The following is a 70,504-nucleotide window of genomic DNA, read 5'->3' as shown; positions in this document are numbered from 1 at the left end:
CCGCGCAGCCTCTGGCTGCAGCAGCGGGCAGGGGCACAGCTGCCAGCCCTGCACACTGAGCACCACCCTCAGGGGCCTTCTCCAGGCTGAGCCTGGGGCTTCCAGGCCCTCCTTACCAGGCACTCATCGACCCTCAGTGGCGGCTGGTTCTTCAGCAGCTGTTCGAGCTTCCTCCTCTTCAGGAACCCGGCCACACGAATCAGCATTTCCTGGGAGGCCTGGAGAGCAGCAGAGACCCAGAGATGGCCCCACAGCCCCGGGCACAGGACCCACATCCCTGTGCCAAGGCCAGGAGGAGGCGTCAGCCTGAGAGGCACCAGGGCAGGAGGCAGCCAAGCCCCCTTCCAGAGATCCACCAGCATCACAGAAAACCTCACCTTTGCCACGTCCCTGTTCTTATCATGACAGTAAATTAAAAGTGCATCCAGGCTCTTGCTCACAATTGTCCTCAGGGGCTTTTTTCCCTCATCCACTACCAATTCCATCACCTTGCTGAAGAGTTGAATGGAGAACACCTGCACATGGCTGTTGTCCTAAAGGAAACAAAAGACCTACATCAACTACTCCTGTCTCACCTGGGCAAAGGCCTGAAAATCCAGAGGGCACAAAGTTGCTAGGAAGCACCTGATGCCTGTGGCTCAGGATGCAGAACCTTACATTGTCAAAGAGCAGCAGGAGTGCCTCAGCCAGCTTTTGGGCAGTGGTGCTGGATAGCAGGATGTCTTTGTGCTCAAGCACATTGGTGAACACAGAGAGGGTCATGCTGACCACTTCTCCTTCTGCATCATCCAGCAGCTCCAGAAGGCTTGGAAACAGACTGCACATTCTCCTGGCCTGTGTGGAACACAAGGCTGTGCTGGGAACCCACAGAGGGCTGCACCGCCAACACTGCCCTGGCACTGCAAGCCCACTCTGCTGCTGCAGGGCCCACAGGCCAAAGCCCTGACCCAAAGCAGCTCTGACAACAGCAGCTCTGTGGCATCAGAGCTCTGTGTCAGAGGCATCTCAGTCCCAGTACCATGCCCTGCGCAGCTGTGGGGCCCAGGTGACAGAGCCTCAGTGCCCTGAGGGGCAGGGAGGGAGCATTGGCAGCAGGCTTAGGAAACAGAGGTGCCCCAGGGTCCTGGACCTCTGTGCCTGTCCGGCAGAGCCCATAGCACAGGCTGTGCAGGGCCATGGGCCCCAAAGGCTGGTGAGCCCTGAGCTCTCCAGGCACATGGGCCCCGTATCTGTCACACGTTGGGGCACAGCGCAGAAGGGTTAGCACGACATCCACAGGATGTTTTTCAGCCAGCCTCACAATGTCACTTTGCAGCCTGGCATCCACAGTGACATGGGACACCTGCCTCTGGTGAATGCTCCTTACAATGGCTGGCACCTGGAGGAGGCATGGGGAAGACTTGAAGCACTGTCCAAGGCAGCAACTTCCCCAGCTTCCCCCAAGAAGACCTTCCCTTCCTGCCACACTGTGATGGCCTCAAAGACTGAGGGGGCCCAGTGACCATGGCTTGAGGGGACACACGATCCTGGCAGGCCTCCAGGCATCGCCTCGGGCTGCTTACCTCCTGCTGAGGAGAAATAGCACTCTCCTTGAAAAAATCCTTAGTGGGAGCATGAATCACAGTGGGAGCTGGCCTGTGCCAGTGTTTGTGATGCCCTGGGTCATTCTGGTATCAGTGTTCCTGATGGCCATGCTCCCAGTCATTGCCATGTGAACAGCCTTCACCCTTTGAAAATTCATTGCATTATTTCCTGAGTGTTCTGTCCATTCTGGGCCAGCATGAGGCTTTGCCTGGAACATGGTCAGCCTGGAATCAGGCTGGGCTGGGACCTCAGCTGCTGTGGTGCTGGTCTCTCTGCGCCAAATGCGCAACGATTTCCGGAACATCTGCAGGAGAATCAAGGACAGGGAAGGCAGGGATGCTCCATGGCATGCTCCAAGCATGGTGCTGGGCTGAGCAGGGACAGCAGACCCAGCTCAGGTGGGGGTGGCTGCAGGTACCTTCAGGGTTTTGTGGAAGCGGCCACGGCCAGGTTCCTGCTCTTGTGTCTTGTCCAGGGCTGCATCTGGCAAAGAGCGAGCACAGCCAGAGCTGAGGGGCTGCGGGAGAGGCCGGAGAACACAGCCCAGCCCTGCACTGCCCAGGCAGGGAGAGCCCCGGGATGCCCCAGGGTACGGAGCAGGGCCACTGTGGGGTGTCTGCCCCGCCCCTGTTCCATCCTGTCCATGAGCATGTACTCAGAGATGGGATGGGATAGCATGGGATGGGATGGGATGGGATGGGATGGGATGGGATGGGATGGGATGGGATGGCCAAGCTGGCTGTAGCCATGAGCCCTGTGGCCCAGGTCTGCTGCTTACCACCCTGCAGTGTCTGAAACTGCTCTGGTTTTTAAGTCTGTTGTGCTGGGGCAGCTCTAGACCTTTTCTTTTCTTTCCCCTGAACACTTGGAACAGGCTGAGGAATCTGCCTGCCATGTCAGAGTCTGGCCTTGAGGGCACCTTAAAGAGAGATGCCTCAGGAAAGCCCAAAGTCAACAAGTTGTGCAGTTGTGCCTTGAAGGCACCTGAGACAGGGAAGTGTCAGGAAGAATGGTGGACTACAAGTCCTGCACTCTGGTTTTGAGTGCGCCTGTCACAAGGACAGGAGACTCCTCATAAACTATTGTGGTCACCAGATCTCACGATTTTGCCTCGAGGACACTGGCTGCACGGATGGGAGATGTCTCGGAAAAGCTCCGAGCCACCAAGTCCCTCGGTCTGCCCTCACAGGCGCCTGCAAAAGAGATGCCTCAGGAAGGCCAGGGGCCACCAAGTCCCGCAGTCTGGCCACAAGGTCATTTAGGAACGATGCCTCGGAAAGGCTCCAGGTCAGACAGGAACAAGCACGCTGTGCGGGGGCTCCTCACGGCACCGCTCTGTCTCGTCCTGTCCCATCGTGTGCTCCAAGCACTGTGGCCTGCTCTTGTCACCACCAGCTCCTATGTCACCACGTGTCACAAAGGGCCCTTGGACACCTGGTTCCGTTCCATGGCACGGTGACCGTGCTGCAGCGTGTCACCAAGGGCCCTTGCACACACTGCCGCCTGCCCTGGGGCTGCCCCCAGCCCAGCCAAAGTGGCCCAGGCTGGAGGGAATGGCTGGCCCCAGGTGTCTAAGGCAGCCCGACAGGATCTTTAGGAAGGGCTCAGACTGCCAGCAAACGCTGCCCGGCTCTGCGGGCTCAGGGCAACAGAAGAAGCCCCCAGGGCTGCTGACACAGCCGTTCTGGGAAGGGCACGGGCCCTTCCAGGGAAGCTGGCACGGCCTCCTTGGGACACCTCCCAGCCTGTGGCCATCCTAAACCTGCGGGTGTGACATGCACAAGGAACGTGTGGGCCTGGGCACCAATGATGCTCTGAGCCCTGGGGCCCGGGCAGCACTGACATCAGCAGCTGTGGCAGAGTCCCCGGCCAAGCAGAGCTGCTACCCCCCGAGCCCTGGCAGCGCTGGTGCCCGTCTCCTGCCCCAGAGACCTGTGCCCCTGGGGGCTTCTGTGCCAGAAGGAGCCAAAGCCCACGAGCACTGGGGGCTGTGCTCCTTCGTGCAGAGGCTGATGGCCGGAGCACCTGGAGCAACTGCTGGCACATTTGCTGTCTGTCAGAAGGCAGAAGCTGTTAGTCAGTCCTGAAAGGATTTTTTCATCCAAAGGATTGGCAGTAGCACCACCACACCATCAGCTGCTGAGTTTCTCTGGACGAATGATTGTACAGAGGCACTGTCATGTTTCATGTGATCTTCTGTCAGTTCTTCTGGGAAAACCACTGGCCCAGTCTGTGATGTTCAATGTTCCAGGTGCTGCCCGTCTGTCTGTGTCGTAGCTGATGCAAGGCAAATATTTCCTTCAGACCCAAAGAGTTGTGCCTGAAAAGTCACAGGGCTACATCTCTTTTTCATTTTTTTTTTAATGTTTTCCAGAGCCTGCTGATCATTTGTAAGGTCTTCAGCCTATCCCTAGGGCACCTTCTCCCAAAGTTCTCCTGTTCCATCCTTTTGCATTTGGTGAAAGCTACCTGCAGTGACCAGTCGATCAAAGCCCTGGGAAAACCTGAACTCCTGGGGGAAGCCGGGCAAAACATTTCTCTGCCAGATCTGAAGCCATTAAGTGCCAAGCACTGTCCCCAGTGTCATACCCTGTGCCTTGGAAGTGTGCTGCTGCCATTTAAGTGGGGGTGCCAATGAAAACTACTTGTAACAGTTTTGTAATTTCTGCATTAGCATTCAAATCCTTGACCAAATGAATCACATATCAACATTTTGGCTGCCAGCCCTGCCATTTCTGGGATTCTTAAATATCAAAGCTGTCATTTTCACATTGGATTTCGGAGTCTCTGAACAGTCACACAAGGGTTTAGTTTTAAACGATACAGAAAAATTCCCTGGTGTTCAGCTATAATTTTTACATTGGCATATACTCCTTATGACTACTTTAGGCAAGAGCAGCAAACCTAAGAGTGAGCCAAAGAGGCGATTCCTGTGTTCTAATGTGCTGCACAGCACTAAGTCGGAATTCAAGAATGGATTCATGTCAGCGTTGAGTAAGGAACGGATAAACAAGTGACACACTCAATGCATTTTAAGATGGCATAAATGCTTCCTTTATTACAATCTCCTGATGCTTATAACCAACATTGTTCACCCAGAACCTGATTGGCTCTTAACCTGTCACCCATTGATTTATTAGGGACCACCCTTTGGTAAACCATCTGATGAGAAAACAGCTGTTTCCAACACCAGCTGCAAGATTGTTTTCATTCTTTCTCTCCGCCTTCTCAAAACTTGCTAGAACCATTTCTGGGAAAGTTTATCTGGCTTTTTCCCTGACCAGGCTTTCAGTCTCCACAGGATCAGGCTTCTCAGGGTGCACAGGAAGCCCCAAAGACTTTGGGATGCTGAAATGGACCAATCTGCTGCCTGTGCCTGGGCTGCACAGGGCTGAGCTCCATCTGGATGGTCTAACAAAGGCCGAATGGACATACCGTGGCCCACTGGAGAATCCAAATCCTGTGAGCTACACTATTCAGCTGTAACCAGCTGAATTTTTCATGTTAGCTTGAAATCCAGGGGAGGAAAAGGTAAACATGGAAAAGTGTTCTTCCAGTTCTAGTGACAGTTGTGCCTGCACAGCACCTGTGCCCACGGCAGGGTGGTGGTGGGAACCGCATGATCTTTGTGATACTTTGCAATGCAAAGTGTTCTTGCATTCTGTGATTCCCCAAGTGGAGAGGAAAAGTGACCCATGGAAATGCCAGGATTTCCCCAGCACCTCCTTTGTTCCAGGCAAGTCCAGGATTTCGTTTCAGAGCTGATGCATGTGTCTTTAAGGTGCCTGCATAGAGGAGAGGGAGGGCAGCTGTGTGGCAGGGCTGGTGCCCCATCAGAGTGTCTCTCTGCCCATGGCACCAATGCCGCTGCCTTGGGACGCCGCCTGTGGGAGGCGAGTCTGGCCTCAAGCTCTGCCATGGAAGTCATTCAGGGGCACAGGCAGCAGCTGAAGCAGGCAAGCGTTGCTGTGAGGCTGGCAAGTCAAGAGAGAGCCATTGTGGCCAACTCTGCTGAGCCTTTTGCCAAAGCAGGGGCCATTGTGCCTCCGGGCTCCCCCCGTCTGGCATCCCGGCGGGTGCGGATGCCTGGCCGAGCAGGTGCCGCCGTTCGGGGTGCTGCTGTTGCTGAGCCCATTCTGGTGCTGTTTCTGTGGAGCCCAGAGCTGCCGGGGCAGCAGCCACTCCGCAGCCCTGCTGGAGGAGAGGTGGCCGCCCTCCCCGTGGTGGCAGGAGCTCTGCGGGCCCAGAGCTCTGGGTCAGGGGAACGGCGGTCTCGGCACCGTGGCCTGGGCAGCCGCCAGGGCCCGGGATGGCCACCAGCCCTGCCTCTGCCCCCGGCCCCTTATTGGCAGCACCTAGTGCCTGTGCCCGGGGAGCAGCCCCCTGCCATCCCTGTGCCCAGCCAGCCCAGCCTGGGCACCTCAGGGGTGCCCCCACCCTCCTGCTGAGGCCCGGCCTCGAGGGCTTCTGCCACAGGCCTGGGAGATGCTTTGGGGGAGCACCAGAGCAGCCGGGTGCCAGGAAAAAGGTTGCTGCCTGCGGGCTGCTTGTGCCCTCTGACACCCAATTCCTCATTGAATGGCCGTCGCATTGGGAGTTGCAGAACGTGGCCGGACACGTACAGGGTGTCGAAGGCATGCAATTGGCTCGTCAATCCAAGAGCATCATGTAAATTAAGGGGCCGGATGGGCAATAGGCTTTGGTACGCCCATTCGTCTTAGATGATACGAAACCCCTGTGGGGGGGGGACCTCCCTGTCCAGTGGGAAGCCCAAATTGACATTCCAGGGGCTCCCCAGGTTTTTCGGGCAGCAGTCACTGAGGAGTGCCCTACCTGGAAACTGAATTGGAAATCTGACAAACCAGTACAGGTAGCGCAGTGGCCACTCAACAAACAAAAATTGAAGGCGCTCAACGAGCTCGTGAAGGAGCAGTTACTTAAAGGCAACCTGGTGGAGACCATGTCAGAGTGGAACTCCCCAGTGTTTATCATCAAAAAAAACAACAAAGATAAGTGGCAGCTCCTTCAACGATCTTCGTCAGATTAATAATATCATTGAAGATATGGGTCCTCTCCAACCAGGGATGCCGTCCCCAGTGATGCTCCCCCAAAATTGGAATTTGGCCATTGTCGATATAAAAGATTGCTTTTTCCAAATTCCTCTCCACCCTGACGACACCCCACGTTTTGCCTTCATGGTTCCTTCCATCAACCGTGAAGCCCCAAGCAAGCACTATCATTGGTGTTCCCTTCCACAAGGAATGAAAAATAGTCCCATCATCTGCCAATGGTATGTCGCTTCCTTGCTGTCCCCGATACGTACAGCCCTGGAAGATGTCATAATTTTCCATTATATGGACAATATATTAGTTTGTGCTCTGGCAGACGACATGCTTACCCATGTGCTTGACCTGATAACCAATGCATTGATTGCTGCAGGATTCCTGCTGCAGCAGCACAAAATTCAACGGATGCCACCCTGGAAGTACCTGGGTCTTGAGATCACTTGGCGGACCAGTGTTCCGCAAAAATTGGCGATTAAAATAAATATTAAGACCTTGGCAGATGTCCACCAGCTGTGTGGGTCCTTGAATTGGGTAAGGCCTTGGCTGGGCATTCCAACTGATGACCTAGCCCCCCTTTTCAATTTGTTGAAATGGGGAGAGGAGCTTAGTTCTCCCAGGTCGTTTACCCCTGAGGCTCAGGCAGCACTGGAGAAAATCCAACAATCTATATTGGCCAGGCAGGCCCACAGGTACCAACCGGGCCTGCCCTTCAGGTTTATTATTCTGGGAAAGTTGCCACACCTCCACGGGGTGATTTTTCAGTGGGACAATTCTATTAAAGGCAAGGACCAGGGCTCGGGGGACTCACTCTTGATCATAGAGTGGGTTTTCCTCAGTCACCACCAGTCCAAAAGGATGACACAGCCATCAGAGCTGGTGGCAGAATTGATCAGAAAAGCAAGATCGAGGATCAGGGAGTTGGCAGGTTGTGATTTTGACTACATTCACATCCCCATAAAATTGGATTCGGGCCAACTAAAAAAGAGAACCTTTGACAAACTGCTGGAGGTTAATGAGATGTTGCAGTTTGCTCTGGATAGCTACACCGGCCAAATTGCTGTTGATCGGCCAGCCCACAAATTGTTCAATCAAGAGTTTTCCTTGTCTTTGTAAAGAGTCCAGAGTCGAACCCCTTTGAAAGCACTGACAGTTTTTACAGACGCGTCTGGAGCATCCCACAAGTCAGTGATGACTTGGAAGGATCCTCAAACTCAGCGGTGGGAGGCTGATATTGCCAAAGTGGAGGGTTCTCCACATGTAGCTGAGTTAGACACAGTTGTCAGGGCCTTAGAGAGGTTCTCTGAACCATTCAATTTAGTTACAGATTCTGCTTATGTTGCAGGTGTAGTGTCCAGAGCTGAAGAGGCAGTTCTTCAAGAGGTGTCCAACATCCCTCTCCTTAATTTGCTCTCAAAATTGGTCAAATTAGTCTCCCACCGAGAGCACCCCTTTTTTGTGATGCATGTCAGGTCACACACCGACCTGCCGGGGTTCATCGCAGAGGGCAATCGGAGAGCCGATGCCCTAGCTGCTCCTGTCCAAATGGCCCCGCTCCCAGATCTCTTCGGTCAAGCTAAGATCAGCCACCAGCAATTCCATCAGAACACTCCTGGCCTGGTTCGGCAGTTCCAGCTTTCGCGTGAGCAGGCCAAGGCAATCGTGGCGACATGTCCCCAATGCCAGTCCCACCAGCTCCCATCAGCTCTGGAGCTAACCCCAGAGGCCTTTCCAGCTGTGGCAAATGGACGTGACACACATCCCTTCTTTCGGCCGACTTTCTTATGTGCATGTTTTGGTGGACACTTTCTCCAGTGCAATCTTTGCTTCTGCCCACAGAGGGGAAAGGGCTGTGGATGTGGAGAAACATATTTTTCAGGCTTTTGCAGTCCTGGGCATCCCCAAGGTCATCAAAACAGACAATGGCCCGGCATACAAATCCAGGGAGCTGAAGAGCTTCCTACAGCAATAGGGAACAGAGCATAAAACTGGCATCCCGTATTCCCCAACAGGCCAAGCCATGGTTGAGAGGGCCCACCAGAGCCTCAAGAGAGTTCTAGACCAACAACATTTGGCCGTGAAGGTGGAGTCCCCTCACATCCAGTTGTCCAAGGCACTGTTTACAATTAACTTTTTGAATTATTCCTTTGAGAATTTAAACCCTCCAATCGTGCGGCATTTTGGTCACCATGAGCAGCTGCAGCTGAAGGCCAGGCTTCCGGTCCTTATAAAGGATCCGGAGACCTGGAAAACGGAAGGACCCCACGATCTCATCATCTAGGGGAGGGGGTACGCCTCAACCCTAAGGGTTGAGATGGGTGCCATCTAAGTGGGTCCAACCGTTCATCCCCAAGAAATCCAAGTCAGTGAGAGTGGCGATGCAGGTTGAGGAGATATGTTGGCGGAGGAGGTGGAAACCCGACCCCTTTTCTTTAGATACTGACCTTTTCTGAAGCCTCCCTATGGGCAGAACCAAAAAACCCTAAACTAATCATTTTGCTGTTTCCTTTCAGTGACACCCATCCACATGGCCCTTGCTTCCACCCCTCTTCTCCTGACTGCAGTTCTCTGGTCCTTCATACCGCCTTCTGATCCCTGGATCATTCCCCAGCCAAAAGCCAATGTCTGGCGCACTTTTGCACAGGGCCTCGGTCAAGACCACATCTGCCTCAACACCGCATCAGCAGAGGACCCGATGTCGTCTTGCCTTGTAGGGATCCCTCTCCCTCCCAATGAGTTACCCTCTCCTTTTAATACCTCCTTTGCTCCTATAATGCCCAAAAGAGTTGCTGCCTCCCCTGGTTTTGACCCAAGAGTGGGTTGGGAAAACGGAATCAAAGGACTGGCAACCTTTGGATTCTGAACCCCTCGAATTTGAGTTGCTCGGCTCCTCCAATGCCTCTCTTTGTTTTCAATTTGTGTTTACCCCGGTCCCTGGGGACAAGCGCTTCCTAATGATGCGTCAGTTCAAGAAAGAATACATTGCTAGTTACTGGTGCGAAATAGTCGCACAAATACATACGGCATCCACCATTGGAGGCAAACCCTTGTCCCTACCCTGTGGCATATTTTTGATTTGCGGAGACCGAGCATGGGCAGGCATCCCCTCTCACCTTATCGGAGGCCTTTGTACCCTCGGATGGCTGTCGCTGTTTACCCCCAACAAAACACAAATTAATAATTGGAAATCTAAGAATGTCACACTGAATTCAGCCCGCTCCAAAAGAGATATCAAAGATCTTGACCCAGAGTGTGACTCCAAAATTATTCATTGGTTGAAACCAAAAGGAGTTGCGATCACTGTGTTTTTGCCCTGGGTGTCTGCAGCTAAGGCTCTAGGTGAATTGGCCCACCTAGAGTGTTGGGTGGCTAAGCAAGCCAATTTTACATCAGCTACTCTGTCGGACCTCCTATCAGACAAAGAGATTACAAGGAAAGCGACTTTGCAAAATCGAGCAGCCCTCGACTTCCTCCTGTTGCTGCACAATCATCAATGCGAGGAGTTTGAGGGCCTCCGCTGTCTCAATTTTTCTTCAAAGGCTGAGGACATGCACAGTTCCATCAGGAAAATGAAGGACATGATTCATGATATAAGAAGGGAGACGTCAGACTGGCTGGGGGACCTCTTTTTAGGATGGGGACTTTCGGGCTGGATGGAGTCAGTGTTGAAAACTGTTTTGTTAGTCTTACTGGTCCTTTTCATTGTTTTAGTTGCTTGTTCCATTGTTTGGGGTTTGGTGAAAAGACTGTTGAACAAGATTGCTTCACCCCCAAGTGTCAACCAGGTGGTATCTTTGGAGAACTTATCCAGCGAAGGTGAAGCTTCGGATCTATCGGAGGCATCTTCAGCCACAGATGACGATCCGTGGACCTCAGCCCCTCCAAGATACCCCTGGTTTGAAGATGCTGACCCAGTCCCTGAATGGCACAAGCACACTCCCTTCTAGGTTTCATTTTCTTTTCTTTTTTAAACAAAAAAGGGTGAGATGTTGTGGTGTGTTTGTTTTACTCTCCATTTGCTTGATTTGTTCTACCTTTGTTTGAAGTTGGAATGCTCTGTTCCCCCCCATGTTTTAACGGTTCTGCCCAGGTTCTCCCTCCTCTCCCAGTTAAATGTCAATCTTTCTGGTCCCCATGGCGCCAAATGTATCCAGTTCTACTCCTCCCTGGTTACCCTGACAACTTAATGTATCCTTTCCCCTACTCCTCCCCAGGGCCCTGCCAGTCACTCCCTGCTCACTCCCTTTTCTCCAGAAGCTTCTCTCCAGGGCTTGGAGTGATTTGCTCAGGGACTGGAGCCCCTCCTTTAGGCTGTACCCATTGGTCTCCTGTGTATGTCAATCTCTTGTATCCCCCTTCCCCCCTGGATTCCCATTGGTCTCTGTATTGGTTCCACCCCTACCACCCACTCCCTTTATAACCACATGTATCAACCATCAAATTCTCTTAGTTTTGTTGCCTGCCCTGGACACTATTAAAGCCGGACTTTGGCCCAAAATGGACAGCGCTCTTTATTCCTGTTCATTACAGCGATTCCGGGTCTCATCCGCACCTGGCAGCACCTACAGCCATAGCGCTGGGTGACTGCTGGAGGCGCTCTCCCAAAGCCAAGCTATCGGGACAAGTGCCCCCCCATACTGCTAGTGGTTGCTGGCCGGCTAGCCTGAGCGATTGACACTAGCACCACCGCTGCACCACTGCAGTCTTGGTTTGAAAAGACAGCTGTCTCCTAAGGAAGGCAGGAGTCTCCCCTGAAATGGAAATGTGAAACCCCTGCCTCCGAACTGTTATAGGTTTGAAATTAAGGGGCTCTCAAGCAAAGATATGGGAGCAGGAATAACAGTTCTTTAGTAGGGAAAGAAAAAAAAAAAACCAAAAAAAACAATGCAGTAATACAAAACAACACTGACAGAGTGAGAATATGGCCTGACTCCCTGTGTGTCAGGGTGTTGTTAGCAGTCCCATTAAAGGGTGGCTGCAGTCCTCGTACAGAGACAGATGTGGTTCTGCTGAAGCAGTCATTCTGTAGAAGGGTCGAGTTTTCCTCTGAAGATCCAGTGGTGGTGTAGATTGGTCTGCTCTTCCTCTGGGAATCCAGTGTAAAAGGGCTGCTCCTCTGAGAATCCAGTGGGAAAGGTGCTGTGGTGTTCCAACTCTCAGATTATATCCAGGAAGGAATGCTTGGCTCCTCCCCCTGGGCAGAGCTTCTCCCAGTGGGATGACGTAATTTTATCAGTCATGCAGTGACACCCAATGGCCCACGAACAGAAGATATTTCCCCGAGGGAGGACTGGTTTGTGGGAGAGATAAAGAAAACTGCCCTACTTCTGACAGATGGCAAATGGAATACAGACATTATCCTTCAATCCAGGACATTATCCATCCCTTATTCTATTTCCATCTGCATCACAATGAAACCTTACACACACTTCTTATTTAAGATTGGGTTTCCCTGTGGTACACATGGCCTTTCGCCATCTTTCTGCATTACCCACCAAGTGTAACGGGGTCCTTGAGCAAAATCAATCCCACGAATGGGTTTGTCTTTGCCTGAGGTGGGATTTATCCAGTCTTTCCTAAAATACATTTCATATGTACCACAGGAACTTTATCTCAATCCACTGTGTTCAGGGGTTCAGACTGGGCAAGACCAGCTTGATTGATGGACCCTTGGGTGTTGACCATCCAGGTGGCTTTTGCTAAGTTCATTTCCCAACAACTGCCTTCAGGGTAGTCTGAAGTAGTTGTTTACACCGTTCAACTTTCCCAGCAGCTGGTGCACGGTAGGGGATATGGTATGTCCATTCAATGCCATGTTCCCTGGCCCAGGTGTTGATAAGGCCATTCTTGAAATGGGTCCCATTGCCCGACTCAATTCTCTCAGGGGTTCCATGTCACTACAGGATTTGCTTTTCCAAGTCCTGGATGGTGTTCCGGGCAGTAGTGTGAAGCACAGGGTAGGTATCCAACCAACCAGTGGAGGCTTCCACCCATGGTCAGCACACAGTGCTTGCCTTGGTGTGTCTGGGGCAGTGTGATGGAGTCAGTCTGCCAGGCCTCCCCATACATGTACTTGGACCACTGCCCACCATACCACAGGGGGCTTTGCACGCTGGGCCTGCTCGATCTCAGAACACGTCTCACAGTCATGGATAACCTGGAAAATACTGTCCATGGATAAATCCACCCCTGGTTTTTCTGCCCACTTACAGGTGGCATCTCTGCCCTGATGGCCTGAGGCATCATGGGCCCATCAAGCTAGGAACAACTCCCCCTCATGTTGCCAATCTAAGTCTGTCTTTGACATCTCTATCTTTGCTGCCTGATCTACCTGCTTGTTGTTTTGGTGTTCCTCATTAGCCTGATTCTTGGAGTCATGGGCATCTACATGATGGATTTTCACAGACAAATTTTCTAGACAAGAGGTAATGTTTTTCCATTCATCAGCAGCCCAGATTGCTTTTCCTCTATGCTGCTGGCTGACCTTTTTCCACTTTTCCAGCCAGCCCCACAGTGCATTGGCTGTCATCCATGAATCAGTATAAAGGCAGAACGTTGGCAACCTTTTTCTTCCAGCAATCTCCAGGGCCAGCTGAAAGGCCTTGAGTTCAGCAAGTTGACTTGATCGACCTTCTCCTTCAGTAGCTTGAGCAACCTGTTGTGTGGGGCTCCATACGGCTGCTTTCCACTTCCAGTTCATCCCAATGATGTTACAGGAACCGTCAGTGAAAAGAGCGTAGCATGTTTCCTCTGGCGGTAATTGGTTGTATGGTGGAGCTTCTTCAGCCTTGTCGCTTGTTCCCACTCCTCTTTGTCAGTGAGACTACAGTTTTCACCTTCCGGCCAGTTTGTTATTATTTCCAGAATCCCAGGGCCATTCAGGTTTCCAGTACGGCATGCTGTGTAATGAGAGCAATCTGCTTGCTCTGTGTGGTGCGGGTGGCATGGTGGGTAGTGGGAACTTTTCCTTTAAATATCCATCCCAGCACCGGTAGTCAGGCTGCCAGGAGGAGTTGTGCTTCCGTGCCAACCACCTCCGAGGCAGCCTGGACTCCTTCATAGGCAGCCAAGATTTCCTTCTCTGTGGGAGTGGAGTTGGCTTTGGACCCTCTGTTGCTTCGACTCCAGAATCCCAGTGGTCGGCCTCGAGTCTTCTCAGGCACCTTCTGCCAAAGGCTCTAGTACAAGCCATTGTACCCAGCTGCAGAGTAGAGCATGTTCTTCACCTCTGCTCCTGTCCTGACTCAGCCAAGGGCTACTGCATGAGCGATCTCCTGCTTGATCTGGGGCAAAGGCTTGTTGTTGTTCAGGGCCCCAGTGGAAATCGTTCTTTTTGGCGGCTGACCAGGTAGAAAGGGCTCACAGTCTGGCTGTGCTTGGGAATGTGCATTCTCCAAAATCCTGTGGTGCCTAGGAAAGTTGGTGTTTCCTCCTTGCTGGTTGGTGGAGACATCGCGGTTGATGATCTCAGTGGGAATCTGATGCCATCCATCTTGCCCCTTTACTTCCAGGCACTGGATCTCTCGGGCAGGTCCCTTGACTTTGTTTTTCCTGATGGTGAAGTCAGCTTCCTGGGGAATCTGGATGATTATCTCCCCTTTCTCAAATAGTCCCACTGCCATGTTCCTCAACTCAATGATGTCATCCATGTACTGCATGTGTTCTGGAGGCTCGCCCTTTTCCAGTGCAGCTTGGATCAGTCCATGGCAGATGGTGGGATTATGCTTCAAACCCCTGGGGCAGTCGGTTCCAGGTGTACTGCACGCCCCTCCAGGTGAAGGCACACGGAGGCCTGCATTCTGCTGCCAGAGGAATCTCTTGTCGTCTACACATTAGTAAAAAACTTTTCCACTATGTCTGGAAAGAAGAAATTGGGCCAGCAAAGAAAACATCTCCCATCATTTTCTCGAAGTTGCACAGAAGTCTGCAGAGTGTTTGGCAAGAAGAAAATGAAAGTTGTCCAAAACTCCTTCCAATCGAATATTCATGTGATTGGAAAAGGCAGGAGAGTGGTATGGTCCTGTTTTCTATCAGTTGGAAAGCTGCGCAGACAATCCCAATGTTGCGCAGCTTCCTTCTTCACCTTTCTGAAGCTGCTGCTCTCTCTGGCTCCCGCAGGCAAAGAAGCTATTTCTTCACTCAAAGACGATTGCGCGGGTCAGAGTGCTCTCCGGAGCGTGGCTTCTGCCGAAAGGCACCGGGAGCGGTGCCTAGCCAAGGAGAACTCCCTACCTTCGTCTTTAGAGTCTCTTGTTGTCTACATCTTAAAAAAAGCTTTTGCACTATGTCTGGCAAAGAGAAACTGTGCCAGCACAAAAAACATCTCCCATCGTGTAGCAGAAGTTCCACGGAAATTTTCTGACTGTTTTGCAAGAAGAAAAAGAAAGTTGTCCAAATTATCTTCCAATCGAATGTTCATGTGATTGGAAAAGTCAGGAGAGCGGTATTGTCCTGTTTGCTATCAGTTTGCAAGCTGCGCACACAATCCCAGTGATGTGCAGCTTCCTTCTTCACCTTTCCGAAGCTGCCGCTCTCTCCGGCTCCTGCAGGCGAAGAAGTGGCTTCTTCACGCAAAGACGATTGTGCCGGTCCCAGTGCTTTCCGGAGCGCCGCTTCTGCCAAAAGGCACCCGGGATCGGCTTTTACCTCCGGGGAGCTCCATACCTTCGTCTTTGCGTCTCTTGCGGTCTGCATCTTAATAAAAAGCTTTTCCACTATGTCTGGCAAGAAGAAACTGTGCCAGCACAGAAAACATCTCCCATCGTGTTATCGAAATTACACGGAAGTCTGCAGAGTGTTTGGCATGAAGAAGTAGAAAGTTGTCCAAAACACCTTCCAATCGAATGTTCATGCGATTGGAAAAGGCAAGAGAGTGTTAAGGTACTGTTTTATATCAGTTGGCAAGCTGCGCACACAATCCCAGTGATGTGCAGCTTCCTTTTTCGCCTTTCCGAAGCTGCCGCTCTCTCCGGTTCCCGCTGGCGAAGAAGTGGCTTCTTAGCGCAAATGCGATTGTGCCAGTCACAGTGCTCTCCAGGGCATGATTTCAGCCAAAAGGAACCCGGGAGCAGCGCTTAGCTCCGGGGTGCTCTGTACCTTCGTCTTTAGGGTCTCTTGTCATCTCCATCTTAACAAAAAGCTTTTCCACTATGTCTGGCAAGGAGAAATTGTGCCACACAGAAAACATCTCCCATCGTGATCTCGAATTTGCACGGAAGTCTGCAGAGTGTTTGGCAAGAAGAAAAAGAAAGTTGTCCAAAACACCTTCCAATCGAATGTTCATGCGATTGGAAAAGGCAGGAGAGTGGTATGGTCCTGTTTTCTACCAGTTTGCAAGCTGCGCATACAATCCCAGTGTTGTGCAGCTTCCTTCTTCACCTTTCCAAAGCTGCCGCTCTCTCTGGCTCCCGGGGGCGAAGAAGCGACTTCTTCTCACAAAGACGATTGTGCCGGTCACAGTGCTCTCCGGAGCACGGCTTCTGCTGAAAGACGACCAGGAGCGGCGCTTAGCTCGGGTGAGCTCCGTACCGTCTTCTTTAGCGTCTCTTGGGGTCTGCATCTTGGCAAAAAGCTTTTCCACTATGTCTGGCAAGGAGAAACTGTACCAGCACAGAAAACATCTCCCATCGTGTTCTAGAAGTTGCACAGTGGTCTACCAAGTGCTTGGAAAGAAGAAAAAGAAATTGTCCAAAACAACTTCCACTCGAATGTTCATGCGATTGGAAAAGGCTGGAGAGCGGTCAGGTACTGTTTTCAAAATTTTTCAGAGCTGCACACATAATCCCAGTGTTGTGCAGCTTCCTTCTTCACCTTTCCGAAGCTGCCGCTGTCTTTTGCTTCCGCAGGCAAAAAAGCGGCTTCTTCGCATGAAGACGATTGTGCTGGTCACAGTGCTTTCCGGAGCACGGCTTCTGCCGAAATGCACCCGGGGAGCAGCGCCCTGCCAAGGAGAAATCCGTACCTTCGACTTCAGAATGTCTTGTGGTCTACATCTTAGTAAAAAACTTTTCCTCTATTACTGGCAAGGAGAAACTGTGCCAGCACATAAGACTTCTGCCATCAAGTTCTAGAAGTCTCATGGAGGTCTGCAGAGTGTTTGGTACGAAGAAAAAGAAAGTTGTCGAAAACACCTTCCAATCGAATGTTCATGTGATTGGAAAAGGCAGGAGAGTGGTAAGGTACTGTTTTCTATCAGTTTGCAAGCTGCGCACACAATCCCAGTGTTGTGCAGCTTCCTTCTTCACCTTTCCGAAGCTGCCGCTCTCTCTTGCTCCCGGGCTTGAAGAAGCAGCTTCTACGCACAAAGACGATTGTGCCGGTAACAGTGCTCTCCGGAGAGCGGCTCCTGCCGAAAGGGACCGGGGAGTGGCTCTTAGCTCCGGGGAGCTCCGTACCTTCGTCTTTAGGGTCTCTTGTTGTCTACATCTTAGCAAAAAGCTTTTCCACTATGTCTGGCAAGAAGAAACTGTGCCAGCACAGAAAACATCTCCCATCGTCTTCTAAAAGTTGCACAGAGGTCTGCAGAGTGTTTGGCAAGAAGAAAAAGAAAGTTGTCCAAAACACCTTTCAATCAAATGTTCAAGTGATTGGAAAAGGCAGGAGAGTGGTATGGTCCTTTTTTCAAACAATTTGCAAGCTACTCGACCAATATCTGTGTTGTGCAGCTTCCTTCTTCACCTTTCCGAAGCTGCTGCTCTGTCTTGCTTCTGCAGGCAAAGAAGTGGCTTCTACGTGCAAAGGCGATTGTGCCCGTCACAGTGCTTTCTGGAGCGCGGCTTCTGCCAAAAGGCACCCGGGGAGCATCATCTAGCAAAGGAGAGGCTCGTACCTTTGTCTTTAGGGTCTCTTGTGGTCTACATCTTTGTAAAAAACTTTTCCTCTATTTCTGGCAAGGAGAAACTGTGCCAGCACAGAAAACATCTCCCATCATGTTATTGAAGTTTCACATAAGTCTGCAGAGTGTTTGGCGAAAAGAAAAAGAAAGTTGTCCCAAACTCTTTCCAATCAAATATTCATGCGATTGGAAAAGGCAGGAGAGTGGTATGGTCCTGTTTTCTATCAGTTGGAAAGCTGCACACACAATCCCAGTGCTGTGCAGCTTCCTTTTTCGCCTTTCCGAAGCTGCCGCTCTCTCCGGTTCCCGCTGGCGAAGAAGTGGCTTCTTAGCGCAAATGCGATTGTGCCGGTCACAGTGCTCTCCAGAGCACGGCTTCTGCCTAACGGCGTCGCTGAGCAGCGCCTAGCCAAGGAGAACTCCGTACCTTCGTCTTTATCGTCTATATCTTAGCAAAAAGCTTTTCCACTATGTCTGGCAAGGAGAAACTGTGCCAGCACAGATAAAAATCTCCCATTGTGTTCTCTATGTTGCACGGAGGTCTGCAGAGTATTTGGCAAGAAGAAAAAGAAAGTTGTCCAAAACACCTTCCAATCGAATGTTCATGTGATTGGAAAAGGCAGGAGAGTGGTAAGGTACTGTTTTCTATCAGTTTGCAAGCTGCGCACACAATACCTGTGTTGTGCGGCTTTCTTCTTCACCTTTCCGAAGCTGCCGCTCTCTCCGGCTCCCGGGGAGAAGAAGCGGCTTCTTCGTGCAACGACGATTGTGCCGGTCACAGTGCTCTCTGGAGCTCGGCTTCTGCCGAAAAGCGCCCGGGGTCTGCTCTTAGCTCCGCAGAGCGCCGTACGTTCTTCTTAAGCGTCTCTTGTGGTCTGCATCTTTGCAAAATCTTTTCCACTATGTCTGGCAAGGAGAATCTCAGCCAGCACAGAAAACATCTCCCATTGTCTTCTTGAGGTTCACAGAAGTCTGCAGAGTGTTTGGCAAGAAGAAAAAGAAAGTTGTCCAAAACTCCTTCCAATCGAATATTCATGCAATTGGAAAAGGCAGGAGAGTGGTAAGGTCCTGTTTTCTATCAGTTTGCAAGCTGCGCACCCAATCCCAGTGTTGTGCAGCTTCCTTCTTCACCTTTCCGAAGCTACCGCTCTCTCTGGCTCCCAGAGGCGAAGAAGCGGCTTCTTCGTGCAAAGACGATTTTGCCGGTCTCAGTGTTCTCCGGAGTGCGGCTTCTCCTGAAAGACGCCCGGGAGCGGCACTTAGCTCCGGGGAGCTCCGTACCTTCGTCTTTAGGGTTTCTAGTCATCTACATCTTAGCAAAAGCTTTTCCACAATGTCTGGCAAGGAGAAACTGAGCCAGCACAGAAAACATCTCCCACCGTGTTCTAGAACTTATACGCCCTTCTGCAGAGTATTTGGCAAGAAGAAAATGAAGTTGTCCAAAACACCTTCCAATCGAATGTTCATGTGATTGGAAAAGGCAGGAGAGTGGTAAGGTGCTGTTTTCTATCAGTTTGCAAGCTGCGCACACAATACCTGTGTCGTGCAGCTTCCTTCTTCACCTTTGTGAAGCTGCTGCTCTTTCCAGCTCCCGGGCTTGAAGAAGCGGCTTCTACGTGCAACGACGATTGTGCTGGTCACAGTGCTTTCCGGAGCTCGGCTTCTGCTGAAATGCACCGGGAGCGGCGCCTAACCAAGGAGAAGTCCGTACCTTTGTCTTTGCATCTCTTGTCGTCTACATCTTAGCAAAAAGCTTTTCCACTATGTCTGGCAGGGAGAAACTGTGCCAGCACAGAAAACATCTCCCATCGCCTTGTAGAAGTTGCGCGGACATCTGCAGAATATTGGGCAAGAAGAAAATGAAGTTGTCCAAAACACCTTCCAATCGAATGTTCATGCGATTGGAAAAGGCAGAAGAGTGGTATGGTCCTGTTTTCTATCAGTTGGTAAGCTGCGCACACAATCCCACGTTTGTGCTGCTTACTTCTTCGCCTTTCCGATGCTGCCGCTCTCTCCGGCTCCCAGAGGCCAAGAAGCGGCTTCTTCGCACAAAGACGAATGTGCTGGTCACATTGCTCTCCAGAGCGCGGCTTTTGCTGAATGACGACCAGGAGTGGCTCTTAGCTCGGGTGAGCGCTGTTCCTTCCAATTCCAATTTTAACTTCGACAAACCAGATGGTATACCTGCTGCCGTAGGGCGGGACATTGAACTGGACTTTCTCCTTTTAGAGTGAAGCTAATGAAATAGTTTCACCAGAATCAGAGCAGGGTGTAAAACAAGGAAAGTTTCATGAAAAGAAGCCAGCCTTATCCTCTTAGTATTGCTAGTTGTGATTGGACAAGAATGAAATGTGTCACCTCGGTGTTCATGGGTATCACATCAGTAGTAACAGGTACTTCAGCTGCTGTACTTCTCTCCTAAAGTTAAGAACAGAATCCAAGGAATTGTGATTCCATGGTCTCAATTCACCCTATGGTGCCGAAAGGCGAAAAAGGAGTGGAAGGTGCACAGGTCAAGTAACTTGAATGGCCTATGTAAATCAGCGGCCACTGATTTCCTGTAGGCTTCAACAGGTCAGTTGCCTATGTTTTTCTTGGAATTGTTTTAACCTTTGGTCATGTTTTTCTTGGGATTCTTTTGCCCTTTCCCTATTAGTTCAGCCTTTGCTCTCAAGCCTTTGCTGACATTTCAAGTATCTCGGTAGCCTGAAAATGTGTTGTCTTTATTGATCACATCATTATTCCCTTCAAAGGGTTGTTTGCCTCAAGTCTCAGTTCTGCTGGTTTTCTGTTAGTTCATTGTCAGAGGGCAGCAGGTGTTTTGTAAGAGCGAGTACACAATCCCATAGCTTGCTTTTCTTTTGATTTGGCCTGTCTAGAAAATGGAATGACTGAACATCTCTGAGAGGCTTTTCTCTCCCCATTAGGTTTCACTGGAAGGGCAGATGCAAATCGTCTACCTAAAGTCTTGGCACAGAAGAAAGTAGTGGTTTGCTGCTGCATATAGCTAGAAGCTTACAAAAGGAAGGCCTTGGGCTGAGGCCCATTACTTTGGCTAAGTAGAAAAGGACTGTGGGAAGGTGAGGCATCTGAATTAGAGGTAGATCAACAAGTTCTAGAACCGTCGTGTGTTCACAGCATGGTGCATGGTGGTTGGTTGAATGGTGTTTGTTATGGCTTAAAGCTATGGAACTGATAAAGGCCTGAGTGTTTTAAAAGCCTGGGTTTTGCAATAAAGCAGCTCTCCTTTGCATCTGCCTGGGGACTCTGCATCACCACGGACCCTCACTCCCAGTTTGCCAAGGAGATGATCAGTAGGAATGTTGCAGAGCTGCTGTGTGCATCTGAATGGAATGGCAGAGAGTGAAGCGCTGCACATTTCTGGCTTTAGTACAATGCCGCTGCATTGGTGCCAGTTTAGTTGGTTTTCCATCAGTGGCCTTTCTGTCTAGAAGTACACTGCCCAGAGTCTTTCTAGCATTTGATGCCATTTCCTTCCTGTTGTTTTCATACCTTCCTTCAGTTGAAAGGATGATACAATCTTTACATTTTGAAGATCCCTGTGAGGAAACACTATGCCAGAGGAGTCATTGCTCCCTTTTCTTCTGCCTCCTTTGTAATTTTCAGAGACTCATTTCAAATTTCTGCTAATGTCAAGAAGAATACTGAGACTACTTAGCAGGGTTGACGCTCTCAGCTGCTTTCCTCTTTCATACTGCTTCATACTGGATGTGACTTAAAGGCCTCCTTTTGTCATCTGCATTTCGCTGTGATCCAAAGCTAAATATTCCAGGCCTGTGAACATAAAAAGAACTCTTAGTCTTTTGCAAGAACCACCCCTAGGAGGATTTGTGTTCAGTTTGATTTCTACGATGTTTCAGAAAAAAGGAGATTGTACTCTCTTCTTGTGTACTCTCTTCTTGTGCTCTCATTTCCCTCTCTCTGCCTTGCATGCCCTAGTTAATCTACCGGTGTGACTCATTTGGCATCGTCTCATGGTGACAATTATGCATAGTTTCATGTCCTTACAAATGCCAGTTGCCAAGGAGCCTATCTAACCATTCAAGGGGCAAAGAATTGTAGGGCTGGGGAAGTTCAGGTGCTGAAACTGTTAGTCATGCCGTATCAAAGTGACAGAGCAAATTAATTGATCTAGGACTTCCAGCTGGACACCTCTGAGAATAGCAGCTTGTCAGCAATGACACAGCCATCTTCCTAGCTGTATTCCAGAAAGAGGAAAGGGACACCTTCAATGATGAATATGTTTGGCATGAGAAAACAGCAAGAAATGTACCGCAAAATACTTGAGTCGGATAAAGTGCGTTTCTCTAGTGAGAATTTTGCACTTGTTCTTTCTTGTCTGTGCCTTTACTTTTCACAGAAGACAGGGGAGCATTTCATTATTATTGTTCTTTGGTTTTCTTTTGTTGGCCTCCCTCTTTCCACCTACAATTAACAAATTTGCCTTTCTTTACTGGCTTCTCTTTCTTTATTTCTAGAAGTTTACATGAGGTCATCCAACTTTATCATCAATGTTCTCAGACAGTGGAGAGAAGTAGAAGGTACAGCTAAATGGATGAAACAAACCCACAAAAATAGACAGGTTTTTACAGTCTTCTGTGAGAACATTAGGACACAAGATGTCTTTGAACTGGGTAATGCTGTATTGATTTACCTTTTAGTGCACTCGTTACTATTATTACATGTGTTTGGCCTTTAGTACAGAGCCTTGGAACTAATCCAGCCCAATATTTTAGCTAATTTTGTTTTATTTCTAGTGAGGACTTTGTTTCTTAAGGAATAGTCCAGAGAAAGAGTGTCCACGGTAGAGTTATGGGTCATAAATTCTGGTACAGTTTGTGCTGGTAATACGTCTAGGAAAGAAAGGTTTTACATCTTTTTTGACTTTCAAATAGAACCATTATTTGAAAAACCTTAGAGTTGGGCCTGTAAAGCCCAATTAAGTGAGAATAGTGCTTCTGAAGATAACAGAGTCTTTGCAAAGGGCACTGGAAGTAGTAGTGCCAAGAAAATTTCCAAATTTACAAAAGATGTCCAGGTCAATCCTAGTTACTACAATTACTGTCGTTCTTTTGCGAATACTGCCCTGCTGTCAAGCCCTGTGGAGCTGGAAGAAGCTTGGTGAATTCAGCAGCATCCAGTGGAAAATCCTTTGTTGGTTTTAGGGGAGGATTTTATTTTTTTATCGACATTACAGAAGGGAGCCTGCATTTGTTCAGGCACAGGGAGAGTGAGTGTTGAACCAAATCAACTTCCAACCCCCAAAGAGTCCAGTGATTTCTGCTGCTTCCTTCACGAACACTCGTTTCCTGCCAGTTTGCATTATTCCCATTTCTGCTCAAGACTGAGGAATTTGGGATTTTAGACTGCTGCTCAGTCTGGTAGCAACCATAACCTGCCTTGGGCTATTGAAAACAAAGAGTTGGCATGACTGAATCTCTGCTGTGTTTCCATCTGTAAGTTAGGAAGTGTTTCCCTAAGCCTTGGTAGCAGTGATCCTGGTTCTAACTTTTGTTTTCAACAGGGAATTTCCTGGTTTATATTCTAAAGATTGATGAGGTTTCTCTATGTCTTTGTAGGGGATGGAAAACCAGAAGGCTGAAGGCCCATCTGTCAAGGAGCCAGTGAAGGAGAGGAACAATGGCTCAGAGGAGCCCCAGGCCACATTGTCTGCTAGCAAACGGTACTGAGCACTTTTGTCAGATGTGACAAAGCACATGACAAACTTTACATGTCTCTTGCTCAGGAAAAACTGTCTGGCAGAGATGACCAATGCCCCAGATTGTTTCCTTTCCCTACAAATGCTCTAGGATAAAAAATGTCTACTTCTGCATTGTGCTGAACACAACTTCTCTGGAGGGCTTCCCACAAAAATGGAGACAAAAAGACACCCATTGGTTGCAGCTCAGACAATCCAGTGCAGTGGCAAGGGAATGGCTGGGAGAGGGCCAAGTTTCTGCTGCCTGACTTGGGACAAGTAAATTCAACCAGGGCTTTTTTTTCATCTGAGTGGAGTCTTTTTCAGGTGGGTGTTTTGATGAGAAATCTCAGTCTGGAAGCAAGATGCCATTCCACAAAGATGCAGTTCTCATCCATGTGCTTTGTCCTGGCTGAATCATAGTTTTCTTACCCTCAAACAGTACCAAGTTTGAGTAGTAAGTAGCAAGGCAATTCCCGAACAACTTCAGTCAACAGGTGTCTGAATGTGGACTTTTTGTCTTGATATTCCTGTCCTTCATGTAATTTGCTTGATGGACAGCATGCTTGGTTTATTTCCCCCTGTGCTGCAACCAGCATTTAAGACAGGAATTGCTCCTTGCTGTCTCTTCATGGCAGTTGCAGAGCTGCTTGTACCTGTTCTCCTCTGATAGCAGAGGGGATTTATTTAGCTCTGTCCTGCTCAGCAGTGGCAGGAAAGTGACCACATGCCCCAGTAGCACAGCTGGCATCTTCCTGTGCTCATGAAAGAGACAGGTTGATCCAGGAGAATTGTTCCCAGTGGGGTTCTTAAGCTGTGCATCTAGTCTCTAGGGTAGCAAATGAAATGTGAGAGTAGTTCTGGGATGTCTGGCTTCTGTATTTATCTCTGTTACTGATTTTCTGAATCCTCCAAATATGGCCCTGTTCATCTGTTCAGATGCATCTGAGCTACTTTTCCAGATTGTCATGCCTGATTGTAGAGAAACTTCTCCAGAGTGATGAGTTTCCTTATTCTAAGACACACACATCCCATATGAGGAGGCATTTAAACTTGGCAGTAGTGTCTCTCTTTCTCCACAAAGCAATGTGACCTGTGTGCCTTGGCAGCCATCTGAAAATAGATCAGATGCATCTCATCCTTGGTTTTCCTGAGTTAGCAGTGGTGAGAATGTCACTGGCAGATTGTCTCCTGTAATGATTGTCATGAGGTCCACGTTGTTCTTCAGACCCCCATGACTTTCCAGCTTGAAATCACATAATTAGGAAAGCTGCTCAAGATGTTTTGCTCACAATTAACTGAAGGTATTGTCTGTGGCTGCAGCTCTCTCCATAGACAGCAGCAGGCACAACTTTGCCAGGCATTGTCTGGGGAAGGCTATGAGAAGATCAGAGAAAAGAGTGAGAAATAATTCTTATCCTCACTTGCTGCAACTGTTGTTGTGAACATGTGGAATGTGTTATGGAGATTTGTTTACCAAAGGGTGATTTCTTAATTGGCCACTGATGATGGTGCTTTGGATTCAATTGACCAATCTGGTCTGTCTGTATCAGACTGTCTCTAAGGGTGATGAGTTTCGGTATGATACGGTATGGTATGGTATGGTATGGTATGGTATGGTATGGTATGGTATAGTATAGTATAGTATAGTATAGTATAGTATAGTATGGTATAGTATAGTATAGTATAATAAAGTGATTGATCAGCCTTCTGGAATCAATGGTAATTATTTCCTCCACGGGGATGCAATGCTACGATAATTATCACCACCAGGTCCTCATTTGGTTTTATTTTCCAGGGTGAAATCTCCTTCTGATGGAAACCTCCTACACTGTGCAAAAGCCCAGGTCACGTCACCTCCAGCTGTGGAAGAAATGGAGCTGCTCCAGAAGCTTTACCATCTCCTGGAAGCCAAGGGGTTTCAGACAAGGATGGAAGGAGTGGAACTCCTCCAAGCCCTGTGCAAAACCAGCCCCCAGCTCATCTCCACTAACATTGCCCAAGTATGTAGGGTATCTTCACTGCTCCTTTCCTTTAGCTCCTTTCCTAAGCCTGTAGCAGCAAAGTTAATTCAGTGTGTCTTGGCACTCTGTCTTGGCTATTTGGGACATGCTGCTCCCTCTTCCCCAGACAAATTTAATTCAGGTCCAGGCTTTAGGACAAGTTATTTCAGTCCAGCTGTATTTGTCTGGCAGGTGCCTATTGCTGCTGTTCATCAGATGATGGCAGAATTTTCTGCTGGTGTAACTGCTGCTCTCTCCTACTCCCTGTTGGGTTAAGTGAAGGGAATCCAGACCCTGAAAGCAAGGCAGTTATTCTCTAGACCAAAAATGGGTTTCAATAGGGAAGAGAAGTATCAGGCTTGGTTTAAACCCAGTTGTTTTTTTTAAAAGAATACTTCTATATAATCCATCTTGTCTTACACAGGCACAGCTCTGGCTACTCATTTCCATCCTTGTTCCTATTCCTCTTGGTAAAGACAGTGCTCACCCTTCTTGGGGGGTCGCTTTTTCTCTTTGGAAAAGGAGGAAAACGGCTAAGGGCTCATCTCTGCCTTCTCTTCCCAGTAGCTGCTTTTTCCCCTTTTCGAGGGAAAGGTGCCTGATAATGTGGCTGTCAAGGGACTGAACCTGCTCTAATGAGAGCTGTACAGCACATTACATTTCAGAAGTCTACCTGTTACTTAGAGAAATTATCTGGATCCTGGAAGAGTTGATCAGAGCCCTGCACTTTTCCAGACACTGGCTCTGAGACAAACAAAAGAAAACTTAGATCTCCTCCAGCCATGGCAAAATCATAACTGCCCTCAGTACTTGAGGCAACTGTATAGAAAACCAGGCATTGTAAACATCTGCTTCCATTCAAAGCAAAGGTACTCTTTAGCATTAATAAATGGAATTGATTTAACGGTTTATAGATGGAGAGAAACACCATAGGAACTATTCTGTCCCCAGCCAAACCTCCAGAAAACAGAAGAAAATCTTTCAACCAGCATGAGGCTGTGCCACCATTCCAGTGAGTGGCCCACAGGAAAATAGTGAAGTGCTGACGTGACAGAAAGGATCACTTTCATCCTTGACATTGCTGACCGCTACATCCACTCTTCAAACAAGGACATTTGAATCCAGCTTTCACATTGCTTGTTCTCTTCACAGCTTTTTGATTATTTTGTCCTGAGAATATCTGACAGCCACAAGAAAGTGAAGCAGAGGGCGCTGGACGTGCTGGCTGAAATCACAGGAGCCCTGAAAGATGCCTTGAACCTGGTGATCATTGGTTTGGTGGAAGGAATACTAAAGAATCTGAACTCAAAGGATCCCAGGGTTCGTGGGGCAGCTGTGAAAGCACTGGAAGAATCCATTGCTCATTTGGGTAAGGCTGAGCCCTGGCAGGGACTCTCCTCAACTTCATCTCTGTCTCTCCTGCACAAGAGAGCGCTGAGTGCCTTGACAGCTGCTCTTGTCTGTGGAACCCTCCAGCTGACACCCACCAGAAGCTGTGCAGGTGCTGTCCTTATGCACCATCCCCAACAGGCTGGAATGGGATCAGCATTTCCCAACAGTCCCAGGAGCCCTTGGCTCTGTGCTGCTTGTCTGAAGAGCAAGTCTTGGGCTACAGCTCTGCTACAGTTCAGAGGCAAAGGGGGTTTGGAGTTTGCTTGGACCCCATATGACTTCCCAAATGAACAGCTTTGCTGTTGGCATGAAGGGACACTGACCCATCAGAGCTTCTGCAGAGCAGCCACCTGCAAGGCTCTACATTAGCTCTGCATTAGCTGCCTATTTTCCACTTTTCTCTTTGTCTTCTATTTTCAAAGTGGAACTTATGATTCACCAAGTTCATTTCTTTAGAACAAACAGGTATAAACCCAGCTGTCAATGATGCCTTGTTCCACATGTTGTTTTGCATGGGGCAAGATGGCCACAGCAATTAACTACATAGGCAAGGGCTGCTCTAAATTCCTTTGCCACACAGATTTATGTCAGCTCTGAGAATGCTGCACTGGGGGAATATGCCTGAAAAAAGGAGTGTTGAAGAGGCAGGTCTTCAAGAGGAGTTTCCACTTTCTCCTCCCCAGCTGCTCCGTGAGCTCAGGAACTGCCTGACTCAGTGCCTTTCTGTGTCCCAAGTATGGGGCTCTTTCTTTTTGCTCTGGAATGCAGAACCTTTTCACTGCTTCCATGTGACTGAAGTCTTGAGGTCCCTGATGTGAAATGTTTTAACATAGCTCCTGCTACAGCAGACAAGTTTGGATTTACAAATGTGAAAGGAGAGCTTTTCTTTTGGAATTTAAAACCCTGCCAAGTATGCTGGAAGGAAAGAAGAAAAGGATTCAAATATGCGCACAAATGTACTTGATTTCTTAAAATGGGGTTGGCCCTGCCCTTTCCCTCCCCACTGTCTTTTCTCCTATGACCTGAGAAAAGTGAGCAGAAATGTGTGTTTTCCTTGTAGATAAAGTGTCACTGCTGAAAGAGTTCAGCTACCAATGGAATCACCTGAGTGGCCAAGCTCTGCTGGATGTCACCAAGCGTATAACAGGTATGGCCTCCCCTTCTGAGCCAAGAGCTCTTCCCAGGGAACATTTACAGGGAATGCCTGTGAGCAGACAGCAGAGCAGCTCCTCCAAACCAGGAGGTGCTGAGCTTGTCCCTGCTGCCCTATAACCAAGGCAGGTGGGTTTGGCAGGTTTTCCCTGGCTGCTGCAGAGCTGGGCAGCATCTGAGATGGGGGCAGCGCTCAGCCTGGGGCTGAGCTCTCACTGGGGCATCTCAGAACCACCTCTAGCAAAGGCAGGGGCTAAAATACCCCAGCTGGCTCCTCTCTGGGAAGCTCAGGGACATCTGTGATCTTTGAGGGGAAATGGTGGCCAATGCTGTTTCAGGGCATCAGTTTGTTTTGTCCTCACAGAATTCTTGTTTTCCTCTTGGAAAGTTTTGAGGCTGAACCGTGCAGAGCCGGGGGGTCACAGCTTAGGTCAGAATTCAACAGAGGTATCAGAGGCACAGGTTTAGTGTAAGGCAGTCTCTGTGGGCACAGGGACAGAAGCAGAGTGCTGAGGCTCCCTGCCTGTGCTGTCAGAGTGACCTTGGACTGAGCCTTTCAGGGTGTGCAAACAGTGTCTGCCTGTGTCAGCGCTGTCCAAAATGCTACAAATGCAGCTGATAATCGATTCCTCAGAGGAGCTTGCTATGCCAGCAAGAGCCAAGGAATGGAAAAATGATAATCTCAATATATAGTAGAAAAGACGATTGATAGCCTTACTTTAACTGGGGCTAAATCCACTTCTAACTATGCCAACGTCTTTGAATGCAAGGTTTAATACACTTTGTGTCTTCATTAGGAATCTCAAAAGGGCATGTTCAGCAATTGGGAATCTCAAAGGCCCTTTAAAGAGCATTTGAATAAAGTACATCTCCAGCAATAGGGAGTTTAGTTTAGCAGTTCTTTTGATCTCTTTTTCAAATAAAGGAATTAACCATAAATTAGGACTACTTTAGAAAAAGTAGATGTTCTCTCTGAGATTTAGCAGGACCGGAGAGCTGTTCCTCACATTCAGTAGTCACTGATCTCTTTAAATACATTTAAACTCAAATGAATTCCCATTTTAAAATGGGTACCATAACCCTTTCCTGCTTAGCACAATTGGTTTTTGGTACTTGCAGGAGCTGTTTCAATGTTGATGACTGCTGATGGATTAACAGCATAGAGAAAATGAAGTCTCCTCCACCACAGAATATTAAATGGCTGCAAGATAACATTTTGTCTGATCAGAAAATAAGAATGGTCTCCAGAGCATTTCAGGTTTTTTTCTCTCAGCCAACTCTGCCATGCAAGAAGCCTGTTGGTAGTAAATATTTGTCTGTGTTTGATATAGTTCAGTTCAGAAAATGGGCAGAGAGATTTCAGAGACAATATGGGAAAACACTCATGTTTTGGTTACATTTCAGTCCCCTGTGTAGCATTTTTCTTTCTCTATGCCTCTATTTCAGTGTACATTATAAGAAAAAAATGCCATTACCATTGGAAGGGGAAATGGCATTAAAATGTGGAGATGCTCAAGTGCCAAAGCACTGGGGTCGGGGTAATTCTCTAAGACACCCTGAGGTTTGAAACAGCTCTTTGTTGGAAGCCCCAAAAGCATTCTGCCAAAGACACCAGCTGGTCACTGATGTTTCTCATCCAACTGTCAGGCAGCAGCCATCTCTGGTGGGCTGGAGTTTTGAGGTGTGTTCTAATCCTGCCTTTTGCTGTGTGCCACTGAGCCAAGGGAAGAGCCAGATTAGACATTTGGCACTTGACATCAAAGTTACAAAAATGGAATCATCCCTTTTATTAGAAGTCTCTCCATTTCCTCTCTATGGTGCATTTCCAAATCTTCAAGTGTGTGTTTAGACAACTTCTTAATGGAAATCAAAGGCAATTGGACATTTCATTCATTGTTCATGCAGAAAGAGATTGTGAAAGAATTTAGTAAAGGTAGGAAGTCTGCCACAGGGACAAGGCTCTGGTTGGAGCAATTAGTGCTGAGGGGTTGGTGGTTCTGTTTCCAGGATGATCAGCTGCTTTGCCCGTTTCTGGATCAAGGGGCTGTGGGTGCTATTTTGCTGATCTTGGCCAGAGAGGCTGGCAAGAAGCAAAAGCAGAGGTAGATCCTTGTTTGCAGTGAGGCTGGTGGGTAAGGAGCTGTGTCTCTGTCCCGGCAGTGCTTGTGCAGTGGGTTCATGCCAGGAGCCCTGAAGTCATCCAGCGCGATGTCCTGCCCGTGCTCTGGTCCTTCCTGGGGAACAAGGCGCTGCCTGTGCGGAGCGCCAACGTCCGCACCGTGGCCACCAAGCTCGCCTCTGCCCTCTGCAAGGTGATGGGCACCCAGCTGAAGAAATGTGCTGCCAGCAAGCCTCCACATGTACGGGAAAACCTCTCCCAAATGTTGGGCTGGTGAAGGCAAGATGTTCTCCAGAAAGCTGAGGAAGAGCTGAGTTGGACACCTCTGGATTTGCCTTTTGAGCTGTGCCAAAAATGACAAAATCCTAAGGAAGGGTGTGCATCTGCCCCTGCTCTCTCCATTGCCATTCCTAGTCATGGCATGGGGGGCCTGAAGCAACTCCAGATGGAGGACAAGGTGAAGGCAATCATGGCTCAGCCTCACACAGAGGTGAGGGGGGAGCTGGGCCAATCTCTGCTGGGAGGAAGGGTCTTGTGGCAGCCCAGAGAGGCTGTGCATATTGCCAGGGAACAGCTGTGCCCTGCATGTGCCCCTGCAATGAGCTGTGCTGCTGCCAGTGCCCCTGGAGCTGTAGGGCTGCTGAGCTGTGGGGCAGGCAGAGGAGCAGGAGGGTGCATGTGCAGCTGAGCCATTCCTGGAGAGCACAGGGCTCTGGGCTCCCTGCTGTCCCAGGGCAGCCCAGAGGCCACGCTGTGCCTGTGCTAGCTTTGGGCAAGTGGCTCAGGGTTGTGCCCTGGCCTGCCTCAAGTGTCTGCCAGCAGGAGCATGTTTCCCTGTGCAGCTGTTTAGAAGTTTGCAGGAAATGTGTCCCATGAAATATGGAGCTTCAGATGCTTTAGGGTTGCATGGAGGCCTCTGTTTAACTTTGTGTCTCCACTTTGCAGATCTGGCTGGTTACAGTCTTACCGAGAAGTTTTCTCTGGACACTTCCTATGTTCCCTCACCCACAAAGTCCTCGCCTCCCGTCCAGAAGAGCTCTCTGTCCTCCAAGCTCAGGAAGAAGCTGCCACCTGTATGAAGAGTGTTTGAAGAATAGGATTGATGCGTTAGGCTTCATAGTTACAGCTGTACATATGTTCTGATCTTTAGATGTAGTTTTGAATTAATGTGTTTTGATTCTGTCTTTAAGTTTTGACGACATATTTCTAATTGTATATATTTTATTTTGATGATGAAAAAAAAGTAAATAAATAAATAAAATTTAAATAAACCAAGAGGACAATGAGAGACCAGGACCTGCTAGCCTAGAGATTATGGGAGTGCAGCTCATTCGATGTGCCAGTGTCTCACCACATCCTTTCCTCATTGGGCCTCTCCTCTTCCTCTTTGGCCATAGATTTGTTGTGTCATTTGTGCTGCTCTTTGTTACTTGGCATTACAACAGAGTCACCTGTTGACCTGTTTGGGGGACAATGGATCCAAAAGATCCTGTCTAGTCAAAGGTTTTCTACTTAGGTGTGTTCTGTGCTCACCAAAGGCCTGAGCAAAGAAACCAAGAGGGGTGTGCCCAAATCCCAAAGCTTTGCTCCTTTGCAATCTCCCACAGATCTGGCTCACAGGTGTCTTCAATCACAATTCCATAGGTAAGAAGAGGTCATGTATTTCACTGGGAAAAGATGCACTGCTTTGGCAAAGTCACCTGTATGTATATTTACTGGGGGCAGCAGTCCAGCTGTGTTGTTTGCACCTTGTTTGCAGAAGGATGAGTGCACTGGGAGGCCAATAACAAGTGACAAGGGCTCCTCAAATCTGCACTGCAGCCTGGGTGCCATTCAGCCCAGGGCCAGGGGATCATTTGTTCTCATGGACCAGTGCTTGCCAGTGGAATGAACTCCTGCACAGCTGGAAGAAGCAATTCTGGATTCAGCTCCAGCTCTTGGTGGGCTGCATGATCATTGACAATGCTGCCCTTCCAGAACTTATTCTGCAGTTTCCTTTCATAGTCATTTGAAGCTTTTAAACTTCTCATTTCAATTTGTTTTGCCTTAGGGAAAAACACTTCTGGGCCCAGTGCAGACTGTAACCTTTTGACAGCAAATTCCTCATGGTTGCCAGCTTCTGATGTTACACAATGTCACCTGGCTGCATGTGTTTGCTTAGCTCTGGGTCTAGTCCTGGCCTAGTAAAACAGTTGGTAGCTCTATACCTTCCTTTCTCTTCCTCCCTCCTTTTCCTTATTTTTTCCCTTTTCCCCCAGTTTCTCCTCAACAGATTTTGTTGTGGTTATTCAATAATGGTACATTTATTTTGATTATCACAGCAACCCCCTGTACCGTGTCGGTGTTTTTTGCACTCTGAGATCAACCCACAAACCATCACACAACCAGTTCATAAGGACGGATCATGACACTTGTATACATACTATAGAAACCTTCTATCAAACCTTAAAAATTCTCTACAAATTCATTTCCAACATTACTGGGTCTGGCACCGCCCAGATCTGGTGTTTGCTGCCACCACCAGTGCCCAGATCTGGAAATTCCCTTGCTCTGGCAGAGCCAAGTTCAGCAATTTTCTGGTAAAGAAAGCCAAAATCTGGCAATTTCCACTGCCAGCACTGGCAATTCCAAGATCTGGTGTTTGCTGCCACCACCTGTACCCCAATCTGGACATTTCTCACTTCCAACACAGCCCAAGTGCAGCAATTTCCTGGTGCCAAGACTGTCACCACCCAGACCTGGTGTTTGATAGCACCGCCCATGCCCAGATCTGGACATTTCCCTGTGCCACCACAGCCCAAGTGCAGCAATTTGCTGGCAAGGAAAGCCCAAACCCGGCAGCTTCCTGGTGCTGCCACCAGCAGCACTGTCTCTGTCTCTCTGGGAGCCTCTCAGGATCTCCGGCCAGTCCCGAGTCGGCAGACACCGGGGGGGCAGCCCTGACATGGCCGACAATGGGGAGACGCTCTCTGTGCCCCGAGGGTACTGAGGGCACCTGGGCTGGTCACCTTTGCAGCACAAGAGACACCAGAGACATCGGTAGGAGATAAAGGGCCGGCTCTTACCAGGGCTTAATCCAAGGTTTTATTCTAGGAGTCCCAAAGGAGCCCCTACGCCTAAGGGGGCTCCTGCTGAGAGCCCCGGGAGATGTGCCAAGGTTACATTTAAAGGGAGGTGGAAACCAAAAGTAGATAACATTTTACTGACCAATAAGTGACCCTAAGGGATGGGTACTGGGGGATGGACATTTAGGACAGCATGTGGGGCAAGGCTTGGGGGACTGACCCCTGGCCTCTGGCTGATCACTTGACATCCTGGACTGAAGCTTCTAGATAGAGGGGATGGGATGCTGAGTGATTGACAGAGAGCCAGGGTGGGGATTTGGGGATGATCTCAGCAAGGGAAAGGGATTACACAGGTAAAGGGAGGGGGGTACAGTCTGGGATAAACCATTAGAGTAAAATATGGGGATACAAAACAAAACTACTTCCAAGTATTACAAAGTATAAAAATGCACTACAACATTTGTTATAAAGGTATAGTTTTTATTTCTGTTGTTAATTATAAGCTTAGACATAGTAGTGAAATGGCTGATATAAGTATGCTTGTGTTAAAATGCCTGCTTGGATGGGACAACATCCAATGAACATGAGATGAAGACACCTGGTACAGATGTGCCAGCCATCAGCACTCACTGTCTGAAGGCAGTGTGGGCCGTGGCCAAAACTGAAGATGATGATAAAAAAGGAGTAAAACCACAACCAAGGCATGTGCATGCTCTAAAAAGGTGGAACCGAGGAGGAGCCATGCTAAACAGTTCTTGGAATATGGAAACTAGTTTGGGAAAAAAGTTTACTATGCATGAGGGTCCATGAATATGCAACAGGCTGATGGAAGGAAAAGATATTGAAGGGATATCCCGAAGATAACAGGGTGGTCTTGGTTCAGTGCCAAGATGCACCCGGCCGTAATAACCTTTGCTCCATGCTCCTTGTCTCCCCTTGTCCTTTATTAAACTCTCTGAATTTTCCCAGGAGAGTGACCGTGTTTCTCCCAGCCCTGAGCAGAGAGCTCTGCCCGGGGGCTCCGGGCAAAGGCAGCGGTGCTCGGCAGCGGCCCCAGGCTGCCCAGCCCCCGCCATTTCCCCGCACCAGGACAAAATCCCGTCCCGAAGGAGCCCTTGGAACGCCCGCCCGCGGCTCCTCCGCGCCCCAAAGCTGCCGGTGCTGCCCCCGGTGCTGCCGCAGCCGCGGCTCTGGAGCCGGGAGGCTCTGCGGGACCCCTGGGCCGGGCTCCCTCCGAGCCATGCCCGCCCCGGGGCTGATGCTCGGCCCGGGCTCTCTTGCTGCTCCGGCTCCCCCACGGCCCCGCTGGGAGCGGGCCCCGAGCGCCCGGTGCAACAGGGCCCCGAGCCCCTGCCCGGCCCAGGGTCAGTGTCCATGGCCGGGCTCTGCCCGGGGCTGCGGCCCCTGCCCGCCCCCGGCACAACTGCGGCCCCAGCGCAGCTCCCTCCAGCCGGGCACTGAGGGTTCCAGCCAGGCACAACATTCCGGTCATGGCATCTCTGCTATCTCTGCTCACATGGGCACAACGTCCCAGTCACAGCATCTCTGGTGTCCCTGCTCACATGGTGTGAAAAATGCATGCATTTTATGATTGGCTTTTCGCAAATAATAAAATGAATATTATATGTGTTGTGTTAGAAAGCAATACTGAATTAATTTTCTTAAGTACTGCGTTAAATATAGTTTAAGGTTATAAAAATTGTTAAAATAGAAACTATGCTATGTGAGATACTTTTTTAAAAGAAAGGACTTGCAGCGAAATAGCAGCCACAGGACACCGAAGTCTTTCAGAGAAAAAGAATTTATTGCCCTCTTATCAGAAGAAACGAACTTCTTCCCGCCTCGAAGGCACGGTTAGGATTACAGGGAAGAAGTTGACACTGACTAGACAGAATTCTGTGTTTGAATGGAATTTATGGATCATGTATGAAGCATATGAATATGCAACGGGCTATTGTTTTTAAGGGTTAATCCTTTGTTAACGGGTGTCCTTTTTCAGGCTCGTGCTGCCCAGAAAAAGGCACCCGGACGTCTGTAACTCTTTGCTTTTATTATCTCATGTTGTCCTAATTCAATTTGTCCAAATTGTTATTACTCTAATTGTGTCACTATTCTTTTTACCATTTTATTACTATTAAACTTTTAAAATTTTTTAAAACAAGTGATTGGCGTTTTTCACAATTTGGTAGCAGAGGATGGTTTGCTGGCCAGGAGCAGGCTGGCTCCGTGGCAGAACTGCCGGGGGGGGTCCCAGACTGTCGGGGTCCCGAGCCCAGGATGACAGCATGGGCCTGGTAAGTGGGCTGAGGGAGAGAGAGAGAGAGAGAGAGAGAGAGAGAGAGAGAGAGGGCAAAAGAGACCCAAGGCATATCCCCAAGGGTCCCCGTGCCGGTGGCTGCTCTCCCCTGCTCCGGCCCTGCAGCCAAGGGGCAGCACCGGGGGAAGGGCGAAGAACAGCACTGACAGCAAGGCAGTGAAGAGATGGGGAGGGGGGACTAGCACTAAAAGATAAAAATCAAAGCAAAGATTGATGACTCTACAAACCTCACAAAACAGTTTGTTTTTCTTAAGTAAGAAGTTTTTTGGTTTTTTTTTCTTTTGTGTGTTTTGTTTGCTGTTAACGAGAAGGTTTTTTTCCTGAAGAAGAAGAGGCTGCTGTAGAGAAAGCTTTTAGCTAAACCCAGAAAGTTTAGGAGGAAAGCAAATAGTAAAAGTTAATGCAGTATTATCTTTCTTTTATTACTATGCTATTAAGAAGTCCTTTCCAGGTACTACTGAAGCAACAATCAGAATCACAGAAAGAAGGTGAATTCATGCCAGCAGAATCAAAGGACTTGTGAAGAAACCTGAGGAATGGACTATCACATTTAAACCGACTGATACCGAACTGACTTTCCAATGGAGACTGAGTGTAATAGTTTAGAAAAACTCAAATGATCTAAGAAATCTACAAAGAATAACACTGAATTAAGAAATAAGATAACATATCACTGGTTTTGAGCACTGCCTGAATAAAACATCTCCTTCGGGGAGGAATACTTCAGATAGAAGGATCAAGACTGGTTTTGTATTCTGACCTTAGCCTGAGAATTGTACAGGGGAGAAGGGGAATTACCATTTCCATCAGTAAACTTTATTTGATTCATTCCAATACTAGACATGCTAGCTGGGTTATAAGTAAATGCTGGAATTGTGAGAGTAATTAGTATTGTGGTTCACAAAATTTATGCTCTAATTGCAAAAAATGTTAAAGGAATAACTTTGTTTTGTGGATGGGAATTTTAGTGCCTGTTGAATGACAGATACCTGAGGAACAGTAAGAGACCACAGTTAAAGGGTGTCAAAAACAGTTTGCCTGGAAATTAGTTAGGAGAAAGTGACAAGGAAATGGAGGGCAAGACCAAATTGGCCTCTGTATTTTGCCACCGAAAAGATCATATAAGCCTGCTGTGGGTTGCAACCTCACAGGCATGGGAGGTGGGAGTATAAGGTGTACTGGACCTCTGTTATTCCTGTTTCTGGCACTCATTTGTTGTCTTTTCCCTTTTGGGATACCACCAAGATCGTGTCACAAATGCTACAGAAAGCATCACATGGAAAGAAACCAAAGTTCCTCTTTTATTACACACACCCATGTCAACAGCCACTGTTATAACCCATCCAAATTAAGAACCTGTAGGCAAAATGGAGTAAATTATTGGATTACAAGAAATTTAAGAAAAAGTGGTAATAGATTTAGAACTGAATGTCCAAAAGTAGAGAGATGGATTTGTTTTAAATTTAATCTTGAAGATACGGTTCAAGATTTGGTAAAAAAACAAATAATAAACAAAAAGGTAAAACCAGCACAGCAATCTAACTCTATATTGACTCCAAATTATCTGTTGAATTGTATTACAAGACTCCAAGCAGTTATAGAAATGATAGCAATTAAGGCTGCCCAAGCATTAGAGTTAATATTAAGACAGCTAAGCCAAACAAAAACTGTAGGGTATCAAAATAGGTTGGCTTTGGACTATTTATTGGCCAAAGAAGGGGGTGTTTGTGGAAAGTTCAATATATCAGATTTGAAAATTGATGACCACAGAAAAGTCATTCTAGCAAAAGCAAAAGAAATCAAAGAAGAAAAATATATATGCATATAATAACCCAGGTACCAGTCCAAAAGTTAGAAAACAATGTTAAAATCCAGCTGGTGAGGTAATGTATTAGAAGAAATTAAGATCTTTCATTTTGTGCTACAACTGTTTTTGTATTTCTTCCTTGCGTAATCCCCTGTTTTATTTTGCCAGCATAGTCCAGAAGATACAAATAGATAAGAAATATTGCTCAAGCCAAATGATTTACAAAGAGTAAGAGTGGGAATTTTGAAAAATGCTAGTATTTTAGGATTGGCTTTTCGCAAATATTAAAAAGAATATTATATGTGTTGTGTTAGAAAGCAATGCTGAATTAATTTTCTTAAGTACTGCATTAAATATAGTTTGAGGTTATAAAAATTGTTAAAATAGAAACTATGCTATGTAAGATGCTTTGTTTAACAGAAAGGGCTTGCAGCAAAATAGCAGCCACAGGACACCGAAGTCCTTCAGAGAAAAAGAATTTATTGCCTTCTTATCACAAGAAACAAACTTCTTCCTGCCTCGAAAGCGCTGTTAGGATTAGAAGGAAGAAGTTGACACTGACCAGACAGAATTCTGTGTTTGAATGGAATTTATGGATCATGTATGAAATGTATGAATATGCAACGGGCTATTATTTTTCAGGGTTCATCCTTTGTTAACGGGTGTCCTTTTTTTGGCTTGTGCTGCCCAGAAAAAGGTACCCGGACGTCTGTAACTCCTTGTATTTGTTGTCTCATATTGTCCTAATTCAATTTGTCCAAATTGTAATTACTCTAATTGTGTCAGTGTTTTTTATAACCATTTTATTACTATTAAACTTTTAAAAATTTTAAAAACAAGGGATTGGTGTTTTTCACACATGGGCACAACCAGCTACTGCTGAGGCAACCCCAGCTCCCACTGAAGGCTTCCCACCCAAACTACTGCCTTCAGCTCTGACACACCATCCTGGAATCCAAGAGCAAAGCTGAAATCTGATTAGAGAATCTTGCAAAATCACATCCCAGAACATTTTGTTATAAAATCACAAATGTTGACAGAAGCTGAGAAAGCCAACAACGTTAGAAAATAAGCTTCCAGCACTGGGACTAGAAGAGCTCAGGCAATCCATTTGATTGGAATGAGCCCTCTCTTTCTGACATGTGAGCAATGCCATGGAATTTCCCAAACCAGGGAAATAGGGAGCCCGGGCAGCAGCAGCTTCACACACAGCAATGACACAGAACAGGGCAGGGCAAGAGGCTGACAGAATTATAACTTCTACTTGCAATGAAGAACTTTTGTTTTGAGTTCTACTATAGCCACTATTTATAGAGTCAAAAATACTAAAAATATTAGTAGTAATACAAATAATAGCTTAATGTTAATAGCAATAATAGTCACAATAGCAATAACAAGAATTAATAATGGTAATAAAAACCCTGCCATGCTATACTTGGTTTGCATGGCCAGGTTTTGGTAAGGGGGAGCTCTAGGAGCGCCTTCTGTGAGAGGCTGCTGGAAGCAGCTGCTCCTCTGTGTCCCACAGTCAATTCCAACCAGCTCCAGGATGGAGTGGCCACTGGCCAAGGCTGGGCCAGTTGGAAAGGGTGGTGACACCTTTGGGGTGAGAGATTTCAGGAAATGGGTGATGGTGTAGGTGTGAGTGTGAGCAGGGAAGAGCAGGGTGAGAACACTGAGAGGAACAACTCTGCACAGCCCAGGGCAGGATGGGCAGCAGGAGGGGCAGGAGCTGCTCCAGGGGCTGGAGCTGATTGCCCTGAGATTCTCTGGGCAGCCCCTGGGGAGGCAGCTGGGCCCCTGCAGCCGATAGAGGGCCCGGAGAGCAGAGATGCACCTGCAGCACCTGGAAGAGCCTGTGCTGGAGCAGGGCGGGCCTGAGCAGGGGCTGGAAGCCCATGAGAAAACCTGTGCTGGAGCAGAGACTTGACAGGGAGCTGCAAAGCCCTGCCGAGAGGAGCCCACGCTGGAGCAGGGTCCTGGCAGGACCTGTGAGCCCATGGAGAGCCAGGCACCTGCAGCAGTTTGTGAAGAGCTGCTGTCCCTGAGATGAACTCACCCTGGGGAAGTTCATGGAGAAGTGTGCCCAGGAGGGACCCCTGGCACAGGAGGGGAACAACTCCTCTCCCCGAGCAGCAGGAGAAACAACGGGTGATGAACTGAGCAAAGCCCCCAGTGCCTGTCTGCCTGCACCACTGGGGGAGGAGGCAGAGCTGGGAAGGAGGGAGGGATGAGCAGAAGGTGTTTGTGAAGCTTTATTTTACTTCTCACTATCCTGCCCTGATCTGGATAGAAATAAATTCAACTAATGTCTCTAATTTTGAACCTATTTTGCCCATGATGTCATTTGCTGGGTGACTGTCCCAGTCCTTATGTCAAGCCATGAAGCCTTCATTCTATTTTCCTTCCCTTTCCCTTCCTCTCCTTTCCTTTCCTTTCCTCTCCTCTCCCCTCCCCTCCCCAGCCCTGCTGCTTCTGGGGATGTCAGAGCCCCTACAAGTGTCCCCAGTGTGGGAAGAGCTTCTCCCAGAGGTAAGCCCTGACCCAGCACCAACACAGCCAGCACTGAGGGAAGCGCTGGGAGTGCCCCCAGTGTGGGAAGAGCTCCTTGCACTGCTCCAGCTCCATCCCCACGTGAGGATCTGTGCTGGATGACCCCCAGTGACCCCGGTGGGCAGAGCCCCAGAGATCAGTGGTGCCGGTGATCCCTGTTGGGAAGACACCTGGCTGGGGCTCCACATCCTCCTGGCTGTCCGTGGCCTGGATTTTCTTTTCATATCCCTTCATCCTTTCCAAACACCCAAAACCTGGGTAAAAACAAAGACATTGAACTAAGAGAAGGATGGGGACATGGGGCGCTGTTCCAGGGGATGTGGGGGATGCTGGGTCCGAGGGAGCTGAGGGTTCTGAGGGTTCCTGGGAAGGACTTGGGGGTTGCTCAGGGCTTTGAGCACCTCAGGCTGAGCAGCTCCGGCTGAGCTGGGAGACCGTGGCAGAGGTTCTGGGGCAGCTGATCAAGGACCCCCTGCCCTGGAACTGCCCCCAGTGCCCCTATCCCGCTTCCTGGTGTCCCCTGGAGCGGCTGCCCCATTCCCGCTGTCACTCCCATTCACCCGGCCCGTTCCCATGTCCCCCCTATCTCGTTCATGTCCAGGTCTCATCCCAGTCTGGACCCCATTCCTCTCCCTGTCCTGTATTCCCGGTCCCTGTACCGTATTTCCAGTCCATTCCAGGTCCCCGGCCGTGTCCCCATTCCCGGTCCCGTTCCCGGTCCCTGTACCCATTCCCTCTCCCTATTCCCGGTCACTGTCCCCATTCCCATTCCCATTCCCTGCCCCCATTCCCATTGCCTGTCCCCTCTCACCGGACGCCGCCGCCATCGCTCAGGCCTCCCCCGGCCCTTACGTGACCGTGCAAACCCCGCGCTGCTCCCGCCCACCAATCCCAGCTTGCGATCGCTCCCGGATTAGCATAACCACGCCCTTTACTCCGCCCCCGCCCCCCGCCGGCTGCAGCCGCATCCGGGGGCTGTTTGCTCCCAGTTCCCTCCCAGTGCTCCCAGTAAGAGTGGCACCGGCAGGGAGAGCGCTCCCAGTTCCTGCCCGCTGCTCTCACCATCGCTCCTAGTGCTCCCAGTAAGAGCGGCACCAGCAGGGAGAGCGCTCCCAGTTCCCTCCCAGTACTCCCAGTAAGAGCGGCACCGGCAGGGAGAGCGCTCCCAGTTCTTGCCCCCTGCTCTCACCATCGCTCCCAGCTGAAATAAACAGGGCCAGGAGACTTCTTCTCCTTTTTAATGCCTTTATTACAAGTGATCAGCTCAGGATTGGGCGGCTTGGCAGGACTGCACTCCCCGTCGTCTCTCCCACGGCAGCTCAGAAGAGTAGAATATGTACAGCTCTGTCCACTAGGGGCAGAGCTGGGGATCAGGTCCTCGTGGGAGCCTTTGGGGCCTGGTGATCCCGTCCAGTTGTTGGTCCAGTCTGGATCTCGCTTCCTCCCAGACCTGGCCCTGGGGCTCTCGAAGACAGGGTGAGGAACAATGAAGGTTTCCAGCATCTCTGCAGGCCTAGCACACCGCTCCTCACATCCAGACATCACTCCAGTCTCTCAACTCTTATTTGGCTTGTTGTTTTTGGAGTTTTCTCCGTGAGTTTGGAGTCGGGGTCCCACAAAGAATGCTGGTCTTGGAGTCACTTTGCATAACCCCCCATACCTTCTCAGATGTCTTCACTATTCTGGGAAAGGTACAACTTAGCCTCGGGCAAGGCTCTGCTAATACAAAAGGACCGATTAGCCTCAACGACCCGTGATTACAATAACAAAACACGCAGAATTGGGCAGGGCCAGTGATCTGGCTGCCTTTTTGTAACTTTTTCTCACAAAAAAAATATTAACCTAATTTTTGTTCATAACACCAGCCGCGCGGGCCGGGGCCGCTTTGAACCCCCCCCCCCAGGGCAGAGCGCGGCTGCTTTTGGGTGCCGGCACTGCCCGGGCTGGGCTGGAAGCGGAGCAGGAGCGGGAGGGAGAGGAGGGACAGAGGAGGAGGAAAAGGAAAGGGAAAGGGCAAGAGAGGAGCGGGAAGTAGAGGAAGTGGAGGGCCAGAGCAGGAGGAAGAGGAACAGCGGAGGAGGAGCCGTGTTATGAACAAAAATTCAGTAATATTTTTTTTGTGAGAAAAAGTTACAAAAAGGCAGCCAGACCACTGGCCCTGCCCAAGTTCTGCGTGTTTTGTTATCTTAATCACGGGTCGTTGTGGCTAATTGCTCCTTTTGTATTAGCAGAGCCTTGCCCGAGGCTAAGTTGTACCTTTCTCAGAATAGTGAAGACACCTGAGAAGGTGAGGGGGGGGTTATGCAAAGTGACTCCAAGACCAGAATGATGTGTGCGTCTCCCGCTGTACTGAGAAGACCCCAAAAACAACGAGCCAAATAAGAGTTGAGAGACCGGAGTGATGTCTGGATGTGAGGAGCGGAGTGCTGGGCCTGCAGGGATGCTGGAGGCCTTCATTGTTCCTCACCCTGTCTTCGAGGGCCCCCGGGCCAGGTCTGGGAGGGAGTGGGACTCGGATCGAGCCAACATCTGGCGGAGATTACCGCGCCCAAAAGACTCCCACGAGGACGGGATCCCCCAGCTCTGCCCCCTAGTGGACAGAGCTGTGCATATCCTCCTGCTTCTCTGAGTCGCCCTGAGAGACGACGAACGCTGCAGACCCGTCGAGCCGCCCAATCCTGAGCTGATCACTTGTAATAAAGGCATTAAAAAGGAGAAGAAGTCTCCTGGCCCTGTTTATTTCAAGCCTTATTTCAAGCCGCAGCACCAACCCCACGCGGTTCCCCCACTCGGGCCGCGGCTGCCCCGGTTCCGCCCCTCCGGAGCCCGCAGGTCAGCGGGGAGGGGGAGTTGCCCCAAGCCCATGGCGGGGGTTCTCCGGGAGGGTTTTTTGGCGGGGCAGGGATGTTTGGATTGTGCAGGAGCCCAAAGCAGAGCCGGAAACGGCCCCGCAGGGATCTCGGGGGGTCCCACGGGGCGCTGGCCCGGTACCAGCAGGGAGGGGGTGATCTCGGCTCTGGGGATCCCCGGGAGAGCCAGGGGGGAAACGCGGGAGCCCAGGAGTGGGAAGAGCCCCGGAGAGGGACGATCTCGGGGCAGAGGGACCCCCGGCAGCCGGGAGGGGTGCGGGAGGCTGGGGATGAGTGGGGTCCGGGCCCCCCGAGCCTGAAAGGGGCGCTGACTTCTCCAGCTGCCCTTGGGCACCGGGACCATCAAACCCAACACGCTCAGCACTTGTTTTGCTCCCCAAACCAGGACTTCCCATTCCCAAACCTTGGCCAGGTGGAGGAAGAGGCTGCGAGGAGGAAGAGGAAGAAGATGGCCCAGGGCACCTAGGCAGGTGAGGAGAAGTCAGTGCCCATTTCCCCCTCTGTCCTGCTCCATCTCCCAGCCCAGCATGGCTCCCGGCTGCAGGACAACCCCACTGCTGATGCTGTCCAGCCAGGGATGCACTGGGGGGATCTCCTTCCCCTTCCCTCTGGCACAGAGGCAAATCCCATCCTCTCCTTGTCCTTCCTCCTCCAGGGAAGGAGCTGAGGATGGAGAGCAGGGAGGACAAATCCCCACAGCAGAACCTCTTGGTAGAGGCCGTTTTGAGCGGCTTCACAGGACAGGAATCCAATGGGGAGGAAAAGTTCCGGAGATCTCACACAAGGAGAGGCTGCAAACGTGGATCACGGGGATCTGAGGAGGAAAGACCCACCCTGTTCCAGGGAGGCGGCCAGAGCTTGGAGCCGGGGGTCCCTGAGCAGCTTCAGGATGGGGAGAAGCCCCACAAGTGCTCAGAATGTGGGAAGAGCTTCAGCAAGAGATGCCACCTGACCTACCATTATAGAATCCACACTGGGGAATGGCCCTACGAGTGTGGGCAGTGTGGGAAGAGCTTCAGCCACAACTCCAGCCTGATCCGCCACCAGCACGTCCACCCGGGGGAACGGCCCTACGGATGTCCTGAGTGTGGGAAGAGCTTCAGAGCCAGATCGAGCCTGATTTTCCACCAGAGGAGCCACACAGGGGAAAAGCCCTATGAGTGTGACAAATGCAGCAAGAGCTTTCAGAGTAGCTCCAGCCTCCTCCTGCACCAGTGCACTCACACCGAGGAGAGGCCCTTCCACTGCCCCCACTGCGGGAAGGGATTCAGGCACAAGCACAGCCTCCTCAGGCACCAGCTCATCCACTCCAGGGAGAGGCCCTAGGAGTGTCCCAGGTATGGGAAGAGCTTCAGTTTGAGGTCCAGCCGGATTATCCACCAGAGCAGCACTCCCCTACGAATGTGGGGAGTGTGGGAAGAGCTTTTCCTGCAACTCCAGCCTGATCCGCCACCAGAAGATTCACAAAGGGGAGAGGCCGTACGAGTGTGATAAATGCAGGAAGAGGTTTAAGACCACCTCCAATCTCCTCCAGCACCAGCGCATTCAACACAGAGGAGAGGCCCTTCCGCTGCCCTAACTGTGGGAAGGGCTTCAGGGAGAACTCCACCCTCATCAGGCACTGGCTCATCCACACTGGAGAGAGGCCCTACGAGTGTCCCCAGTGTGGGAAGAGCTTCAAGACCAGCTATGAAGTGACTGCCCACCAGCGGAGCCACATGGGGGAACAGCCCTACAGGTGTGGGGAGTGTGGGAAGAGCTTCAGGACGAGCTCCCACCTGACTGCCCACCAGCACATCCACAGCGGGGAGAGGCCCTACGAGTGTCCCCAGTGTGGGAAGAACTTCTCCAAGAGGTCAGCCTTGACCCAGCACCAACACAGCCAGCACTGAGAGAAGCTGTGGGAGTGCCCCCAGGGCAGGAAGAGCTTTGTGTGCTACTCCAGCTCCACAGCTCCATCCCTCATTGGAGGATAAGCACTGGATGATCCCCAGTGACCCCAGTGGGCAGAGCCCTGGTGACCTCTGGTGCCAGTGATCTGTGTTAGGAAGAGACCTGGCTGGCTCCTGGCTCCCCATGAGCACCTGGACACATCCACAGACCAGCATCAGAAATCCATTGTGGAGAGCTATTGCCCTGATTTTTTAAGATTTTCTAAGCCTTCTGATGTTTACATTCTTGTAGCAAACTTTCTCACACACTTCCTGTAAATAACTTATTGTTTTGCATTCTTTGATGGAGGAGGAGAAATTTGATGGACTGTTGGTTTGTCCAGAGTAATTGGAGAGGTGGGACTTTCACCCTCTGATCCACTGTCACTTTTGGAAAACTATAAATGTTGGAGTCAGAAAATAAACTTTCCTTTTTTCACCTTGACAACAGTGGTATGTGCGCTCGTGTTGTTTTGTGTCCTATAGTGACATCGAGCAGATTTGTTGACTTCTGACCCCAGAAAAATCTCACTTTTTGCGTCTTTTGGTGGCATCAAGTAACACTGGATGGCCTTGGAGGTCTTCTCCAACATAAATCCATCATTTTAATTCTCTCTGCCCCACAGGCATCTTCCACAACCAAATCAGGTTAGATTGGGGCAAAACCCATGATTTTGGAGACAGTGGGGTAGAAACCCCTCCAAAAAAGGTTCTTCCCACCCACCCAAGCATGTGGATGCTCTTCTGGCAGGGACACATAAATCCTTTTGTTTTGGCCTTCAAACACAAAGGTTTTTCTGTTCATCCCTTTGAAACCCCTGAAATTGGGGTAAAAATCAAGACATTGAACTAAGGCTTGGATGGGCATGTGTGGGGACACAGCCTTGGGTGGGGACCTGGGTTGGAAATGGCCATGGACAGGGACAGGGGGGGACACAGCCATGGATGGGGACATGGGAGGACATGAACATGGATGGGGACATGAACTGGGACAGCATCAGTGCCACCACAGTGCCACCAGCACCTTTATCTCAGCCATGGCGCTGCCTGATGCAGTTCCTGCCACCACGTCCTCCCTGCCACCATTTTGGTGTCCCAACCGAATGTCACCCCCCAGCAGGGCAGGATGGGAGCTTGTTCAGCTGGTGACAAGGGGTCCAGGAGTGAGTGACAGCCACCAGGGTGTCCCAGGGCCACCGCGCTCAGGGGACCCCAATCGCCCCTGGGGACAGGGCAAGGGTCAGTGTCACCCACAGGGGCCATGCGGGGCCATGCTGGTGTCACTGGAGGCGTCCTGGTGGCAGCATCCCCATAGGTGTGGTGACATTGTCCCCTGGTGCATGTCCTGCTGGCGTCATGTCCGTTACATGTTGGTGACCCAAGTTACATCATCCTTGTTCTCCTCCCCAGTTCTAGAATGTTCCCCTGTTGGAGAGTTTTTCAAGAATGGCTTGAAGAAAAAGGCCATGAGACATATAATTGAGAGAAAAGTAGAAGGGAAAAGTAAAGCAGTTCCTAACAGTTCTCAGCCTTCTGATTTCTATAAACAATTAGACTCTCTTTATAAACAATAAAGTTCTCAGGTTGTCTTCCCATAACAAGAAGAACACCGTCTCTGGGAAAAGCTGGCACCCTGAGAACTGATGAAGAAGTTTTGGGAACACTGGTTCTGTTTTTAATAAACAATTGTAGGTATTCTAAAACAAGAGGAGTGGTTAGAAGTTTCTCTGTTAGCCTATCATGAAATTGGATTACAGAATATGCATGAAGTTCGTTAACTTTGTTATTTAAGGTGATTGATTGATCAATAAAATTGGAGTTCGATGCATTAAAGGATGGTCGTCTCCCCCTCATCTCCAACAAATGGTTGACCCCTGGACGCGATACCGAACCACGATCGAACGCTCTCGGGGATAACGAAAACCACGGGGAGGTGAGGACTTGTCCAGGTTCCGAGGAGCAGCTGCGGAACAGCAATAAGCACGAAAACAAAGCGGACGAAGTCCGCCGATGCATGCCGGCCCCAAGCGACCGTAACAGACGGGTCTTGGCTGGTAAGTGCGGCCGACGCCGGAGGTGCTGCAGAGCGCGCTCATTTATATAGGTATGGACCGGCAAGCTGCATAGAACTTTTTATTACTTTCTTGCAAAAAAGACAAATTAAGGGAATGAATTGGCAAAAGGAATTAACAGGACTTTGGACTTACGGCTATGATAAAGGGATTTTCCGTAAGGTTTACGACTTAACAGCATGGCGTGAATTCGGTGATTTATTGTCAGAGGCTGCTTTAGAGAGTGATAAAACTGCCAAGAAGCTAAGCAAGCCATGGCGAGTGATGTATGGTGCGCTGTGTTACTATCTCTCTGAGTGCAAAACAGCAGCCGCAGCTCATGGCGCTTGCGGTGCTGTGCTACTCCGAACCCGGCACAGGCGCGCCGCCACGGTGAGCAGTCGCGGCGAGCGACCGCCTGAATTGCTGCGGAGGCAGCGGCGGGGAGAGCGGAACCGCCGCGCGGAAGGAGCCGCCGCCGCGGGAGCCGCGCCGGGAGCGACCGAAGCGCGCCGCGGGGGGAGCGACCGAAGAAGCCGGCGCCGCGGGAGCCGAGCGCCGCGGGGGGAGCGAAGGAGCCGCGCCACGGCGGGGGGAGCCACGCGTGCAGCGGTGCCTGCAGCAGTCAGCCGGCAAACAGTGAGTAAACAAAGAGCCCAGCGCGAGGGGGGAGTTTTTGCCCGCTCCGACACGAGCGCCGGGGGACCGGAGCGCTTTTTCAAGCGGGAGCGTTTCTCCCTCCGCCCCGTAGCCAGCAAAAGCTACAGTTTAAGATCTAACAGCCGTAATAACTGTGACTCTTGTCAACAAAAGAAAAGATTCCTATTGCAATTAAAAGATTAGTGAAACTAAACAAGCGACACCAAGGACTATTGCTGTCAGGATGTTTTTCACCTAAGTTAGTAAAGATCTTTTGTTCTCCCCAGCACAGACTGTAAAGCAGAAATCGGCGTAAATGAATGCAGGAGTCAAATTTCGGCCGATTTGGCTCGGCATTGGTTATGCTGTCTTGGAAACACCTGTATTACCAGAGACTTTGAACATCAGAAGCCCGGATGGCTGGGCCGGTGGAACATTAGACTCTAAAGCTGTGTTTTGAAAAATTTAAAAATGTTGAGATGTGTTGGATGGATTGTATGAGTGAGATGTTGTGAGTGTGTTTTTTGGTATAAATGCTGCAGCAAAAAACGTGAGAAAAGTTGTTTTAGTTGAGTGTTTTGGAATCGGGCCCGTGGGTGAGTTATAGTGAATGCCATATATTATTTCTATAGTAAGTTTTATCTGTTATTAAGTAGTTTAAGTTAAGTTATCAATTAAGTGCCATTAAATGTTAAGGTTAAGTTTGTTGAGCTTGTTTTCGGTTGGGTTCGAGGTCTTCTAAGTTTAAATTATATATAGGTTTGAGTTGTGTGGGATTTGAAGAAAATTAATTTTTGTTAAGTATTATTAAGTAAGTTAAGTTAGATTCTGTTAAGTTTGAAGTAGATTTAAGTGATTTTACATGATTTGCAAATAAGTCTGTTAAGTTAAATATTTTAAGTGCTTTAAATGCATACTACTTTCCACCACTCCAAATTAACAAAGGACTGAGAATCACCCAGTTGATGCCATTTGAGCCAAGTGACTAAAGGATTACTAACTGAAAACTGACTTTGAACATTTCTGAGAAACCCATGTAAGGACAGAAAGGAGCATTTTCAGGCTTGTTCACCTCCTCTCCAGGTTTGCATGAATGAAAACAGTTAACAGCTTTCTTTTCGTAGTCCAATTACCACCTGTCCTGCAATGCCTGATAAGGCCATAACACGCCGTTGCCGGACGACGAGGGAACTGATTGACATTATTGAATCATTATCATCTTTCCATATAAGAGGACTGGCAAAAGAGAACTGTTTTGAATATCACAGCCTAAATTGTGCTGCTTGGGTTGCACTGTGTTGTGGGGGTTGTGATCAGTTGTTACTTTTTCATTTATGGTGCAACACCTGTAATTATAGGCATATCTGGGAACATAATTGGGAGCAGGCACTATGGAATGATACAGAGCTAAACACTGCCTCAGCTTTAGACCTTTATGAATCTCATGAGCAGAAAATCTTGGCTTATTATCGATGGGAGGTACAGTGTATTTTGAAAAAGGTTAAAGATCAAAGTGCTTCATATATAGCCTCAATAAGGTGTAGAAAACTGGTGCCTTTAACACAACATTCTGTTGTAGGTCCTATAAGAGGAGATCCCAATTAAGCATTAGATAACTGCATTAGAAGGTTACAAAGGTGTGGTTTTCAGGTGTCAGGAACAGTAAGGTTGAAAACTGATATGAAAAGGAAGGTCAATACAAAAACAGAAAAATGAGGTTCACTTTTGTTATATTGCTCAGTATAGTAGTAGCTGAAGAATTAAAGGTAGCACATTTTAGTCAACCTAGAGATAATGTATGGATAACACTTGCTAGACAGATTAATCAGTCATTGCTTTGTCTCAGCCTTGGAGGAGTTACAGCTTTGATTACTCTAATTTTCAAAGGATGAGTCAGCATAAACAGACATCAGCTACTCTGGATTCATCTCTAAGCCCGGAAATAGTGTCCAAACAACTTTATAACCAGTGTAAAGGCTCTAGTATCATGACACCTAAGAAATTACCCACAGGAATATTTCTAATCTGTGGAGATAGAGCCTGGAATGGAATACCAGCCCAAGCGCAGGGTGGATCTTGTTATTTAAGCAAGTTCCACCTCTGAGCACTGGTTCTGATCCTTCTCCACAGGATCACATTTCTGACACTGAGTGTCCTGTTTATCCTCAGGCCTTTGGTGCAGCTGAGCCCTGGCAGAGCGGGGTCTGCACTTCTCTTGACATCTGGTAATGCCTCCTCCACAAGAGTTTCTATGAGGAAAAACTTCACCATTATCTTACCTTGTTGCATTCAAAAGATGGTTAGTAGGATGATAGAGAAAACCTGGCAAGCTAACCTCTTTTCTCTCAAAGAAAGGAAAACGGGGGAAATGTTGGAGAGTTTTTCAAGAATGGCTTGAAGAAAAAGGCCATGAGACATATAATTGAGAGAAAAGTAGAAGGGAAAAGTAAAGCAGTTCCTAACAGTTCTCAGCCTTCTGATTTCTATAAACAATTAGACTCTCTTTATAAACAATAAAGTTCTCAGGCTGTCTTCCCATAACAAGAAGAACACCGTCTCTGGGAAAAGCTGGCACCCTGAGAACTGATGAAGAAGTTTTGGGAACACTGGTTCTGTTTTTAATAAACAATTGTAGGTATTCTAAAACAAGAGGAGTGGTTAGAAGTTTCTCTGTTAGCCTATCATGAAATTGGATTACAGAATATGCATGAAGTTCATTAACTTTGTTATTTAAGGTGATTGATTGATCAATAAAATTGGAGTTCGATGCATTAAAGGATGGTCGTCTCCCCTTCATCTCCAACATTCCCCACTCCCACTTTCCTATTGGTTCCCGTTCCCTGCAGCTCCTCCCCTGAATCCCAGTTGGTTGTTGCCCTTTTGTCCCGCCTTTGCACCGCCCTTGTTCCCTCTGCCCATTGGCCTCAGACCCAAAGTGTGGTGATGTTTGCAGGGGCCCCAGGATGAGGGAAAAGATGAGAATCTTGACTCCGTGTTTCAGAAGGCTGATTTATTATTTTATAATATATTAAAAGAAAATGATATATTGAAACTATACTCAAAGAATAGAAGAGAGGATTTCATCAGAAGGCCAGCAAGGAATAGAAAGGAATGATAACAAAAGCTCGTGACTCTCAGAGAGTCCAAGCCAGCTGACTGTGATTGGCCATTAATTAGAAACAACCAACATGGACCAATCAAAGATGCACCCCTTGCATTCCACAGCAGCAGATAATGATTGTTTTTCTTTTCCTCTGAGGCTTCTCAGCTTCTCAGGAGAAAACTCCTGGCAAAGGGATTTTTCACAAAATACCATGGCAACACCAAAGCTCCACCTCCCTTGTCCCATATAAAACCCTGGGCCCTGCTTTGTTCTTGGTTCTTGGTGCCTGGAGCCCTTGGGTGTGCTGGCCCATAAAGCACCACTGGAACTCCCAGCATGGATCCCCTCCCGCCTGTTTTCCCCTGAGCTGCAATCGCCACCGGCCTGGTGCTCGCTGGGCCATCCCTGCCCTAGAGGAGACGCTCTGGGGAAGGCAGTGCCTGGGGCTGGGATGGGCTCTGGGCACTACTTTGGGCTGGGGAGACTGAACTTCCTTCCCAGGGGCTTCTCTGGGGCAGGGCTTGGGTTTGGCCTGGAAACAGAGGGAAGGTTCCAGGAGGTTTTTGTTCCTACCCAGAGCCAAGGCCTTTCCTGTTCCTCATCCTGCCCTGGCAGCGAGGGGCTGGGGGAGCAGCAGAAAGGGGCAGAGACACAGCTGGGACAGGGACCCTGACTCAAGCCCAGGGCATTCCCAGAGCGTGTGGAAGAAGGATCAGTCTGGAAAGAGGGGGAAGGAGCAGAAAGGGGGGATGCTGGCAGTGATGGCATTTGTGTCCCCAGGTCACCATTGCCTGGGGTGGAGCCCTGCTCACCTGGGCACGGACGAACACCCACCTGCCTGTGGGAAGCCGGGAATGAATTCCTGGCTTTACTTCCTTGCACAGCTTTTCCTTCCCCCATGGACCTGTCTGTGTCTGAGCCCAGGAGTTTGGGCCCTTTGTCTCTTTCACTCCCTGGATTCTCCCCCATGGGTGCTCCAGGGAACTGGGCCTGAAGCCAGAGAGAGAGACAGGAGAGATGGAGCCGTGCACTGCTGCCATGGCCTCAAGCAGGGCACCCTCATCCATTAAGGAAAACAGGCACAGAAAGGGGCAGATGTGATTTTACACCCTTCCCTGCTGTTTGCATTTCCTGCAAGCTTTCTGCAGTGTTGCTGGCAATATTTTTGTACTTTTTCAGGTGATTGACACAGCACCTCACAGGACACACTCACAGGATCAGGAGAATTATGTGATATACCATGGATTCATGTCCCTAAAAAATACCAAGGCTCTAATTGATTAGTTACTGTTTGAGTCTAGAAGCGGGCAGTACAAACTTCTCATTTTTCACTTTCAGGTGCTCATGAAGAAAGCACAGCATATTCTTCCAGGTCTTTGCACAATATTTGTTAGCTACATACAATAATAAATCTCATTTACATCACTGCTCAACAGCTCAACATAAGGAACCCAAACTACTGGCCTATCCCTAAGACTACACAAAAATAATAAAACAAATATGTTTTGCTTCCCACTTCAGCTGCATTTGGGATTTTTGATTTTTCATGATATTTTAAGATGTACTTGTAGTTTTCTTGTTATGTCTAGGCTCTGAAGTAGGGTTTGTCATTGTTGTGAAACCAAGATTAATCAAGGATTAATACAGAAATAGATGTTCTAAACTATCCTTGTACTTGTGCTGGTCCTTAGGAAGGCCCGGTGGGTGATTTCTGTCTGTGTTCAAATATGTAAAGCAACAACAAATAGTCCCACACTTTATATTTCAGATAAACAATTTAATGGCATCTTCACATTGTCTTCACAATCTTGTAACATGCATATTTTACTCCTTATGAAGCTGAAATCTTTTTAAATACAAGTAATTCTACTGAAATTGTAGAAGTTTCAAAACCATTTTAACATACTGAAAATAAAACAATCTAAAAGACTGGTCGAACAGCCATTAAAATGCAGGAAAAAGCAAGAGGACTTCAGTAAAAGAACATTCATTTAACAGCTACATTTTCTCCACTAAGTATTTATGTGTTAAGAGAAACAGAGTAAATGTAAAAGAACAGAAGTTATTTAAAACTAGAATTTCTAATGCTAGAAACAGCTTTGAAACAACTTTCTATGTAGTTCTATTTATTTCCAAATTTAAAACTGGCCAATTTTTTTCCCAACATTTTGAAGCACAAGGGAGGAAAGGTGGAAAAAGCTCTGCAGGGGTTGCAGTTATGGATCTCTAAAGTTTATTTGTGTAAAGGAATGAACATAGTATTAAACACACTGAGTATGACAGAAAAATGCAACAAAGCACTAACTCTGAGAGAAAAACAGCCCTGCAAGCAATGCCAGGGCACTGGATATTTCTGCATTTTAAGCAAAGAGCTTTACAGCATCTATAATTTTCCTTTTCCTGTCCATTTTGGAGAGTGCAGTCCAGCCCACCTCGCGCATTCTCCTCATGGTTTTGAGTTTCAGAGCAGAGCCTGGAGATTTCACGCTGCATGGAGCTGGGCTCTAGGAAGGAAAATAAAGCCATCCTTTAGTTTCTGTAAACAATCTGATTAACTGCTTGGTTTAATCTTAGGAAAGGCTAACATACCTTTTTTGGTGCTGTGGAATGTAATTGTGAAGCTTGTGGATAATCTTTGTACAAATTTTTAAACATTTCTTCTTCTGAGACTATGCTCTATTAAATTAAAAGTTAAAAGTTAAATTGAAAGTTACTTAGTCACACTATATTAAAAATACTTTTTCTTTCCCCCTAAGGATATTAAACTATGAAAAAAAAAGTTAAGATGTCATTATGAGGCTTAACAGTTCCATAAAAAGAATGTTAATTATGTACATACAACTACAGTTCCAGAAAGAACCAATAAATTAAAAATATACATAAATATTGGCTTGAATGTGGAAGCCCAAACTCTTTATTTCCATTCTCAGCCCCAGCAGTGAGCACAAAGAGCTGCTCAGCACATGATTTGTTCTCTGACTCTTACCAGGAGGTCAGTGTGCTCAGAGCTGTCTGACTGAGTGTCCAGCTGCACAAGCACTTTCTGCTTTTTCCTGCTGCTCTGCTCTGCAGGCAGGTTTGTGCTTCTTCCACTCTGCATTTTATCCCTTGGAGGAGTCTTTATAACACATGTCTGGGAAAGAAAATGTTTTTCTTTTTAGATTATATTTTATGGGGTAAGTATGGAATCTAAAGCCAAACTCAGGACCCAGTTTACAGTCTGAGTGTCCAAGAATTCACCTGAGAGAAATGGTGGAACTCTGATCTTTCCATCCAAACATGGAGCAAAGACCCAAACAAAGTGGGGTGGGGTATAAATATCATTTTTTATACTATTTTTGTTGCCAAATGAGGAGAATGAAGGGGAAGCTATGGAAGAGCTGAGTTTCATGGCACATTGTATTTAAGTTCTCCATGCTTATCTGCAGAAATTTAGGTTATTCTGAACTGTAGCCACTCCATTGGACTCTATCAAACATCAAAGAAAATGGGAACAAACAAAACTGCAGGAAAAGGCTTCCAGAGAAAGACTGATAGCTATATCAAGATTGGTGTTACTTAAAATAGTTTTTTCATTAGAAGTTAAACTGAGAAGCATTGAATGGTCCAGTGCAACCTTTTTTTTGACAGATAACATCAAAATGGTGCTGGATTCCATTGTTCCAATGTGAAAACCACAAGTGAACTCCTTACAGGAAGAAGGGTGAGTTCTGCAGTCAGGACTACTTTGATACTTTGACCATTTTTACAGCTATATCAGCTTTTTTCTCTTCTATAGAGGAAAAGTGCCTTTACAAATGGACACTTTTAAGACTATGTAAAACAATTCTAGAGACATAAAATATCAACAACTGAGCAAGAAAAATTACACACTGGGAGCCCTCCCAGAAACTGCTGTCTAATATCTCCATGGAATGGTGTGACCCTTTAAAATCCCTTCTTATCCCATGGGAAAAAAAAAATCATCGAAAGAGAAGTAAGAAATACAGGCAGAAAAATGCAACAAGAAAAATTCACTGTTAGGAGTTACAAAACTTCAATGTTGGACTGCCCAAGGGGCTTCCTGTTCTGAAGAACACATTTTTTTTATTTTTACTTTTATTTTTTTAATTTTAGGAATATAATTTGGAGACTTTTTATTTTTTACATTAATAGATTCACTGTATAGATCTAAACAAGGTTTAGGAGTACCAGGAACATAAGTTTGTATTTTCTATAATTTAAAAAGTTTGAAGTCAAAAGCATTCCAATGTCTTTTGTTGAATGCAAATAAATTGTCATGGCATTTCAATTGATTCTACACATATCAACACTCCCAAATTCTAAAAGCAATTAAAAAGTTCAAGTTACCTTGTGTTTCTTTTCACTTTCAGAAATCATACTGCCAGAGTGCTCTTTTACGAGATTCTCCTACAAAAGAGTTATGTGACAGCAAGGAAATATTTATTTGATTTCAGTTGTTAAAAATGTTCTTGGTGTAATGACAGAGCACAGTCTATAATCACAGACTGCTACAAAGTTCACACAAAAATATGACCAGATGTAGTACAACCCCAGCATTCAAAAGTCACTGAAAAAACCCCTGCAGTTTAGGGAACTTTTTTGCTTTAGCCAGTTAAAATTACCAAAAATAAAGGAGAGTTTTGTTTTGTTGTTTATTTATATATAATCTATAATCACAGACTGTTACAAAGTTCACACAAATAGATGACCAGATTTAGCACAACCCCAGCATTCCAAAGTCACTATTTTTCTGTTCAGTTTCATTTCTAATCCAGCTCTTCCCACAGCACAAGCCCAGGCCACACCTCTCACCCCCACTGCTCAGTGAATAAAAAACTCCACCTTTTCTTCCATTTCTGCTTTCAGTTGTTCCTTAAGGGAGGACAGTTCCTTTTTCAAACACGACAGCTCATTTTCCTACAAACCATTAAATAAAGGACAGGGTTAACTATGCACAGCCCAGAAAAAGGAAAACAGTCCCAAGTGAGACAGGGACTAATTAACAGGGACACTCATTAGGTACACAAGATAATTCTATTTGCTTTTCAGCCCTATACTTGAAGCTTTGCTTTAGCTTGTTTAAAAAAGACTGAAGCACTGTTAGAAACAGGTATTTGATCAGAAGTGTTCAAGGTAATAGCTTAAAACCCTTGGGAGAACAGGAGTGAGAGGGCACAATCTAAATATTTAAAACATAAGTTTCCTATTCAAAGTGGGGAGTCAGAACATGACCCACTAGCTGGAGGAGCAGACACAAGCACACTGCTACTCCAATTTCTTTTTAGAAACATCTGGAGTTTTTAGTGCCCAGAATAAGATCTGGTGCAGCAGGTTGGGTGGGACTGCTACTGGTAAAAATTCAAACCACACTGGAAAAGTTCCCAGAGAACTGTCTCTGGTGGGAAAGACCCCAGAGCACAGCAGGAAAAGAAACTCTCGAAGCAAACTGAAAAAAGATCTTTAGAAGTCACACACTGACTGAAGATCACATCTTTTGTCTCTCTGTGCTGTGGGTGGGCAAGAGGCAGGGATTGGGAAAAAAAGTGTTTTAAAGGTTTATTTTAATTCTCATTACTCACTTTTAATTCTATTAATAATAATTTTTGATACTATTTAAGTTCGAATCTGCTTTACCCTCAAAGTGTTTTTCTCCTAATCTTTATCTCAACTCAGTCCCTGAATTTTTCTTTCCCCTTCACTGCTCAACTACAGCAGAGAAAAATGAGTGAATGTTTTTTTGTGTGCGCCTGGCACTTAGCCAGTATAAAACCACTCCACAAGGACATCAGCCCCTTCACTGAATTATTGACCATTGCAAAGTGCTCCTTACCAGTGCCCTTTCTGATGATATCTGCTTTTGCTGTTTCATTTTGTATACTTTTAACTCTGCATCTTTTTCTTCAACCAATTTATCATATTCATTCTGTGGTAAAAAAACCAAACCAACAACAAACTCAAAACATGTGACTAAATGTTACAATTATGGAGTTATCCAGTCTTAAAACATCATTTTTTCAAACCAGGCTCTTAGGATTCAGAAAGAAAAGATTCATTGATGCTTCTGCACAAACTGTAAAACAGAAAATGCTCAATTCAAGTATTATTTTGTGGACTGGCAGAGAGTGCTTTATTTCTGTGCAGCAATATGTGCTCAGCACTAAGAGCCAGCTGTGCCATCTTTATTACTGTATCTGCTAAAGATATTGCAAAATGAGGAATAGAAAGGTAAACTAAAATGTGTCAGGCTAAACTGCTGACAGTCACTAGGTAACCTCTGAGAAAGAGGCCAAACTGATACTGAAAAATATTGCATTCAGATGGTATCAAAGGAAGCCTGAATTGAAAAAAAATCTAGAAATCCCAGAAGTTTAGATGACTGGAATTATCTGCCCATAGGAATCTTTTCAAAATCTTCAAATGAATTTGATTTTAGATGATGCAAAGTCCAGCATGTGTTCAGCTTCCTTTTCTGAGACTCAGGCCTGTTTCTGCTTTTGAAAGGTCATTAACGTGGTGTCACAAGTTATAAACATGGTATTGACATGGTATCACCCATTGCAAACCACAGCAAGCAGGAAAATCTCTGACCTTGTGCTTTTCCATCAGTGCCATCATCTCAGTTATCTTGTGCTGACATCTGGCATCAGTTTCTCTCTGTATCATTGCAGTTTCATCACAAAGCAACCTCATCTTTTCTACCTGTCAGTAATAAATTGCATTTCATTCATCAACATAACAATATATTTTTTAAAAAATCTTAATTTCTTCTTCCCCCTGTGGGTACAAAGTTTGCAGTCCCACTTGGCCTTTATTTGCTTTTAAGATCCCTTTCAAATGCCTCATCTTTTCTGCAGATTGTTTACATGGGCAAGATCAAAGGTACAGCCATGGCAGGCAAGCTCACTGCAAACCAAAAGGCCATTTCAAGCACTCCGCCCTAACATTTCTTAGCATTGCCATCAAAAAATGTGTGGGCAGAAAAATACTAATGTGGGAGAAGTTATAATCTAATTTAACTGGGCTGACTTTATACCAAGGGTGGAATTTCTTTGAACTATATCTTGAAAGAAAGAATTTTTAATTGAGTTCTCATTTTCAAAGACATATTCAAATACTTCAACCTAAGCACCTAATGTACTAAAGCTTTGTTCACAGGGATTCACAACAAGTTCCATTTATGTTAATAAGACTGAAATATGAGCAAGGACTCTGGCCAATAAATCTTCATAAAAACATTTTAAATTAAAAAAAATAAATTGCAGTAAAAATTAACACCTCTCACCTCTTCACGAAGTTTATTTTCATTTACTTTTCTTGTTTCTATGTCTTTTTTATAGATGTCAACTTCTTCCTTATGTTGCTTGTTCATATTTTCCATCTCTAACTGCAATTTATTCACCTTTGGAGAATGCAGAATTGCTGCTGTTATTTGTTTAGTAATTACTATGTTGATGATTTTTTCTTACCTCTTATTTTTGAGCACAAACACTGTTACTTTTCAGGTATGATTCAAGTGTTTCCTATTTAAAAGTTCAGGTTTTTTTTTTTTAATAAAGAGTTGAACTTTGGCTTGAAGTGAGTTAGAAAATACTCAAAGGAACAATGGCAACAGCACAATGGGGAAGACTGCCCTAAGCAGTCACCCTAAATGCTTTGAATGCCTCAGGAAAAAATAAACACAGATGTTTGTTTCTTCTCTCTTGTAAATCTGTATCAGATTTTCACAGGTTTTATGGTACATTTTCCTCCCAGCTGTGCATTTTGATTACAGTTTTTCCTTTTAAGTTTATCATATGAATATCCTCAAAAAACTCCACTTTTCTTCAAGTGCAGTACCCAAAGCTGGACACAATATTCCCATCAGAGGGATTGCCACTGCAGAACACATTTAAGGAACAGACTAAAAAGAGTAATATATATATATATATGTGTATACCACTATCAACAAAAGAAAAAAAAAGTAAGGAACAGATAAGAAACATCATTAATTGCAATTTGAATCCATCTCTTAAATGTCCAATAGTCAGTGCCCAATGATTAAAATGGAAGCATCTTCTAAAAACTATGAGCTCATTCCTGCAAAGTCTGTATCCCAGATCCATAAACCAGCTCAGAATGTATTTAACAAGTATTATAATTACTTACACTGGGACTTAAAACACTCACCTCATCTTCTACATGATGTTATTTAAACCTACCTTCCCTTCATAAGTGTTGCTTTTCTTGCTTTCTGCAGTAATTTTCTTTTTCAGCACCTTATTCTGTTGAAATAAAACAAAACAAGCACTGTATCTTAATAAGTTCATAGAATTATGTCATGGTTTAACTGCATCAAGAAATTCCAGCTTTCATCAGGCAAATAACTCTCTGTTGTGCAACTCAGGTTCCAGAACAATTCTTCAAACAAATGAATGTTCAGCTAATTTCTGTGATAATTACTGTTTCTTCATGACCTTAGGAAAGGCTCCTCCTGAGCAGCAGCAGGGAATAACAAATGAGGAGCAGAATGGGAATTAAAACTAAGATGCTGCTGACAGAAGGTGTGAAGATGTCATGACCAAAAATACAAGTTATTTATTTTTACAGTGAAGTTTATACAATTTGTGCTAGTGCAGAATTCTTTTCTACTAGTGATAACTGAGATACTCATACAAGTACATAAAAAACACTATGCATTAAATGAAAAAGAGTAGAAGTTTATTAAAGATATTATTTTTGTAATTGCTTTTTTTCAAATTAAGGCTCATTTAACAAATCAAGTGATTCCAAAGCTGACTCCCTAGTTTGCTCAGGGTTAGGATAAAAAAGGAGAATTTTTAAATTACATAGGTGTATCTAAAGACATCACAGCAGACACAAACCTGCTGAAAAGGCAACCCAAAGTATAATGTGTTTATGTATTTGTGACATTTAAAATCTCTACACACCTCCTGTTGCAACTCTTCCATGCATTTGGTTTTATTTTCCACCTGTTTCTTCAGATTATTCATCTGAAAGAGATATTTCAGACATGAATTAGTAAGTTCAACAAATGACTCCCTATGTGAGCAATTCCTGTAAATGTTCTCAAATCTGCCCTTGCACCAGTCTGGTTTGTTCCAATGGGACTGAAACACCAGCTGCCATGTCAGAATAATCAGAGTTTTAGCCATAAAGTACCACAAGATGTTAATTAACAGCAGTGAACCAGTTCCTTAGTGGCTATGGAGTTAAGAAAGAAGAAGAAAAAAACCCCCAGCATTTTCACAATTTAAAAAATGCACTTGTATGAAGTTCCCTACATCCATGAAAAAATGAATTTTCCCAATTATTTTCTACAATCTTCAATGGCTTTTCCTTTCTTGAAATTTCATTTTCAGTTCTCTTAACCTGAAATTAAAATTGTAAATATTAGGCTTTTACAATGAAATTCTGAAATCCATTCTAATGTTAAAAACCCCAGGTTGCTTTGAACCAATAGAAAGAAAGTAAAAATGTTTGAATCTATTTAAGCTAAAACTCACAGTACATATAAAAATCTAATCCAGAGCCCATCCATCACTGAGTGGGTATATAAAAACCAGAAAAGCAGGTTCTCTGTTTGCCTGAAAACAAATAAATCTTTAATATTAAACTTCCAGCAAAGAGTGAACATCCCAGTGACTGTGCTTGTCTTTTGAAATACCAGGGCTCACATGTGGACACACAAGGGCACAGCTGGCAGCAGCTGGGAAAGAAGAAACCTCTGGCAGAGATCACATCCCCCAGGCAGAGCTCTGCAGAAAAAATCCCAACAAAGATTTTACATTGAATGCTGCCCTGCAGGTTCTGTAAGATATTTTCATGACACAGGACATACATTTTCTTCTCTTTCATCCAGTGTGCTTTTCATCTCTTCACCTGTCTTTGCCATTTTCTCCTTCAAAGACTCCAGTTCATTTCTAAGTACCAAATTAACAAACATTAGTAAATATTTACATATTGCCTTTAACTTGTTTTCAGTACTTCTAATAAACCCATATTTTATTTTCTAAAAAGAGCTGCTAATGTTGATGGGAACTTCATAAGCTGCTCAATGAAAATGTTCTTAAAATGCAGCAACAGGCCCAGTAAGTCAATATGTGAACTGTCCATGCTTCTTTTAAGTAGGAGAAGATGTTCCAGGAACCCCAGGAAAATACATCCTGACCTGGACTATTGCAATGCAGCTGTGAAACATGGGAGCTGCCTATTGAACTGGGGATACAGAGAGTAACTCTGATCCAGTTTTGCCTTGTCACATTTCATCCATAACCTTCAACTTCCATTTGAATTTCCTTCACACCTGAGATGTCTAATGCAAAACAAGACAGCTCTTACTATGGAATACAAAATGATGGCAAACATTGTTCCTGCAGCAATTGGTATTTCTAATCTGAGAAAATTTCTACTTGGCCAACAGCAATTCTGAATAGTTTCTGTTTACCTAGATAATCTAGAAAAACATTAAACAAAAAATCCCAGAAAGCAGCATTTGAACACAACTAACTATTTGAGTCTACTTCCTTTAACAATATCAGTTAATAATATTTGCTTTTACTTGCCTTAGCTGGCTATTTGCCTCTTCTAGATTTTCAACTAACTGCTTTGTATTGTCTTCTTTTTTCTTACTATCCTAAATAAAGACCCATGTGTCAGCAAAGAAATAAAATTCAAAGTGACTTCCTAAAAAATTCAAAGCCATCCAAAGCACACAGACCTGCCTTGTTCACAAGTGTAAATACACTTCCTTTCCAATTCAAACACAAAAAATAGCTCAGGTACTCTACAGACCCAAGTCATGTTGCAGCTCATCATCTAATTTGCAAAACTGAGTCATTTGTCAAACTGAGTATTGTCCTTTCAAGAAAGCTGGAAGTTTACAACTTGCCTCTTGTTGTTCTTGCAGTTTCTTGAGTTCTGCAGCCACAGCATTTTTCTCTTGTGCTGTTTGTTCTTTCTCTAGTGAAAGCTTACTGAGATACACTGTTAGCTGTTCATTCTTTAACCTAATTTAAAACAAATGGCCAAGAGGAATAAGAGGATGCATTTTGAAATCTCATTTTAAATTAAACATACCCATTATCAAGTGTTATTCCATGCTGAAAGAAGTCCAGGAATTATCTACAAATATAAGCTTTGCAGCAGAGTCAGAGAGATGTAAAAAGGTGACAGAAGAAGGAAAGAAAATCAGAGTCAACTTTTATATAAATATAATGGTTAGTGAAGATTATGTATTTTAAAGCAAGATTAACAATGAATTCAGAAACTTTCTCTTCTTGTTAAATAAGTCAGAGAGATATGGAACAACTACATATGCCATAGAATACATATAAATAGAGAAAGTGGAATTTAGAAATGTAAGTATATAAATAATGTCATATATGTGGTTCAAAACTTCCATTAGAAAACAATCACAGTTCATTTCACTGTGGATTAAAGCAACTTCTATATTACACCAAAACTAATGAAACATTCTATTTTCAAAATGGTCATACGCCTCTTGTTCAAGATCTGTTTTCAGAGTCACAAGCTGCTTTAAGTAATCTTGTTCCTTCTCAGCTGTACATGTCAGCTGTGCTTTCAAACCATGGAATTCTTTCTGCAAAATGAAGAGTTTTGAGTTCCCATGTGCAAACTCCAACTGCTGGAGGTTATCAGACATGAACTAAGAGCACAAGGCTTTCAGAAGAACCCAACAACATCCATGCCATGGATTATCCAGATTGCATCTTTCCAATCTCTGCTGGGATCTGGAAGTGGTGTGACAAAGTGAACTGTGACACCAGTGCTGTTCATGTCTGTCCCCTGCTGTGAGTTTCATTACCTGGGCTGCAAAATTCGGGTGGGACCCTGCTCTGGGTGCTGTTTCTTATGTATAAACTTGTATACAAGTTCAATATGTGCAACTTCAGTATTTCTAAAAACATGTTACTGTTGCCCTGCTTCAGACCTCTCTCATTTGGAGAGCATTTTCATTTCTCTCTCCACATTTTTCTCTCTCTGCATATTTTCTACAGTAGCCTCAAGATTCTTCTTCAATCAAAGTCCTCCAATTTGCCCATTTTAGAAAATGAGTGAAACTCAGTTCAGAACCCTCAATGCACAGATTATAACAACAAGCAGACACAGTAAAATGCACACCTGATTTCACACTATCTTAACTTGAGTTGATATGGATTCTTGTTAGGCTTGTAAATATAAAATCATAATGAAAATAAACTTCTGTTAAGAGTGTATTTCATATAGCTTTGACTTCTGTGACAGAAAATGGGCCTGTGTCACAGCACAGCAGGGTTCACAGAGGCCAGAGCTAATTACCTTCCTGGAAGGAAGAAAAAATGGGAAAACTTTATATCCAGAGGGAGTGGCATTTGAATGGGCATGAACAAAGAAGAAATAACCAAAAACCTTGAGAAGGAAAACCAAAAGCACAAGAGACAAGAAAAACCAAAAGCATGGGAGACAAGAAAAACAGAGGCAATAAAGAAGTTCTTCAAAGAAAACACTGAAATTGTGTGTGAGAAAGTTTAGTAGAAATGTTAAGGTAGACTAGATGGTGTTTATTTATGGCATTTAAGATACTTACAAAGCAAGAGGAATTTCATATGAAGAGCAAATGCCATGAGATTAATAAAATGAACATTTACCAGAGTTTCTGACAGCTCTTCAAGTTGCACTTCTTTATCACATTTTACTTTAGTCATCTCTTCTACAGCACATGGAATGTAAAATGAATGGAACAGGAATAATTTTTCATTATTAGCAGGCAGTATAAAACATTTACCCTTTTGCAATACCCAGTTCTCAAAACTTGTTGGATTAATTTAAGGAAATGAAAAGCTAATTTATGACTTAATCTAAATGTAGACTTGAAAAGATGATTCAGACATTAGCAAATCTATATCTGAAGAGAAGCTAAATATTTATCTTAAATAAAATTTAGAGCCTATGATGTTTTCCACAATTATAGCTTCAAATAAACCATGGACTGTAAGACTGGAGTATTCTCCAAGTATTGCTGCACCTGCATTGTTCCAGAAAAAATCTGAACTGCTGAAGGTATCAGATGGATATGCTGAGAAAGGAAACCAGTTGTTACTAACTTCCAGATGGTTTCTGTGTGCACAGTCACAATTCTGGTATTTTTTACAAGTTCTCAACAGCAAGGCAGAGCTCTTACTCTGGGGACTAAGGAGCACATCCCTAGAAACCACAGGATATCAAATTGATGATATTTAAAAACAACCCCTGCCAGCATCATTGCACTTCCAGCATGGGGAGGGTCACAGAAACCTCCATGGGAGGTTTTATCTCTGCTGCACAAGTCACTCCTGGCACCTGCAGTGCTGCTGCTCTGAGCTGCAAACCAAAATTACCTCCAGAGGAATTCATGCATGAATGGTCTGACTATTGGAGCTGTGCACAGCACTGCCCTTTGGCTGCTGCCAGCACCAATGACCCCCAAAGAAAAGGGATCAGCTGAGTAAAAATAAATCCAGGCATTCCTGACAGGTACAGGTACTGTAAAATCATTTCTTCAACTACTAGAGACAGTCCATTTCCAGAAAAAAGCAGAAAACATTTTTATTACTGCCCAGCTCATTTTCTGCCTTTCTACAAGCCTTACCCAGTTCAGCAGATTTATTCTGGAGCTCCAAGGTAAGCAGCTTTGAATCATCTTCAGATTTCTTTAATCTAAGGAAATGGTAAATGAAAAATCCCAAATGTAGAGTACAAAGCACTGGATTTGAAACTTACAGGACAATAAGACAACGTCTTACCACAAGCACTTTAAGAACATTTAACTTTTAACAGGCAGATAATTTATCTGCCTGCAACACACATCAAATTACAGTTTTACAACCTCAGAACAGTAGACATAAAAGTAAACAAATATATATCTACAGAAATCTGTATTTTTTAAAGACAGAATTATGCAAGTTGAAGGGGGCAAAAATTTACTTTTTATACAGTATCAACTATCACAAACAAAAAAAATTACATTAAATTCTCTGCATTTAGACCACTGTGTGAAAAAACCCTCCAAATTTCAGCTTCATTTCCAATTGTTCTTGGTTTTGTCATAGACTGCAACCTGTAAGATCACTCTTGGAATTTCAACTCATTAATTTACCTATTTTGCTCTTCTTGCAGCAAGCTTTTCAAATTGGCAACAGAAGTCTCAAACTCCTCTGTCAGTGCTGCAAGCAAAGCCTTCATTTTTTTACATTCTTCCTCCTGCTCTTCCTTTTCTCCAGTAACCTGAATTAATGTTTTCACTGTAGTCTGGAATTCAGTTTCCAAGTTCTTTTGAGTAACCTTCAAGACATGGTATCATTTCTAAATATGTTTTCCAACAAACAGCTACAGCTGTTTCGTGTCTAAAGTATCCATAATTATTTATGCAAATGCTCATCTAGTCTATTTCTATTATAGAGCTATAAGTAAGGGGTACCTCTGCCTTTTGCAATGAAATTTTAGCCTCTTCCAGCTCTGCCCTCAAATGTTCTTTACTGCCCTGGGATTCCTTTAACATTTCTTCATTATGTACTAAACAAAAAAAAAAGTTTATATTGTTAAAAATAGGATATTTACTAAAAAATGCTGCTAAAAATGGAAAATTACATACATTTAAAGAATGTAACAAAGACCAATGGTACTGACATCATCTACTATAAAATGATAGATAAAATTTGAGTATAGATGGCTTAAAATATTGAAAAGTAAGTTCTGAAAAGTAAGTTTCCTCAGTGACATCTGCCTGACTTTAAATTTGCAAAACTGAAGCAACATATTTTCCCCTTGCAATTTTCAAAAGCTCTCACTGCTTGACTCACCCTAAAAACTGCCCTGCCAGTCCTGCTCCCACATGAGCAGCTCCTGTTCCAAACAAAAATAAGGCCTTCAAGGCCCCAAAATTCTGCTGCCAACCAGCAACAGAATAAGACTATCATGGCCCTGTTTCCTATGCTTCTAATAAACAATTACATATAATAAATAAACAATCATAAACAACTACATTGAAATTCTGTAAACAATTACATTTAAACACAGCAGGCAGAACTCTTACATTTTGCTTCCATTAAGTCAGCAATCTTATTTTGTGACATCTGCAGCTGAGCCTTGATGTCTTTTATGACATCATCTTTTTCATCTCTCTGTATGGTAAGAGCTGAAATCTAGAAAAATGCAAGAAATATCATCATGAAGTCTGGAAAAGGGACAGATAATAATTTTCATTTGTACCCCAGCTATGATAAGCAGACATTTTGCTGTCATTCAAGTTAGATTAGATAGATAGATAGATAGATAGATAGATAGATAGATAGATAGATAATATTTGGCTAGATACAATCTTAGCCAAATATTGATCAAGTCACATTACTCTAAACAAAAAAGTTCTCCAATTCAAAATCAAACCATCAATTCCAGTAGACTAAAGGTACTGAAACATCATTAAACTTAGCAGATTTGACTTAAATGCAGCTTCAGACATTATTTTGTCTTTTTTACTAATACCCAGAAACACTTCTTGGCTCTTGCATTGCCCCTTTAGGCACAAATAAAGCTCTACATCTTAGATGGTAAAATGAGCAAACCTGCTTTTCCTTTTGGCTGACTTCCAGTCTGCATTCTTTCTCAAACTTGTCCACTTTTTCTGCTTCTTCTTTTACTTTGGAGATACAGTAACATCCATAGTTAACATTCTAGCTGAGATATACTCCAAGTTCAATACAACTTCCACTTTAAGATTGCTTGGAATTCTACAGTTCTAGCATTTGTTTCCCAAGAGTAATTCTTGAGGCAATGTTTGATTTTATAATCAAAATACAAACAGAAAAGACCATGTGAAAATGAAACAGGAACATAGCAGGCTATACATACAGAGAGAGAGCATTTAGCTAAAGTTTCTGTAGCTATACACTAGTGGATTCTCATTTAAATAAACAAACTATGTGAAATAAATATTGATCTCTAGACTGTACCTCACAGACAAAACTTCAATTTTGAGTGACTGTTTGAAAAATAAAGTTTCAGATTTGGCCCAGTGGAACAGCAACAGAAGGGGCCAGGCAGTGACCAAAGGCAGCAGGAATAAAAGAAGGGTCCCAGTGTCTCAGTGTGAGCTGCTCACCATTCCAGCACTTCACATCTGCCTGCCCTGACACTGCATGTGTAACACAAGCTATGAAGTACAAAACTGAGCCAGCTGCATAAACTCAATAAACAGAATTCTCACATTTGAAACTCATTTCCAGTCTGTCGTTCTCTGCTTGCACACGAAGCTCTTCAAATGCCACTGTCATTCTCTAAAAACAAAATTTAATACTTGAAGTTCAATATTGGAAACCCTGGAACTTCTCCAGGGGCTGCTGCCCACCTCAACCATTCTGAGGAACCAGCAGGGAGGTGAAACAGAGCCCAAAAAGAAGCCAGAAGTTGTGGCAGTGACCCAGCACTAAGCACACATCACCCAGATCACAGGGATCTACATCCCACACACTGCTGCACCTTCTCCATTGAACGTGTTTGATATAACACAAAAATAATTCTTGAAAAGGGATTGAAAACACAACTTCCTGCATCACACATGACATGATACCCACACATGATGGACACAAACAGTATCCCAACATAAACATGGAACTCAGCTCAGCTCACAGAACTCACATTCCTTTCATCAAGCTTGGTCACTTACTTCTACGTTGCTGTGAAGTTCCTCATACAATTGTATTGTTGCTTCCTTTTCCTGTTCATCTATCAAAGCAAGAACATATGAGAAAGTTTTTCTTTTGAACAAGAATGCCAGCTGCCCAAGTCATAATACTTAATCAGCATAATGAATTAAAAAAGGAATTATCAGCTCCATTGTTATTAAATAAGTCATTATGAAACATGGTGCCAAAAGTTACAATCCAAAAAAATTTAGAATCTAGGGAAAATATGTATTTCATTGAAACACTGAGCAAGCTCAGCTTTTAAATTTCCTTCCCAAGATATTTTTTTCTGTGAAAAGTGTAATTTTGGATCAGCTTATGTGACCATATTAACTATTATAGTATTAATGCTGTTGAATAATAATGTATCAAAACTGTTAGTATTTATAAATTGTAATCTAGGGTTTAGCACTGAATTTCTTCCTATCAGCAGATACCTATAACCACAGATCTGTCATAAAATTGCAACACTCCATGTCCATATTTTCCTTCTTTTCTTTCCCCTTTGTAATTGATAGAAAACAATTAAAAAGAGAACAGTAACAGAAACAGGTATCAAAAAAGAACAGTACATCTATGCACTGTGTTTCTAGAATTAAGTGTATTCCAACTATTCTAGTGTTTCTAGAATTAAGACAAAAAAGAAACAGACACTTCTTAAGTCTCCACGATCAAGTTAGTAAAATTCTAAATTGCATATAAAGTAAAATTCCCAATCAAGAACATGTTTTAAAACCTCAAGAATTTAAACTTCATTAGGTTATCCAACTGTCTTGGCTTGTTCAGTTTCATGAGAAGAATTCCAGTTACTCATTATACCTTGGGGTTCAGACCTTTTTTCCCCACAAATGTGTGATGGCTGAAAACAGGAAATGTCAGCTCTGGAAATCTGTTCCAGAGTGCTGGGAATTTAGAGTAGATTCTACTGCCTAAAAACAGGCATGAAGTGTCACTTCTTATGTCTGAATATATTCCCAGTGTGTGGCTGGGACTGCAAAGCTTCAATGGGCTGAGCAGCCTTGGGGAGCCTTGCCCTGCTCTGCAGTGGCTGCCAGTGCCAGTCGGGGCTGTGGGCACTGCCTCAAACCTGGAGCACTGTTTGGGCACCAAAGAGCTCCCAGGCTGGCAACCTTGCAGCAAACAATTTCACTGCCTTCAAAAGCCTTCTGCATTTAGCATTACAAACCAAAAGTCTGTTAGACCTGGGGCTTCACTTCCAATTTTGTGAGCCACTTAAAATTCACTTCTCATTCTGAGAGCCACATCCAGTCGATCTCAACTGGAGAACTTCTCTGAACAGCACGAGAAATTTCTTCTTCTTGCTTCTGTTTGTGAATTCAGAGCAAGCTAGAAGCACATTTACTCTGATAAAGAAAAACTAAAAAAGCATTTACATTTGCTGGTCTTCTCTGTGAAACGAGTGTAGGTTTCCTTGAGCAGATTACACAGATGCCTCGAAGCAGCAGCTCTAAAGGAGGGAAAAATATCATGTTTGCACAGGAGTGCACAGTACTTTGTACACCTAAGGAGTAACAATGGAAATGACCTTCAATATTTAACAGCTACATAAAACTGCCCATGTGAAAACGGATTATTTCCACCACAAAAATATATCCTTGGTTCTATTACTTACTCTCTCAAGAGATCTTTATTTTCACATATCTCATCTTCCAGTTTCAAATGGAGTTTTCCATTTTCAAACTGATTTCATGGGGAACAAATGCAAAAAGACACTGTTATTGAAAAATGTATTAGAAATGCACTTTGATTTCTCAAATCCCTCATGAAAAAGTCATTTAGGGCATCAGTAGACAGAAGTCTGTTTTATCTGGTATTACATGCTGAGTCATCTTTTTCATGAAAGATACAGTAATTAATGAACAATAATTTACCAGCAAATGAGACACTTACAGGTTTATTCTTCATACACACACTCACACAGGACAGGTGCCTGCAACTTCTCAAAATAATCACTTTCTCAAGGCACAAATCAAGCTGCAACAGTCTTTAATATTTAATTGTATCAATAATAGTGTCATACTGAATCAGGAAACACTGAACTTCATCTATTCAATGTACATTATACAATACTGGCCTGCAGTTCTTGAATGGCTTTACTCTGTGCTTCAATAATCTTTCTATTCTCTTGGAGTTTTCTTTCTTTCTGGTTTAGTTCAGTTTCCACAGTCAGTTTCCACTGCTTGATCTTCTCAGCCTCTTTGTAGAGTTTTGAGAACAATTCATTCGTTGTTTCTGGATTCTATTAAAACAGGTTCCACAATTTAATCTCAAATACTATCCAATTTATAGTATATAATATCTAATTAATATTGTTGTAGATAACATATTTCTCTCCTAGAAACATCACAAGAGTAATATTTTTCCACAGATGGTGATATAAGCTTAGATATGATCAGGAGTCCAAGTTTAAATCTTTGTGCATCCTCTATGTATGTATCAAAAGGCATTACAGAGCACACAGGAGAAACAAATACAATGAAATATCCCAAACCCCCTTCAGACATCACCAAATAGATGGGCCTAAAGACATGGATAACTTCAGTCCACCAAAATCAATAAAAGTTTTGCCAGAATTATCAGTGAAGCCAGAATTCCTTCTAGTAGGTTCTTCCCACCATTTCTGTCCTCTCCTTCTGGCAGACACTGCTGAGTTAAGTAAAAGCAGCTTCAGAGACTTTGCCCAAGAGTACCTGTGATATTGCCATGGACACACACAGAATCACAGAATCACAGAATAATAAGGTGTGAAGAGACCTCTCAGATCATCGAGTCCAACCTATGCCCTGACACTTCAACTACAGCACCAAGTGCCATGTCCAGGCTTTTTTTAAACACATCCAGAGATGGTGATTCTACCACCTCCCTGGGAAGAGGATTCCGGCGCTTTATTATTCTTTTGGTGAAAATCTTTTTCCTAATATCCAACCTATCCCTTCCCTGATGTAGCTTGAGACTGTGTCCTCTGGTTCTGTCAGTGCTGCCCTGTGGAAGAGACCGACCCCACCTGGCTCCAACCTCCCTGCAAGAAGCTGTAGAGAGCAATAAGGTCACCCCTAAGCCTCCTCTTCTCCAGGCTGAACATACCCAGTTCCTTCCAACATTCCTCACAGGGCTTGTGTTCCAAACCCCTCACCAGCCTTGTTGCCCTCCACTGGATGTGCTCCAGCATCTCAATGTCCTTCCTAAACTGAGGGCCCAGAACTGGACACAGCACTCAAGGTGCAGCCTCAGCAGTGCCGAGTACAGGGGCAGAATGACCTCACTGCTCCTGCTGCCACACCATTCCTGATCCGGGCCAGGATGCCATTGGCCTTCTTGGCCACCAGGGCACACTGCTGGCTCATATTCACCAGCACCCCCAGGGCCCTTTCTGCCTGAGCACTGTCCAGCCACACTGTCCCCAGGTTGGAACGTTGTAGGGGATTTTTGTGGCCAAAATGTGGAACTCAGCACTTGGACTTATTGAACTTCATGCTGCTGGACTCTGCCCATCCATCCAACCGATCTAAGTCTCTCTGCAGAGCTCTCCTTCCTTCCAATAGATCAACACAAGCTCCCAG

General features: G+C 45.9%; 2 protein-coding genes across 2 annotated transcripts; both read right to left on the bottom strand.

Annotated features, from left to right (window-relative positions):
- Positions 1–46,820: 46,820 nt before the first annotated feature.
- Positions 46,821–64,404, bottom strand: LOC128943668 (synaptonemal complex protein 1-like). The gene is made up of 14 exons (XM_054286545.1): positions 64,340–64,404; positions 63,833–63,900; positions 62,853–62,914; positions 59,133–59,195; positions 58,404–58,466; positions 57,488–57,604; positions 56,794–56,904; positions 56,036–56,128; positions 55,048–55,122; positions 54,553–54,612; positions 53,189–53,335; positions 52,792–52,878; positions 52,635–52,706; positions 46,821–46,886 (listed from the first exon to the last, which is right to left on the bottom strand). Exons 3-14 carry the CDS (start codon positions 62,907–62,909, stop codon positions 46,821–46,823), a joined length of 1,011 nt encoding a protein of 336 aa, XP_054142520.1. The 5' UTR covers positions 62,910–62,914; positions 63,833–63,900; positions 64,340–64,404.
- Positions 64,405–64,539: 135 nt separating this feature from the next.
- On the bottom strand, positions 64,540–68,385 carry LOC128943667 (synaptonemal complex protein 1-like). Its single transcript, XM_054286544.1, has 7 exons — positions 68,318–68,385; positions 66,905–66,963; positions 66,446–66,515; positions 65,805–65,878; positions 65,276–65,384; positions 64,703–64,755; positions 64,540–64,545 (listed from the first exon to the last, which is right to left on the bottom strand). Exons 3-7 carry the CDS (start codon positions 66,510–66,512, stop codon positions 64,540–64,542), a joined length of 309 nt encoding a protein of 102 aa, XP_054142519.1. The 5' UTR covers positions 66,513–66,515; positions 66,905–66,963; positions 68,318–68,385.
- Positions 68,386–70,504: the final 2,119 nt, after the last annotated feature.

The sequence above is a fragment of the Melozone crissalis genome, unplaced genomic scaffold, assembly GCF_028551555.1.
Source record: "Melozone crissalis strain CALT ecotype California unplaced genomic scaffold, PUWL_Pcris_2 ptg000053l_1, whole genome shotgun sequence".
Lineage (NCBI taxonomy): Eukaryota > Metazoa > Chordata > Aves > Passeriformes > Passerellidae > Melozone > Melozone crissalis.
The sequence above is the reverse complement of the archived record's forward strand: the minus strand, read 5'-3'. Positions and strand labels throughout refer to the sequence as shown.

Bases quoted from the DNA above. Each gene is read 5' to 3' on its own strand.
- LOC128943668 (XM_054286545.1), bottom strand. From the start codon at position 62,909: ATGACTAAAGTAAAATGTGATAAAGAAGTGCAACTTGAAGAGCTGTCA. The intron at 59,196-62,852 runs GTAAATGTTCAT...TATCTCTTTCAG, and splicing joins AAGAGCTGTCAGAAACTCTG to ATGAATAATCTGAAGAAACA. The intron at 52,707-52,791 runs GTATGTTAGCCT...TTTCCTTCCTAG, and splicing joins ATTCCACAGCACCAAAAAAG to AGCCCAGCTCCATGCAGCGT.
- LOC128943667 (XM_054286544.1), bottom strand. From the start codon at position 66,512: ATGACAGTGGCATTTGAAGAGCTTCGTGTGCAAGCAGAGAACGACAGA. The intron at 65,879-66,445 runs GTGAGAATTCTG...GTATCTCCAAAG, and splicing joins ACTGGAAATGAGTTTCAAAT to TAAAAGAAGAAGCAGAAAAA. The intron at 65,385-65,804 runs GTTTGCTCATTT...GCATTTTTCTAG, and splicing joins TCAGCCAAAAGGAAAAGCAG to ATTTCAGCTCTTACCATACA.